The sequence below is a fragment of the Doryrhamphus excisus genome, chromosome 19 (assembly GCF_030265055.1).
Source record: "Doryrhamphus excisus isolate RoL2022-K1 chromosome 19, RoL_Dexc_1.0, whole genome shotgun sequence".
NCBI classification, from domain to species: Eukaryota; Metazoa; Chordata; class Actinopteri; order Syngnathiformes; family Syngnathidae; genus Doryrhamphus; species Doryrhamphus excisus.
The window spans coordinates 2,216,203-2,288,291 of record NC_080484.1 but is presented as its reverse complement, the minus strand read 5'-3'; the positions used below and the strand labels follow the sequence as shown (position 1 = coordinate 2,288,291).

Here is a 72,089-nt window from a genome sequence, read left to right as displayed (position 1 = left end):
TAAAAAATAAAAAATAAAAAATAAAAAATAAAAAATAAAAAATAAAAAATAAAAAATAAAAAATAAAAAATAAAAAATAAAAAATAAAAAATAAAAAATAAAAAATAAAAAATAAAAAATAAAAAATAAAAAATAAAAAATAATTTTGCTTGCATTATTTTAACATGTCACCTGTGATTTATTTGTATTTATTAATCCAATTATGTCTAATTTTATGTTGGATTAGGATTACGTTTATAAGGCTGTTCATGCTGGTCAATTTCTTATTGCAGATTGGGTCCTTCTGTTTTTATTGTATTTTTAAAAAATATTCAAAGATAAAAAAAAAAAATAAAAATAAAAAAAAAAAATAAAAAATAAAAAAAAAAATAAAAAAAATAAAATAAAAAAAAAATAAAAAATAAAAAATAAAAAATAAAAAATAAAAAATAAAAAATAAAAAATAAAAAATAAAAAATAAAAAATAAAAAATAAAAAATAAAAAATAAAAAATAAAAAATAAAATAAATAAATAAAAAATAAAATAAATAAATAAATTAATTAATTAAAAAAAAAATAAAATAATAACAATAATAATAAATAAATAAATAAAAAATAAATAAATAACAAATAAAAATTATAAAATTATAAAATTATAAAATTATAAAATTATAAAATTATAAAATTATAAAATTATAAAATTATAAAATTATAAAATTATAAAATTATAAAATTATAAAATTATAAAATTATAAAATTATAAAATTATAAAATTATAAAATTATTAAAAAAAATGAATATTTTGGGTGTTAATTTCTACAATTTTTTTGAACAGGTATGCCCCCCCCACCCCACGGAACACGAGATGAGTTTGGAAAAACTAATCCTAACTCAACAATGCAGTCACAAAATGGACTATTTGTAGCATTCTCATTTAAATGAATGTAAAAGCTGCACCTGGGTTGCTGTCCAGGGTACTGAAGCTATAAACCCAGTTTATAAGCAGCTTTTAATATATTTTTCTTGGATTCAACCTCGTAGCGAAAGTATCATATTTGTCAAGATGTCACTGCAGCGATGCTCCGGCGTATCCACGTGCACGAAAAAAAAAAAAAATTGCACAATTACGCCACAACGGCAATCACCCGGTCCTGAATAAACGTTATTGCCAGGTTGGTGCAAAGAAGAAAAAGCAACGTACAATCTTTCATTTTCCAGCCTTTATCTGCTTCTTCAAGGTATTGTACCACAAATACTTTGCATGCCAGGCGGAGCCCGATATCTTGTAATACTTGACCTTTCGGCATGTAATTGTCGGCGGCATGAAATGCAGCATTCAGAGCTCGCCGAGTGCGGGAGCTTTTCTACGCTCTTTACGTGCGGCGCCTTTGTTTCTCTTTCCAAGGAAGAAGCTTTCCAGGCGTGACTGCAATTTGTCTTAACTTTAATAGGAGGCCTTTTTTTCCCTTTGCCACTTAACTGGAGATTCTATGCCGGGTCTTTGTGGGACAGAAAAAAAAAAAACCATGTAAATGTGTCCATTTATCAAGGAAAAGATGCATAAAGCGGCTGTGCTCGTACGGCGCATCGGGGGAAAGTAAAGGATGATTGCGTTAACATGCAAACAAATGCAAACAATACCCAAGGACGACAACGTTGTCGTCTTTAACCTAGCAAAGGCATCTTTATTTATGGCCTTTGTGGGACATGCATGGCGGACCTTCTTCACACTTACTGCACACGCTCACACACGCTCGCACGCGCTCGCACACGAAAAATTCACAACTACAGTTGTGTTAGTCTTTAGGTTGTAGTCTTGTTTAAGTCTTTAGGTTGTAGTCTTGTTTAAGTCTTTAGGTTGTAGTCTTGTTTAAGTCTTTAGGTTGTAGTCTTGTGTAAGTCTTTACATTGTCGTCTTGTGTAAGTCTTTAGGTTGTAGTCTTGTGTAAGTCTTTAGGTAGTATCATCTTGTGTAGCTCATTACATTGTAGTCTTGTGTAAGTCTTTAGGTCGTATAGTCTTATGTAAGTCTTTAGGTAGTTTCGTCTTGTGTAAGTCTTTAGGTCGTATAGTCTTGTGTAGCTCATTACATTGTAGTCTTGTGTAAGTCTTTAGGTAGTATCATCTTGTGTAAGTCTTTAGGTCATATAGTCTTGTGTAAGTCTTTAGGTAGTATGGTCTTGTGTAGCTTTTTACATTGTAGTCTTGTATACGTCTTTAGGTCGTATAGCCTTGCGTAGCTCTTTACATTGTAGTCTTGTGTAAGTCTTAAGGTAACATCGTCTTGTGTAAGTCTTTACATTATAGTCTTGTGTAAGTCTTTAGGTCGTGTAGTCTTGTGTAAGTCTTTATATTGTAGTCCTGTGTAAGTCTTTAGGTCCTATCGTCTTGTGTAAGTCTTTTGGTAGTATCGTCTTGTGTAAGTCTTTAGGTCGTGTAGTCTTGTGTAAGTCTTTACATTGTAGTCTTGTGTAAGTCTTTAGGTCATATAGTCTTGTGTAAGTCTTTAGGTAGTATGGTCTTGTGTAGCTCTTTACATTGTAGTCTTGTGTAAGTCTTTAGGTAACATCGTCTTGTGTAAGTCTTTAGGTAGTATTGTCTTGTGTAAGTCTTTAGGTAGTATTGTCTTGTGTAAGTCTTTAGGTAGTATCGTCTTGTGTAAGTCTTTAGGTCGTGTAGTCTTGTGTAAGTCTTTATATTGTAGTCCTGTGTAAGTCTTTAGGTAGTATCGTCTTGTCTAAGTCTTTAGGTAGTATCGTCTTGTGTAAGTCTTTAGGTAGTATCGTCTTGTGTAAGTCTTTAGGTCGTGTAGTCTTGTGTAAGTCTTTAGGTCGTGTAGTCTTGTGTAAGTCTTTATATTGTAGTCCTGTGTAAGTCTTTAGGTAATATAGTCTTGTGTAGCTCTTTACATTGTAGTCTTGTGTCAGTTTTTAGGTAGTATCATCTTGTGTAAGTCTTTAGGTAGTATTGTCTTGTGTAGCTCATTACATTGTAGTCTTGTGTAAGTCTTTAGGTTGTAGTCTTGCGTAGGTCTTTTGTGTAAGTCTTTAGGTTGTAGTCTTGTCTAAGTCTTTTGTATACATCTCTATGTTATAGTTTTGAGGTTATTTTGTAGACACAAGTATTTCTCACCCCACAACTGTCCAAAGAAGTCTCCTTAAGCACATTTAGCTAGAAAGCAACATTAGTTTCATTGGCAAATAGAAGACAGATTGCCCCCCTCTCATCCAAACGAACAAGTGCCCCCTCCAAACCGTGCAGCTCCTCACATTTGCATCCCATCAACATCCAGCTCCACCGCCTCCACCACGGATTTGTGCATGTTGCTTTAAAATCAATCCATGTGATATCCCCTGCATGCCGCAAGTCAGCATTCCAGTTAAAAGTGCCGGGGAAAGGAAAGGAGAGGCATGTCACTGCCCCCCCCCCCCCCCCTTTCACCAAGTCTCTGTGTACAACGCCAGCAGGGGGTCCTTTCAGGCCCGGCGAACCATCACTAACCGAGTTAAGACAACTCTCTCCGGGTCCCGCAGGGATAACTTCTCCATTTAACGAGAGGCTGAATAGTCCAAGGGCGTCTCTTTCAGCCAATGGGAATAGACCTGCTGTTCCGCACAAAAGGAAATCACCTCATCGGAAATTGAACGTATAGTTGACAAACCGGAGCAACAGAAAACGGAACTTTTCCGAGGGAATAACTTGAAATAAAATATGACTCTTACTAACCACATCATTAGGTACACCCGGTCATATAGTACAACAACATATAGGTGAAGTAAGTTACTATAGTAACAGTAGTAACTGATTTATTTCATTAATTATGTTAATTTTTGTTTGTTATCTCTTACTTGTTAACTCTTACTGGATTTAAGTATGCCCAGAAGCCCGGAAAATAAACTTAAAACATGTTAAATCAACTTAAATTACAAAGTGACTTCATAACGAGGTTTTAAAACTATTACCGAAATTGATTTTTTTTTTGTAATTAATTTGGAGCTGTTACATTCAAATACATTCAATACAAAGGATGTAATTCTGTCCTGTCTTTTATATTTTTTCCCGCAAAATACAAAAAAAATTGGCCTATTTCGGAGAGTTTAAAATAGTGATTAATTGTGATTAATTCAAATGAAATCTGATTAAAATGCATATCATTTAACAGCTTTAATAAAGCACCAATATGTATTTAAACAGATCATCATAATGTTTTTTTTGTATTTTTTTCCGGTAAAATACAGGAAAATTTGGCCTATTTCAAAGACTTAAAAATAGTGATTAATTGTGATTAATTCAAATGAAAACTGTGATTAATCAGATTAAAATGTGTATCATTTAACATCGTCATCATAATAAGTGAAATGAATGAAATGAAATAGACTTAAAACAAATATGACAGAAATGTTACATTCAAATACATTCAATACATTCAAATATAAAGGATGTAATTCTGTCCTGTCTTTTATATTTTTTTCCCGCAAAATACAAAAAAAATTGGCCTATTTCGGAGAGTTTAAAATAGTGATTAATAGTGATTAATTCAAATGAAATCTGATTAAAATGCATATCATTTAACAGCTTTAATAAAGCACCAATATGTATTTAAACAGATCATCATAATCAGTGAAATTAATGAAATGAAATAGACTTAAAACAAATATGACAGAAAAGGATGTAATTCTGTCCTGTTTTTTTGTATTTTTTTCCGGTAAAATACAGGAAAATTTGGCCTTTTTTGGAGAGTTAAAAATAGTGATTAATTGTGATTAATTCATATGAAAACTGCGATTAATCGGATTAAAATGTGAATCATTTAACATCGTCATCATAATAAGTGAAATGAATGAAATGAAATAGACTTAAAACAAATATGACAGAAATGTTACATTCAAATACATTCAATACATTCAAATATAAAGGATGTAATTCTGTCCTGTCTTTTATATTTTTTTCCCGCAAAATACAAAAAAAATTGGCCTATTTCGGAGAGTTTAAAATAGTGATTAATAGTGATTAATTCAAATGAAATCTGATTAAAATGCATATCATTTAACAGCTTTAATAAAGCACCAATATGTATTTAAACAGATCATCATAATCAGTGAAATTAATGAAATGAAATAGACTTAAAACAAATATGACAGAAAAGGATGTAATTCTGTCCTGTTTTTTTGTATTTTTTTCCGGTAAAATACAGGAAAATTTGGCCTATTTCGGAGAGTTTAAAATAGTGATTAATTGTGATTAATTCAAATGAAAACGGCAATTAATCGGATTAAAATGTATCATTTAACATCGTCATCATAATAAGTGAAATGAATGAAATGAAATAGACTTAAAACAAATATGACAGAAATGTTACATTCAAATACATTCAAATATAAAGGATGTAATTCTGTCCTGTCTTTTATATTTTTTTCCCGCAAAATACAAAAAAAATTTGGCCTATTTCGGAGAGTTTAAAATAGTGATTAATTGTGATTAATTCATATGAAATCTGATTAAAATGCATATCATTTAACAGCTTTAATAAAGCACCAATATGTATTTAAACAGATCATCATAGTCAGTGAAATTAATGAAATGAAATAGACTTAAAACAAATATGACAGAAAAGGATGTAATTCTCTCCTGTTTTTTTGTATTTTTTTCCGGTAAAATACAGGAAAATTTGGCCTATTTCGGAGAGTTAAAAATAGTCATTAATTGTTATTAATTTATATGAAAACTGCAATTAATTGGATTAAAATGTATCATTTAACATCGTCATCATAATAAATGAAATTAATGAAATGAAATGGACCTAAAACAAATATGACAGAAATGTTACATTCAAATACAATCAGTACATTCAAATATAAAGGATGTAATTCTGTCCTGTTTTTTTTATATTTTTTTCTGGTAAAATACAGGAAAATTTGGTTTAAAATAGTGATTAATTGTGATTAATTCATATTAAAAAAACTGCGATTAATCTGATTAAAATGCGTGTCATTTAACATCGTCATCATAATCAGTGAAATGAATGAAATGAAATAGACTTAAAACAAATATGACAGAAATGTTACATTCAAATACATTCAAATATAAAGGATGTAATTCTGTTTTGTCTTTTATATTTTTTTTGCGTCAAAATAATAAATAAATAAAATTTAAAAAAAGTGCCCTATTTCGGGGGTAAAAAAAAGTGATTAATTGTGATTAATTCAAATGAAAACTGTGATTAATCTGATTAAAATGTGTATCATTTAACATCGTCATCATAATAAGTGAAATTAATGAAAGGAAATAGACTTAAAACAAATATGACAGAAATGAAATAAATATCGATATAGTCAAATAAAATGCAGAAAATAATACATGGCAAAAATATCCCAGTTTGATGCCGTGAAATTAAATGTGGTGCAATATACGCACCATATCCATATAGATAAAATAATGTATAGATGATAAGAAACAAGTGATTAAGTGAACTAAAAAAAACAATTAAATAAAAAATGTAAAAAAAATAAATATATCAATCAAATAAAAAATGTATGTAATAATATATATTATAATAATATATGTAATAATATAATTAATTTAATTATAAAATATTATAATAATTGCAACTGCAATAATACATTATTACTTTAACAAAAAAGAGAATTATTATATAATATTATTATAATATAAATAAATCTATCAATCAAATAAAAATGTATGTAATAATATATAATAATATATATAATATAATTATATAATAATATAATTAAATTAATTATAAAATAATATAATAATTGCAACCGCAATAATACATTTTTACTTTAACAAAAAAGAGAATTATTATATAATGTTATTATATTATAAATAAATATATCAATCAAATAAAAAATGTATGTAATAATATATAATAATATACATAATATAATTATATAATAATATAATTAATTTAATTATAAAATAATATAATAATTGCAACCGCAATAATACATTATTACTTTAACAAAAAAGAGAATTATTATATAATATTATTATATTATAAATAAATATATCAATCAAAGAAAAATATTTATGTAATAATATGTATTATAATAATATATATAATATAATTATATAATAATATAATTAATTTAATTATAAAATAATATAATAATTGCAACCGCAATAATTCATTATTACTTTAACAAAAAAGAGAATTATTATATAATATTATTATATTATTATATTATAAATAAATATATCAATCAAAGAAAAGTATTTATGTAATAATATATATTATAATAATATATATAATATAATGATATAATAATATAATTAATTTAATTATAAAATAATATAATAATTGCAACCGCAATAATACATTATTACTTTAACAAAAAAGAGAATTATTATATAATATTATTATATTATTATATTATAAATAAATATATCAATCAAAGAAAAGTATTTAAGTAATAATATATATTATAATAATATATATAATATAATTAATTTAATTATAAAATAATATAATAATTGCAACCGCAATAATACATTATTACTTTAACAAAAAAGAGAATGATTATCTTTATAGAAGCTGGAGGTTTTGGTTATATTTTTGGTTATATTACTTATAAAACACATTACGTGCAGCCATTTACACACACACACACACACACACACACATGTTAATGAATTCTACTTTGTGTGCTTTGGGAGGCCGACCCCCCCCCCCCAAAAAAAAAAACCTTGAATGTTCCAATACAATAAGCAATCAAGATCCCAAATGAGACAGCTTAATAAGGTCTGGCCCGCTCCGCCCGGACCACATCATGATCCCAGCTGAGAAAAGGCACAAATGTCCATTTAACCCCCAGCGGGGACCACCCCCAAAGTTCATTTAACAGTGCCTGGGGGCATGTGTAAATAGGTGCCTCATATTAGGACCTGTTGAGACTTAACGTATTTTCTTCTGCACCCCTGCAGAGGATTAGATGGGAGGAGTCGGTGCTGATATTTACCCCCCCCAAATGAAATATGTCATTAGGAGGAATTCATGTGACACAAAAGGGGCGACAGTCACGGAGCAGTAATTATATAGTTTGCCCCGGCAGGGCCCGCAGGCAGGTGGCTGGTCCATCATGCAAATGGCTTGGCTGCGCCGACGCAATTAGCCTCTGGCAGCCGCCTCAATTAACAATTAGCTAACATGCAATTCACCGAGCGACGCCCCCCCCCCCCCACCCCCCGCTTCTCTTTTTAGCCTCAATTGTCACCGTATATTCATGCCGACGTCTCAATCGCTCGGGTAGGACACACGTTTTGTCACGTGGTCAATTCATACACTCAATGAACGGAAGTCTAACCCGGGGCGGGGCTGGGCGGGGACCGATTTAAGGCACATTTTAGGCAAAATTTTGAAACTAGAAATGAGCATGTTTTGTTCACAAACTGAAAAAAAAAAACGGCAAAATTTTTTTTTTCTTATTGCACACCGAAAGGGACGTTGCAAAAGAAGGAGAGAGATTCTTATTAGAAGGAGGAAGTCACAAAAATTAGAGCCATCTGATGGGTTTGATACGTAGGTTATTTTTATATTCTGCTACTTCCTATTTTAAATTTCATCAATAGCTTGTAAAATATACTTTTAAAGAGTTTACATGGCATATTACATGAGATAAAACATATACTCCATCCAGACACAATGCCGTCTGATGGGTTAAATACGTAGGATATTTTTATATTCTGCTACTTCCCATTTTAAATTTCATCAATAGCTTGTAAAATATACTTTTGAAGAGTTTACATGGCATATTACATGAGATAAAACATATACTCCATCCAGACACAATGCCGTCTGATGGGTTAAATACGTAGGTTATTTTTATATTCTGCTACTTACTATCTTAAATTTCATCAATAGCTTGTAAAATATACTTTTAAAGAGTTAACATGGCATATTACACGAGATAAAACATATACTCCATCCAGACACAATGCTGTCTGATGGGTTAAATACGTAGGTTATTTTTATATTCTGCTACTTACTATCTTAAATTTCATCAATAGCTTGTAAAATATACTTTTGAAGAGTTTACATGGCATATTAAATGAGATAAAACATATACTCCATCCAGACACAATGCCGTCTGATGGGTTAAATACGTAGGTTATTTTTATATTCTGCTACTTCCTATTTAAAATTTCATCAATAGCTTGTAAAATATACTTTTGAAGAGTTTACATGACATATTACATGAGATAAAACATATACTCCATCCAGACACAATGCCGTCTAATGGGTTAAATACGTAGGTTATTTTTATATTCTGCTACTTACTATCTTAAATTTCATCAATAGCTTGTAAAATATACTTTTGAAGAGTTTACATGGCATATTACATGAGATAAAACATATACTCCATCCAGACACAATGTCGTCCGATGGGTTTGATATGTAGGTTATTTTTATATTCTGCTACTTCCTATTTTAAATTTCATCAATAGCTTGTAAAATATACTTTTGAAGAGTTTACATGGCATATTACATGAGATAAAACACATAAAACTCCAGACCACAATGCCGTCTGATGGATTAAATACGTAGGTTATTTTTATATTCTGCTACTTACTATCTTAAATTTCATCAATAGCTTGTAAAATATACTTTTGAAGAGTTTACATGGCATATTACATGAGATAAAACATATACTCCATCCAGACACAATGCCGTCTGATGGGTTTGATACGTAGGTTATTTTTATATTCTGCTACTTCCTATTTTAAATTTCATCAATAGCTTGTAAAATATACTTTTAAAGAGTTTACATGGCATATTACATGAGATAAAACATATACTCCATCCAGACACAATGCCGTCTGATGGGTTAAATACGTAGGTTATTTTTATATTCTGTTACTTACTATCTTAAATTTCACCAATAGCTTGTAAAATATACTTTTAAAGAGTTTACATGGCATATTACATTAGATAAAACATATACTCCATCCAGACACAATGCCGTCTGATGGGTTAAATACGTAGGTTATTTTTATATTCTGCTACTTACTATCTTAAATTTCATCAATAGCTTGTAAAATATACTTTTAAAGAGTTTACATGGCATATTACATGAGATAAAACATATACTCCATCCAGACACAATGCCGTCTGATGGGTTTGATACGTAGGTTATTTTTATATTCTGTTACTTACTATTTTAAATTTCATCAATAGCTTGTAAAATATACTTTTGAAGAGTTTACATGACATATTACATGAGATAAAACATATACTCCATCCAGACACAATGCTGTCTGATGGGTTAAATACGTAGGTTATTTTTATATTCTGCTACTTACTATCTTAAATTTCATCAATAGCTTGTAAAATATACCTCTAAAAAACTTTCATGACATAAATGAAATATTCCAAACCAACATGCCATTTGCCGGGTTAAATACATATACATTATTCTACTATTTTTGCCATCTTAAATTTCACAAAAAGCTTCAAAAATTTACTTTTAAAGAGCTGGCATAAAAGGTATATTCCATATTCTGCTACATCCTATTTTAAATTTCATCAATAGCTTGTAAAATATACTTTTGAAGAGTTTACATGACATATTACATGAGATAAAACATATGCCATTTGCTGGGTTAAATACATATATATTTTTCTACTATTTTTGCCATCTTAAATTTCACAAAAAGCTTCTAAAATGCACTTTTAAAGAGCTGACAGGTATATTCCAAACCAGCACGCCAAAAGTTTGTAAAATATGCCTTTAGAACTTTCATAACATGACTGAAATATTTTTAATAATTTTTATAGTCTCTTCTTACCATCTTATATCTCACCAAAAGCTTGTAAAATATACTTTTAAAGAGTTTACATGGCATATTACATGAGATAAAACATATACTCCATCCAGACCACAATGCCGTCTGATGGGTCATGTCATGAAAGTTCTAAAGGTATATTTTACAAACTTTTGGCATGCTGGTTTGGAATACACTTTTTATGCCAGCTCTTGAAAAGTACATTTGAGAAGCTTTTTGTGAAATTTAAGATGGCAAAAATAGTAGAATAATATATATGTATTTAACCCAGCAAATGGCATTTTGGTTTGGATGGAGTATATGTTTTATCTCATGTAATATGTCACGTAAACTCTTCAAAAGTATATTTTACAAGCTATTGATGAAATTTAAAATAGGAAGTAGCAGAATATAAAAATAACCTACGTATTTAACCCATCAGACAGCATTGTGTCTGGATGGAGTATATGTTTTATCTCATGTAATATGTCATGTAAACTCTTCAAAAGTATATTTTACAAACTGTTGATGAAATTTAAGATAGTAAAAATTATTAAAAATATTTCAGTCATGTCATGAAAGTTCTAAAGGTATATTTTACAAACTTTTGGCATGCTGGTTTGGAATACATATTTTATGCCAGCTCTTTAAAAGTACATTTTAGAAGCTTTTTGTGAAATTTAAGATGTCAAAAATAGTAGAATAATATATATTTAACCCAGCAAATGGATTTTTGGTTTGGATGGAGTATATGTTTTATCTCATGTAATATGCCATGTAAACTCTTTAAAAGTATATTTTACAAGCTGTTGATGAAATTTAAAATAGGATGTAGCAGAATATGGAATATACCTTTTATGCCAGCTCTTTAAAAGTAAATTTTTGAGGCTTTTTGTGAAATTTAAGATGACAAAAATAGTAGAATAATGTATATGTATTAGAGGTATATTTTACAAGCTATTGATGAAATTTAAAATAGTAAGTAGCAGAATATAAAAATAACCTACGTATCAAACCCATCGGACGGCATTGTGTCTGAATGGAGTATATGTTTTATCTCATGTAATATGCCATGTAAACTCTTCAAAAGTATATTTTACAAGCTATTGATGAAATTTAAGATAGTAAGTAACAGAATATAAAAATAACCTACGTATCAAACCCATCAGACAGCATTGTGGTCTAGATGGAGTATATGTTTTATCTCATGTAATATGCCATGTAAACTCTTCAAAAGTATATTTTACAAGCTATTGATGAAATTTAAGATAGTAAGTAACAGAATATAAAAATAACCTACGTATTTAACCCATCAGACGGCATTGTGTCTGGATGGAGTATATGTTTTATCGCATGTAATATGCCATGTAAACTCTTTAAAAGTATATTTTACAAGCTATTGATGAAATTTAAGATAGTAAGTAGCAGAATATAAAAATAACCTACGTATCAAACCCATCAGACGGCATTGTGTCTGGATGGAGTATATGTTTTATCTCATGTAATATGCCATGTAAACTCTTTAAAAGTATATTTTACAAGCTATTGATGAATTTAAGATAGTAAGTAGCAGAATATAAAAATAACCTACGTAACAAACCCACCAGACAGCATTGTGGTCTAGATGGAGTATATGTTTTATCTCATGTAATATGCCATGTAAACTCTTCAAAAGTATATTTTACAAGCTGTTGATGAAATTTAAAATAGGAAGTAGCAGAATATAAAAATAACCTACGTATCAAACCCATCAGACGGCATTGTGGTCTGGATAGAGTATATGTTTTATCTCATGTAATATGCCATGTAAACTCTTTAAAAGTATATTTTACAAGCTTTTGGTGAGATATAAGATGGTAAGAAGAGACTATAAAAATTATTAAAAATATTTCAGTCATGTTATGAAAGTTCTAAAGGTATACGTATTTTACAAACTTTTGGCACGCTGGTTTGGAATATACCTGTCAGCTCTTTAAAAGTGCATTTTAGAAGCTTTTTGTGAAATTTAAGATGGCAAAAATAGTAGAATAATATATATGTATTTAACCCAGCAAATGGCATATGTTTTATCTCATGTAATATGCCATGTAAACTCTTCAAAAGTATATTTTACAAGCTATTGATGAAATTTAAAATAGGATGTAGCAGAATATGGAATATACCTTTCATGCCAGCTCTTTAAAAGTAAATTTTTGAAGCTTTTTGTGAAATTTAAGATGGCAAAAATAGTAGAATAATGTATATGTATTTAACCCGGCAAGTGGCATGTTGGTTTGGAATATTTCATTTATGTCATGAAAGTTTTTTAGAGGTATATTTTACAAGCTATTGATGAAATTTAAGATAGTAAGTAGCAGAATATAAAAATAACCTACGTATTTAACCCATCAGACGGCATTGTGTCTGGATGGAGTATATGTTTTATCTCATGTAATATGCCATGTAAACTCTTTAAAAGTATATTTTACAAGCTATTGATGAAATTTAAAATAGGAAGTAGCAGAATATAAAAATAACCTTTTTCCCTTGGAATATTTGTGCGACATGACAAAATTTGTCACAAAAGCTCTTTAAAAGTATATTTTAGAAGCTTTTGTTGGAATATAAGATTAACCGATATCGCCAAATTTTTCCCAGCAAGGTGTTAATCACCGGAATTTCTGTCGATGGTAAAAATGTGGGCTTAGCAGCCGTCAGACCACATGCTGTGTCCGAGGCATCCCCAGAAGGTTTTGCTTTCCTAACCCCTCCACTGATCCCCTTTGCCTCTGCGCGGGCCAATCAGGGCCCACCCACATGCTCATTATTCCTGCTGGCCTTCGACATGACACGGGAACAAAGTAGACATTAAGCGACATCAAACCCTGGGATGGAAGTAATCAGGAAGCCGTTATCTCTTAATGAAGGCAAACACATGCGCGGCGATACACCAAGGCGCCAATCAATAGAGGCCCCCATCCCGGACAAAGAAGATGGAGGCGGTGTTAGGTCCCCCACCGCCCCCCCCCCCCCACCCCGCCCCCCAAGCCCACCGGCTTCCCACCGGCTTCCCACCACAAAAAAGGGAAATCAATTAGAATCGTTGTTTGCTTTGACAGCGTTCAGTCCATTTTCAATAACGACGTGTTCATTAAAATTAACTCGTTCCAGGCAACGACTCACAGTCACTGTGACCGACTCACAGCGACTTCCTGTTCAGTGCAAAGTAAGCATTCAAGACAACTAAAAAGTCACAAAAGGCACTCGTTTCATTTTTTTTTTTTAGCACTTTAGTACTAAAAGTACCTTGTACTTGAAGTAGCCAGCCGTAGATGCAAACTGAAGAAAGGTTCTCCTCCCATTCTGTGTGGAAGTGGTAACTTTGTGGCGTCTCATTTTGTCTGACTTCCCTTTCTTAAGTATAGAAAAAATAAATTTGAGTTTCATGGGTTTGCTGACGGGTGCACGGTGTTCAAGTGGTTAGCACACAGGCCTCAGAGCTTGGAGACCCGAGTCCAATTCCACCCTCGGCCAATCTCTGTGTGGAGTTTGCATGTTCTCCCCATGCATAACTCCAGTTTCCTCCCACATTCCAAAAACATGCTAGGTTAATTAGCGACTCCAAATTGTCCATAGGTATGAATGTGAGTGTGAATGGTTGTTTGTCTATGTGCCCTGTGATTGGCTGGCCACCAGTCCAGGGCGTAAAAATATAAAAAAATATATAAAAAATATAGTCTGTATTCTCAGAAATTATATAAAAATATTACATATAAAATATAAAAAATATAAAATATATAAAAAATATAAAAAATATAAAAAATATAAAAAATATAAAATATATAAAAAATATACAAAATATACAAAATACAAAATATAAAATATATAAAATATAAAAATATAAAAAATATAAAAAATATAAAAATATAAAAAATATAAAAAATATTAAAAAATATATATATAAAAAATATAAAAAATATAGTCTATATTCTCAGAAATTATATAAAAATATTACATATGAAATATAAAAAATATATAAAAAATATAAAAAATATACAAACATATAAAAATATAAAAAAATTAAAAATATAAAAAATATAAAAAAATACAAAAATATATAAAAAATGTAAAAATATAAAAAACATAAAAAAATATAAAAAATATAAAAATATAAAAAATATAAAAGATATAGTCTATATTCTCAGAAATTGTATAAAAATATTACATATTAAATATAGAAAATATAGAAAACAAAAATGTAAAATATATAAAAATATAAAAAAATTAAAATATAAAAAATATGAAAATATGAAAAACATAAAAAAATATAGAAAATATAAAAAATATAAAAAATATAAAAATATATAAAATATATAAAATATATAAAATATATAAAATATATAAAAAATATAGTCTCTTTTTTGTTAAAATTTCTTTTTTCATATTTTGACCTTTTTTCCAAAAAAGACATAAATTAGAAACAATAAAAAAAACATAAATTTGTAATTTGGGGGAAAGTGGGTTCGCGAAAACATTTCTAATGCTTTGAGAATGAACCCTAATTTTTATCATAATAAAGTCATAATACCAAGAAGAAAATATACAAGAGTATAGCCTAAAATAATACACAAAAAAACATCAGTTGCCCCGGTCTCACCGCATCAAAACAACGTATGAAACAGAAGCGCTGTGCGAGTATGTTTGGCTTTGGTTGGTTTCCATGAATGTGAATTGTAAAAAAAAAGGAGGATAAAAAATATAAAAAATATAAAAAATATAAAAAATATAAAAAATATAAAAAATATAAAAAATATAAAAATATATTAAAAATATAAAAAATATAAAATATAAAAAATATAAAAAATATCAAATATATAAAATATATAAAAAATATGAAAAATATACAAAATATACAAAATATAAAAAAAATAAAAAAATAAAAAATGTATAAAAATATAAACATATTACATATTACATATACATATATTACATATTAAATATAAAAAATATAAAAATATAAAAATACATAAAAATATAAAAAATATAGTCTATATTCTCAGAAATTATATAAAAATATTACATAAAAAATATAAAATATCTACAAAAATATACAAAATATAAAAATATATAAAAAATATTTAAAAAATATAAAAATCAAAAAAAAATTAAAAATATAAAAAAATATAAAATATATAAAAAATATAGTCTCTCTTTTGTTAAAATTTCTTTTTTCATATTTTGACCATTCCATGGTTTCCATGAATGTGAATTGTAAAAAAAAAAGGAGGTAGATTGTGATGTTTTAAGGATGTGTGACACCATCATCACGGTCTGCATGCATAAGAGATGATTTTTTTTTTTACTCAGCCAACCAACCAACCAACCAACCAACCACCAAAGCTCCCTTTGCTTGGTTGCTATAGCATTTTCAAGCACCACTTTGCTAAATCCCCACCCCCACATGGACCTGCTCGCCACACTTATAATAAATTATCCTCGAGTGAAGAGTGGAATATATATATATATATGTATATATGTGTATATATATAAAAGTTGGACCGGTTTCATTGTGAGATGACATCATCACGCCATGCACTGATGCCTGCGCTGTTACGCAATGCAAAGTCTTTAGGATGCGCCTCATGCCGAGCCTCGTCGTCGTCGTCGTCGTCGTCGTCGCCTGAAGTGCAAACACATGCGAGGAGAGCAGTGATTTGCTGATTAATTAAACACGGCCCCCCTCACAATGCAGCAAGTTTAGTGGCGCACAAGTGGAGTGATGTGAATCACACTCCTTTACGCCGCCATCATCGTCGTCGTCGTCGCCGTCTTTGCCAAATTGAAAGCAGATTGAAAATATATTTTGGGCTCTTGACTCGGGCCTATTCACGGCCCCCCAGTTCAATTGACGTTGCCACTGTAACACGCTGGCACACAAATGTAAATAAAAGCCTGCCGTTTGGGAGAAAATCCTGTCACTGATTGCTTGTACTCACTTTGAGTTTTTTTTTTTTTTTTTTTTATTAGTTTACTACAAATGGAATCAGAACTCACACATTTTACCATCATTTTATATAAAGTGCTAGCCCACTTGGAGGAATGAAACGTGATGGAAATTGAACATTTAAGAAGTGAAAGGACTTTTTTTTAAAGTGGAAAAAGAAGTGAAGCACTGTCACAATTAGGGATGTCCGATAATTATCGACATAATTATTCATTATTCAAATCCCAGCTGTCTCTGAGCACCAGACCTGTGGTTTTTTGTGTATTTTTTTATATTTGTGTATTGTGTATTTTTTTGTATTTTTTTTTAATTTTTTTTCTTCTTGTTATTATGACTTTATTATGATAATATTTAGGCTTTATTTTCAAAGCATTGGAAATTTTTTCCCTGACCCACTTTCCCCAAAATTACAACTTTATGTTTTTTTTTGTTTGTTTCTCATTGATGTCTTTTTTAAATAAGGTCAAAATATGAAGAAAGAAATTAGGATTTTAACAAAAAAAGAGAATATATATTTTTTATTTTATAAATATTTTGAATACTTTAATATAATTTCTGAGACTATACTTGTAGTACTAACATAATATAATAATATAATAATATAATAATATAATAGTATAATAATATAATAATATAATAATATAATAATATAATAATATAATAATATAATAATATAATAATATAATAATATAATAATATAATAATACTTATAGTATTATATATAATATAATATTAAAATAAAGGTCTGACTCAAAGCAAAACAAACTGTAACCAAAGCTCTTATGGAGCCATTTCTAAATCTTTGGGACTCCAGCCAACCACAGTGAGAGCCGTTATCCACAAATGACCAAAACATGGAACATGACCTTAAAAAGGCTTCATGCTGGAAAAGCCTGCAATGTGGCTGAATGACAACAATTCTTCCATAGGCCTGGAAGAGACTCATTGCAAGTTATCACAAACGCTTGATTGCAGTTGTTGCCGCTAAGGGCGGACCGACCAGGTATTAGCTTTCGGGGGCAATCAATTTTTTTTCATCAAAAGCCAAAAAGATAGCAAATCAGGCATACTTTTAGCTCCAGGTTGTGACAGCGCTAACAATGTGGCTCGGTTCGATTTCCTCCCGTAAACGCAACAGCATTTGCTAGCTAAATAAGCGTCATTAATCCTTGCCAGAAGGTCGGACTCAAAGCAAAACAGACAGTAACAAAAGCCCATTTCTAAAGCTCATTCAGACTCATTGCAAGTTATCACAGACGCTTGATTGCAGTTGTTGCCGCTATTTATTTATGATAAATAAAGTATTCCAGCCGTGCCTTGGTTAGCGTCATTAATCCTTGCCAGAAGGTCGGACTCAAAGCAAAACAGACTGTAACAAAATCCCATTTCTAAAGCTCATTTAGACTCATTGCAAGTTATCACAAACGCTTGATTGCAGTTGTTGCCGGACCTACCAGGTATTAGCTTTCGGGGGCAATCACTTTTTTTTTCATCAAAAGCCAAAAAGATAGCAAAGCAGGCATACTTTAAGCTCCAGGTTGTGACAGCGCTAACAATGTGGCTCGGTTCGATTTCCTCCCGTAAACGCAACAGTATTTGCTAGCTAAATAAGCGTCATTAATCCTTGCCAGAAGGTCGGACTCAAAGCAAAACAGACTGTAACAAAAACCCATTTCTAAAGCTCATTTAGACTCATTGCAAGTTATCACAAACGCTTGATTGCAGTTGTTGCCGCTATTTATTTATGATAAATAAAGTATTCCAGCCGTGCCTTGGTTAGCGTCATTAATCCTTTCCAGAAGGTCGGACTCAAAGCAAAACAGACTGTAACAAAAGCCCATTTCTAAAGCTCATTTAGACTCATTGCAAGTTATCACAGACGCTTGATTGCAGTTGTTGCTGCTATATATTTATGATAATAAATAAATAAAGTGCCTTGGTTAGCGTCATTAATCCTTGCCAGAAGGTCGGACTCAAAGCAAAACAGACTGTAACCAAAGCCCATTTCTAAAGCTCATTTAGACTCATTGCAAGTCATCACAAACGCTTGATTGCAGTTGTTGCCGCTATTTATTTATGATAATAAAGAAATAAAGTGCCTTGGTTAGCGTCATTAATCTTTTCCAGAAGGTCCGACTAAAAGCAAAACAGACTGTAACAAAAGCCCATTTCTAAAGCTCATTTAGACTCATTGCAAGTTATCACAAACGCTTGATTGCAGTTGTTGCCGCTATTTATTTATGATAAATAAATAAATAAAGTGCCTTGGTTAGCGTCATTAATCCTTGCCAGAAGGTCGGACTCAAAGCAAAACAGACTGTAACCAAAGCCCATTTCTAAAGCTCATTTAGACTCATTGCAAGTTATCACAAACGCTTGATTGCAGTTGTTGCCGGACCTACCAGGTATTAGCTTTCGGGGGCAATCAATTTTTTTCATCAAAAGCCAAAAAGATAGCAAATCAGGCATACTTTTAGCTCCAGGTTGTGACAACGCTAACAATGTGGCTCGGTTCGATTTCCTCCCGTAAACGCAAGAGTATTTGCTAGCTAAATAAGCGTCATTAATCCTTGCCAGAAGGTCGGACTCAAAGCAAAACAGACTGTAACAAAAGCCCATTTCTAAAGCTCATTTAGACTCATTGCAAGTCATCACAAACGCTTGATTGCAGTTGTTGCCGCTATTTATTTATGATAATAAGTATTCCAGCGGTGCCTTGGTTAGCGTCATTAATCCTTGCCAGAAGGTCCGACTAAAAGCAAAACAGACTGTAACCAAAGCCCATTTCTAAAGCTCATTTAGACTCATTGCAAGTTATCACAAACGCTTGATTGCAGTTGTTGCCGCTATTTATTTATGATAAATAAATAAATAAAGTGCCTTGGTTAGCGTCATTAATCCTTGCCAGAAGGTCGGACTCAAAGCAAAACAGACTGTAACAAAAACCCATTTCTAAAGCTCATTTAGACTCATTGCAAGTTATCACAAACGCTTGATTGCAGTTGTTGCTGCTATTTATTTATGATAATGAGTATTCCAGCAGTGCCTTGGTTAGCGTCATTAATCCTTGCCAGAAGGTCGGACTCAAAGCAAAACAGACTGTAACAAAAGCCCATTTCTAAAGCTCATTTAGACTCATTGCAAGTTATCACAAACGCTTGATTGCAGTTGTTGCTGCTATTTATTTATGATAATAAATAAATAAAGTGCCTTGGTTAGCGTCATTAATCCTTGCCAGAAGGTCGGACTCAAAGCAAAACAGACTGTAACAAAAACCCATTTCTAAAGCTCATTTAGACTCATTGCAAGTTATCACAAACGCTTGATTGCAGTTGTTGCTGCTATATATTTATGATAATAAATAAATAAAGTGCCTTGGTTAGCGTCATTAATCCTTGCCAGAAGGTCGGACTCAAAGCAAAACAGACTGTAACAAAAACCCATTTCTAAAGCTCATTTAGACTCATTGCAAGTTATCACAAATGCTTGATTGCAGTTGTTGCCGGACCTACCAGGTATTAGCTTTCGGGGGCAATCAATTTTTTTCATCAAAAGCCAAAAAGATAGCAAAGCAGGCATACTTTTAGCTCCAGGTTGTGACAGCGCTAACAATGTGGCTCGGTTCGATTTCCTCCCGTAAACGCAAGAGTATTTGCTAGCTAAATAAGCGTCATTAATCCTTGCCAGAAGGTCGGACTCAAAGCAAAACAGACTGTAACCAAAGCCCATTTCTAAAGCTCATTTAGACTCATTGCAAGTTATCACAAACGCTTGATTGCAGTTGTTGCTGCTATTTATTTATGATAATAAGTATTCCAGCGGTGCCTTGGTTAGCGTCATTAATCCTTGCCAGAAGGCCGGACTCAAAGCAAAACAGACTGTAACAAAAGCCCATTTCTAAAGCTCATTTAGACTCATTGCAAGTTATCACAAACGCTTGATTGCAGTTGTTGCTGCTATATATTTATGATAATAAATAAATAAAGTGCCTTGGTTAGCGTCATTAATCCTTGCCAGAAGGTCGGACTCAAAGCAAAACAGACTGTAACCAAAGCCCATTTCTAAAGCTCATTTAGACTCATTGCAAGTTATCACAAACGCTTGATTGCAGTTGTTGCCGCTATTTATTTATGATAAATAAATAAATAAAGTGCCTTGGTTAGCGTCATTAATCCTTGCCAGAAGGTCGGACTCAAAGCAAAACAGACTGTAACAAAAACCCATTTCTAAAGCTCATTTAGACTCATTGCAAGTTATCACAAACGCTTGACTGCAGTTGTTGCCGCTATTTATTTATGATAAATAAATAAATAAAGTGCCTTGGTTAGCGTCATTAATCCTTGCCAGGAGGTCGGACTCAAAGCAAAACAGACTGTAACAAAAACCCATTTCTAAAGCTCATTTAGACTCATTGCAAGTTATCACAAACGCTTGATTGCAGTTGTTGCTGCTATTTATTTATGATAATAAGTATTCCAGCGGTGCCTTGGTTAGCGTCATTAATCCTTGCCAGAAGGCCGGACTCAAAGCAAAACAGACTGTAACAAAAACCCATTTCTAAAGCTCATTTAGACTCATTGCAAGTTATCACAAACGCTTGATTGCAGTTGTTGCCGCTATTTATTTATGATAAATAAATAAATAAAGTGCCTTGGTTAGCGTCATTAATCCTTGCCAGAAGGTCGGACTCAAAGCAAAACAGACTGTAACAAAAACCCATTTCTAAAGCTCATTTAGACTCATTGCAAGTTATCACAAACGCTTGATTGCAGTTGTTGCCGCTATTTATTTATGATAAATAAAGTATTCCAGCCGTGCCTTGGTTAGCGTCATTAATCCTTTCCAGAAGGTCGGACTCAAAGCAAAACAGACTGTAACCAAAGCCCATTTCTAAAGCTCATTTAGACTCATTGCAAGTTATCACAAACGCTTGATTGCAGTTGTTGCCGCTATTTATTTATGATAAATAAATAAATAAAGTGCCTTGGTTAGCGTCATTAATCCTTGCCAGAAGGTCGGACTCAAAGCAAAACAGACTGTAACCAAAGCCCATTTCTAAAGCTCATTTAGACTCATTGCAAGTTATCACAAACGCTTGATTGCAGTTGTTGCTGCTATATATTTATGATAATAAATAAATAAAGTGCCTTGGTTAGCGTCATTAATCCTTGCCAGAAGGTCGGACTCAAAGCAAAACAGACTGCAACAAAAGCCCATTTCTAAAGCTCATTTAGACTCATTGCAAGTTATCACAAACGCTTAATTGCAGTTGTTGCCGCTATTTATTGATGATAAATAAAGTATTCCAGCCGTGCCTTGGTTAGCGTCATTAATCCTTTCCAGAAGGTCGGACTCAAAGCAAAACAGACTGTAACAAAAACCCATTTCTAAAGCTCATTTAGACTCATTGCAAGTTATCACAAACGCTTGATTGCAGTTGTTGCCGCTATTTATTTATGATAAATAAAGTATTCCAGCCGTGCCTTGGTTAGCGTCATTAATCCTTTCCAGAAGGTCCGACTAAAAGCAAAACAGACTGTAACAAAAGCCCATTTCTAAAGCTCATTTAGACTCATTGCAAGTTATCACAAACGCTTGATTGCAGTTGTTGCTGCTATTTATTTATGATAATAAGTATTCCAGCGGTGCCTTGGTTAGCGTCATTAATCCTTGCCAGAAGGCCGGACTCAAAGCAAAACAGACTGTAACCAAGGCCCATTTCTAAAGCTCATTTAGACTCATTGCAAGTTATCACAAACGCTTGACTGCAGTTGTTGCCGCTATTTATTTATGATAAATAAATAAATAAAGTGCCTTGGTTAGCGTCATTAATCCTTGCCAGAAAGTCGGACTCAAAGCAAAACAGACTGTAACAAAAGCCCATTTCTAAAGCTCATTTAGACTCATTGCAAGTTATCACAAACGCTTGATTGCAGTTGTTGCCGCTAAGGGCGGACCGACCAGGTATTAGCTTTCGGGGGCAATCACTTTTTTTTTCATCAAAAGCCAAAAAGATAGCAAAGCAGGCATACTTTTAGCTCCAGGTTGTGACAATGCTAACAATGTGGCTCGGTTCGATTTCCTCCCGTAAACGCAACAGTATTTGCTAGCTAAATAAGCGTCATTAATCCTTGCCAGAAGGTCGGACTCAAAGCAAAACAGACTGTAACAAAAGCCCATTTCTAAAGCTCATTTAGACTCATTGCAAGTTATCACAAACGCTTGATTGCAGTTGTTGCTGCTATATATTTATGATAATAAATAAATAAAGTGCCTTGGTTAGCGTCATTAATCCTTGCCAGAAGGTCGGACTCAAAGCAAAACAGACTGTAACCAAAGCCCATTTCTAAAGCTCATTTAGACTCATTGCAAGTTATCACAAATGCTTGATTGCAGTTGTTGCCGGACCTACCAGGTATTAGCTTTCGGGGGCAATCACTTTTTTTTCATCAAAAGCCAAAAAGATAGCAAATCAGGCATACTTTTAGCTCCAGGTTGTGACAGCGCTAACAATGTGGCTCGGTTCGATTTCCTCCCGTAAACGCAACAGTATTTGCTAGCTAAATAAGCGTCATTAATCCTTGCCAGAAGGTCGGACTCAAAGCAAAACAGACTGTAACAAAAACCCATTTCTAAAGCTCATTTAGACTCATTGCAAGTTATCACAAACGCTTGATTGCAGTTGTTGCTGCTATATATTTATGATAATAAGTATTCCAGCGGTGCCTTGGTTAGCGTCATTAATCCTTTCCAGAAGGTCCGACTCAAAGCAAAACAGACTGTAACAAAAGCCCATTTCTAAAGCTCATTTAGACTCATTGCAAGTTATCACAGACGCTTGATTGCAGTTGTTGCCGCTATTTATTTATGATAAATAAATAAATAAAGTGCCTTGGTTAGCGTCATTAATCCTTGCCAGAAGGTCCGACTCAAAGCAAAACAGACTGTAACAAAATGCCATTTCTAAAGCTCATTTAGACTCATTGCAAGTTATCACAAACGCTTGATTGCAGTTGTTGCCGGACCTACCAGGTATTAGCTTTCGGGGGCAATCAATTTTTTTCATCAAAAGCCAAAAAGATAGCAAAGCAGGCATACTTTTAGCTCCAGGTTGTGACAGCGCTAACAATGTGGCTCGGTTCGATTTCCTCCCGTAAACGCAAGAGTATTTGCTAGCTAAATAAGCGTCATTAATCCTTGCCAGAAGGTCGGACTCAAAGCAAAACAGACTGTAACCAAAGCCCATTTCTAAAGCTCATTTAGACTCATTGCAAGTTATCACAAACGCTTGATTGCAGTTGTTGCCGCTATTTATTTATGATAAATAAAGTATTCCAGTGGTGCCTTGGTTAGCATCATTAATCCTTTCCAGAAGGTCGGACTCAAAGCAAAACAGACTGTAACAAAAACCCATTTCTAAAGCTCATTTAGACTCATTGCAAGTTATCACAAACGCTTGATTGCAGTTGTTGCCGCTATTTATTTATGATAATAAAGAAATAAAGTGCCTTGGTTAGCGTCATTAATCTTTTCCAGAAGGTCCGACTAAAAGCAAAACAGACTGTAACAAAAGCCCATTTCTAAAGCTCATTTAGACTCATTGCAAGTTATCACAAATGCTTGATTGCAGTTGTTGCCGGACCTACCAGGTATTAGCTTTCGGGGGCAATCAATTTTTTTCATCAAAAGCCAAAAAGATAGCAAAGCAGGCATACTTTTAGCTCCAGGTTGTGACAATGCTAACAATGTGGCTCGGTTCGATTTCCTCCCGTAAACGCAACAGCATTTGCTAGCTAAATAAGCGTCATTAATCCTTGCCAGAAGGTCGGACTCAAAGCAAAACAGACTGTAACAAAAGCCCATTTCTAAAGCTCATTTAGACTCATTGCAAGTTATCACAAACGCTTGATTGCAGTTGTTGCCGCTATTTATTTATGATAAATAAAGTATTCAAGCCGTGCCTTGGTTAGCGTCATTAATCCTTTCCAGAAGGTCGGACTCAAAGCAAAACAGACTGTAACAAAAGCCCATTTCTAAAGCTCATTTAGACTCATTGCAAGTTATCACAAACGCTTGATTGCAGTTGTTGCTGCTATATATTTATGATAAATAAAGTATTCCAGTGGTGCCTTGGTTAGCATCATTAATCCTTTCCAGAAGGTCGGACTCAAAGCAAAACAGACTGTAACAAAAGCCCATTTCTAAAGCTCATTTAGACTCATTGCAAGTTATCACAAACGCTTGATTGCAGTTGTTGCTGCTATATATTTATGATAATATATTCCAGCAGTGCCTTGGTTAGCGTCATTAATCCTTTCCAGAAGGTCGGACTCAAAGCAAAACAGACTGTAACCAAAGCCCATTTCTAAAGCTCATTTAGACTCATTGCAAGTTATCACAAACGCTTGATTGCAGTTGTTGCCGCTAAGGGCGGACCTACCAGGTATTAGCTTTCGGGGGCAATCATTTTTTTTCATCAAAAGCCAAAAAGATAGCAAAGCAGGCATACTTTTAGCTCCAGGTTGTGACAGCGCTAACAATGTGGCTCGGTTCGATTTCCTCCCGTAAACGCAACAGCATTTGCTAGCTAAATAACATACGCTACCTAGGCATCAGAGTCTCCCTTTTGGAGCTCACCCCCTGCAGTAGTGGGCTCCCGGCGCAGGAGCAAGGGCGCCCGCTGCGTTTCTGGCAGGAAATCAATACAGAGGGGAAATGTGTCCTAATCATCTGTACATTTACCATCACAATCAACAATCAAAGCCAAGACCCTGAACCTTTATTCGCAAGGCCCCCCGAGCGCCACAATTTCCCCCCGCTGTGAAAGGCACGCCAAATTAGAACCCTCGGCTCCCGTCGGCGGCGCCTAATGGCTCTGATTTGTGAACTGCTAAACGAGGTTATGTAAATTACACTGAATGTAGGCAGCGGGTCCCCAGGTGACAGGTGCACTCACTTGCAAAAAATAAAAAAAAAAAAAAAAAAAAGTGTGGGGGTGGCGGGGGTGAAAGTAAGCAGGAAGTAATGCGGCAAATTCTATTCCTGGCTTTGTGAAGTGGAATAGGTGTACTCCACTAATTCAACTTTTGATCAAATATACTCACTGGACGCTTCATTAGGTACAGTACACCTGCTATTTGTTTTTAGCATATGTTCAATCTTTTTTAGCATTGGCTAAAAAAAATTATTTTAAAACAGTTATTTTTATTATTAATAGTTTTTAGAAATGTTATAATTAGTAATGTCATTTATTTTTGATGGTATTGATTTATTTACATTTTTTTTACATAAAAAAATTATATAAAATTAAAGACTACAGTTGTTTTATTTAATAATTTGATGTAAATTAATTACTACTTTAACACTAGGTAATGCGAATTATTTTTTCCACTTATTTGTTTCCACATTTTCCCTTTTGCATGTATAAAAATAATTTAACAGATGTAATAATAACAAAAAATAAATAATAATAATTATTATAATTTTATAATTTTTTTATTTCATTTTTAAATTTTTATTTTTTTATTATTAAATTTATTTTTGTATTTATTTATGATAATTTGATTATAATTTCCACTTATTTGTTTCCACATTATCTCTTTCGCATGTATAAAAAATAATTTAACAGACGTAATTATAACAACAAATAAATAATAAATTGTAAATAAAAAATAATTATTATAATTTTCCAAGATTTTTTTTAATTTTATTTGAATTTTTTTTATTATTACATTTATTTTATTGTATTTATTTATGATAATAAGTATTACAGCGGTGCCTTGGTTAGAGTCATTAATCCTTTCCAGAAGGTCCGACTCAAAGCAATGCAAATTATTTTTTCCACTTATTTGTTTCCACATGATCTCTTTCGCATATATAAAAATAATTTAACAGACGTAATAATAACAAATAAATAATAAATTATGAATACAAAATAATTGTTATAATTTTATAAGATTTTTTTTATTTTATTTTTAAAAAATTTTATTATTAAATTTATTTTATTGTATTTATTCATGATAATTTAATAATTTGATGATAATTTCCACTTATTTGTTTCCACATGATCTCTTTCACATGTATAAAATTAATCTAACAGACGTAATAATAACAACAAATAAATAATAAATTATAAATAAAAAATAATTATTATAATTTTATAAGATTTTTTTATTTCATTTTAAAATCATTTTATTATTAAATTTATTTTATTGTATTTATTTATGATAATTTAATAATTTGATGATAATTTTCACTTATTTGTATGTATTTATTAAAAAAATACATTAACATCACTTTGGAGAGGGTCAAAATATTAGAAACAGCTCTCGGTGTGATGCAGGGCAGTTCGGTATATATATCACTGCATAGTACTACCACATAAATAATGGTGAATATGTGTTTTATTATTTTAGTTTTATTTAGTTATATTATTTTAGTTTTATTTAGTTATATTATATTATATTATATTATATGGTGAATATGTGTTTTATTATTTTAGTTTTATTTAGTTATATTATTTTAGTTTTATTTAGTTATATTATATTATATTATATGATGAATATATGTTTTATTATTTTAGTTTTATTTAGTTATATTATTTTAGTTTTACTTAGTTATATTATATTATATATGGTGAATATGTGTTTTATTATTTTAGTTTTATTTAGTTATATTATTTTAGTTTTATTTAGTTATATTATATTATATTATGTTATATTATATTTGGTGAATATGTGTTTTATTATTTTAGTTTTATTTAGTTATATTATATTATATATGGTGAATATGTGTTTTATTATTTTAGTTTTATTTAGTTATATTATTTTAGTTTTATTTAGTTATATTATATTATATTATATTATATTATATTATATTATATTATATTATATTATATTATATTATATTATATTATATTTGGTGAATATGTGTTTTATTATTTTAGTTTTATTTAGTTATATTATTTTAGTTTTATTTAGTTATATTATATTGTATTATATATATATTATATTATATTATATATGGTGAATATGTGTTTTATTATTTTAGTTTTATTTAGTTATATTATTTTAGTTTTATTTAGTTATATTATATTGTATTATATATATATATGTATATTATATTATATATGGTGAATATGTGTTTTATTATTTTAGTTTTATTTAGTTATATTATTTTAGTTTTATTTAGTTATATTATATTATATTATAATATATTATATTATATATGGTGAATATGTGTTTTATTATTTTAGTTTTATTTAGTTATATTATATTATATTATATATGGTGAATATGTGTTTTATTATTTTAGTTTTATTTAGTTATATTATTTTAGTTTTATTTAGTTATATTATATTATAGTTTTATTTAGTTATATTATATTATATTATATTATTTTATATTATATTATATTATACTCACTACAGTTTGTAGCATTAAATTTGAATTAAAAAAATGAATTCTTTAGGAAATTGCTGTGTGAGAACAATCAGCAACCCGGCTCGGCATGTCAAACCATGTCAAGTGTTACAGTTCCGCTCCGTTTCAGAGGGGGCGAATATCGCCCTGGAGACGAATTAAACCAAGAGACTTGTCTTCAGACCCCCTTTTTCCTAAAATGATTAACCCTTCTCGAGAGCTTTAGTAGACTTGTGAGTGCTTGTGCTTTCTGCTTGCCAGTAGCTGTCATTTTCCCGTTGTTGCCCTCATCAGTCTCTCTCTCGCCATTATGTGACAAGAAGGGAAAATGTCTGAATAGAGCAGGGAGATTTTCCCACAGTCACTCAACGCACACACACACAATAAAATAGCCATTGTGGCCAGGTTCTCATCCCAATGCCCCATTGCACAGTCTCAGCAACAATGTTCTCATTATAGGATGACTATTCTTTCATTCCTCTTGCTTTATTAAGTACACTGTGAATTGTCACGCTTGAGTCACCAGGGTTTGGAAACCCTTAACAGTATTATAATTGAAATTTCACTAATGCATGTATACATGCTTTTTGTAAACTGTTTAAAAATATATACATAAATAAAGCAGTGTAATAAATTGTAAATTACACTTTTAAAGTGTTTCAAATATCAACAAAATTCACTAAAAGAGCAAAAAAAGTCTTTTGATTAACAAAATGACGTCAATATAGTCACATTTGCACGTGGACAAGCCATGGCTCCGCCCATTTTGTGACGCACAATGCACAGCCAGTGTGTCTATCCACTTCCTGTATTCCAGCCAATCAGCGCCTACCTCTTCCCCGATGACGTAGAAACCCCAATGGCGGCCGCAGTGATGAATCCGAGCGGGGATTGTTCCACCGGCAACGAGTCCATTAATAAAATATCCAGCTCCTCCGGCTGCCTGAGTTCGCTTCTGAAAGCGGTGGTAGACTTCGGGAGAGAGGTTAGTTCGGGTTGTTTTTTTGTGCCGTGAAAGTATTTCGCTGCCGAACCCGTGTGGTTGCTAATGCTAGCTAGCATGCTAACGTTGTTTGTGTAGCTGCTCAGCAACAGGCAACATTCAGAAAAAGAGCAGGAAGTCGGAAAAAAAGGCTCTTTAAATTCAATTCAGAATAAAATATTTACATGTTTTTAGTTGATATTCCCCCCCCCCCCCCAAGTAAAAATTACCAATTTTTTTGCCACGTCTAAATATGCTACTCGTGTATATTAGTTTGTTTACATTGTAGTATAATTAGCTTAGCTATTTAAGTGATACATTAAGCGTTCTAGAATTGCTGCACACACATTCACCAAGCACAATATTAATATATTAGTAATATACAATATTAAATAACTGAACTCAGTGTTTACTGATGCAGTTTACAACTAAAAGACACTTTTTTTATTTATGATAATGGATATGTAGTTGCAAAGCTAGTTTTACCATGCTAGTAATTACTGTTTGTATATAATGCAGCTCAAATTAGGCGACGCCGCGCTAAGAGTGGATGTCAACATGGATGCCGTATGTCTTCAGGATTTGGACGCCGCTCACATATACAGCTGTTTGCAGGAGCACATTACTAAGTTGCAGGTATGCTAGGAACTGGTTAGATATTTTTATTTATATGGAATGTATATGTTATGGTCTTATTTGTTATGTTTTTTTTTTTTTTTTTAAATCAGGCTGTGTCAGAAAGCCTGAGGAGCCTAACGGACGCATCATTAGCGACGGAGAATGAGATGACACCACAGTGTTCCGTGTCCATGTCGGCTCTTGAAGACCCGACGCTCACCGACGGCGCAGAAGAGGCAAACGGCGACGTCCTGGTTCAGATCCGAGCCGCCAAGTCCGAGGTCTGTTTCTCCTCTTTTATTTTGAATTTATTTTTTAATTTATTGTCTTTTACTCCATGTCGCCCGAAATGAATAAATGCTCGGTAACTGACGTGTGGCGGCAGATGAAGAGGCGAGTCGGGGACAGAATAAAGGAGGGGGTCCTTTGGCGGCGCGGTTCGGCTAGAAGAGACCGCATTGCTGGAGGGCTCTGAGAGAGGGCCGGGTCCTTGATGGATTATGAAGTGGATGCTCATTACTCTGAGATTGGATGTGGATGGAGGACAAGAGGGCCCCCATTCTGTTGCGCATTTATTTTTGGTAGCCAAGCAAACAGTATTCATATTTCATCGTGTGTGTGTGCAATGCTAGCCGGTGTGTTTTGGCTACCTGGGATTGCATTTGTGATTCCACATCATGCAAATTGCTACGCGTGCCTCAGTTTGCCTCTGTACATTATTATTATGTCTGCGGCGTGAAAAAAAAAATTGTTTTGTGCAGCTTATCGATCCATTATCCGCTATTACCTTTGTTGTTTCTGCTCTGTCCCCCCCCCCCCCCCCCCCCTCACAGATTGAACGGAGAATATCTGCATTTATGGAGCGCAAGCAAATGGAGATCAATGAAAACAACGTGCGGGAGTTTTGCAACGTGATCGACTGCAATCAGGGTGAGGGTGGAACACGGAGCGATGAGGTGTGTGGGGGCGGTGGGGAGCTTTGAATGTGTCAGGGTGTGGAGTGGGAGCCCGCGCACAGATTGCCAATGTTTGGGAGAGAGCTGATTTCCACACGAGGCGAGAGGTCAAGCCCGAGCTTGCGGCGAGAGCGCGGCTCAAGTAGCTAACGGCCTCCAAAAACGCGGCCGGCTCGGCCGAGAACAACGCAAGCTGGTGGTGGCAATAGACGGGATGCCATTTCTCTTTTAATCGTTTTTTTTGTTTTTTTTGTCGCTCTTTCTACGCCCACGCAGAGAACAGCTGTGCCAGAACAGATGCTGTGTTTACGCCATACCCGGGATTTAAAAGCCACGTCAAAGGTGGGATGTATAAATCAAAAGTACATTTATTACTCCATTGTACAGTATACTTCCACTTCTGACTGTTAAATATGAATATAGTATAATACATATACTACAGCAGGGGTGTCCAGACTTCTTTTCAACCAATGAAAACATTATTTTTCAAAGCAACCCATGTAAATATAAATAATAAATATGTGTGTTTTTTTTTTATATGTAAAGGAAAAAAATAGTGTATTTTTGGTATGAACGTTTTCTACGTACTTTATACAACTTTATACTTGCACATTTTTGTTATTCTGAAAATATTTACATATTTTATCCAAATATTGTAACTTTGTTTTTTTTTGTTTCTCATGCTATTATTTTTGTATTTTTTTATTTTTATTTATTTCTTCATGCAACTCTCAATATTTTGTCTTATGTTTTTTTATTTATTTATTTATTTATTTTTAAAATGAGGTCAAAATATGAAGAAAGAAATTAGTATTTTAACAAAAAGTAATATTTTTAAAATATTTTTATATTTTTTATATAATTTCTGAGAATATACTTATAGTATTATGAATATTAGAATATAATATTCATTCATTTTCTACCGCTTTTCCTCACAAGGGTCGCGGTGGTGCTGGAGCCTATCCCAGCTGTACACCCTGGACTGGTGGCCAGCCAATCACAGGGCACATATAGACAAACAACCATTCACACTCACATTCATACCTATGGACAATTTGGAGTCGCTAATTAACCTAGCATGTTTTTTTTTTGGAATGTGGAGAAAACCCACGCATGCACGGGTAGAACTCCACACAGAGAGGGTGGAATTGAACCCTGGTCTCCTAGCTGTGAGGTCTGCACGCTAACCACCAGACCACTGTACTTTAGTCTTTTTTCATTTTTACTGTATTTCTTTAAATGTTCTTGTATAATCGTACCAAAAGTGGCCCCTGGGCCTCATTTTGGGCACCCCTGTGTAGACTTATCACCTTTGATGACAAGAGTGGGCATTTCCCTTGCTGAATCTACGTTTCAACTTTGTGGATGTTTGCGTGCAGTCACACGGGTGGTGAACACATACGGGCCTCAAACCTGTGCGGGGGGCCAAGGAAAGGCCGGCGATCCGGCGCGAGGGTCCCTGGCGCGCGACTGCGGAAATTCGGCCATCGAGGAACGCCTCAACAACATCGAATTCCACCTCAAGCTCCCGACAGGTAAGGCCCTTCCACAATAAAAGCTTAGCGCCGAATCGAGAAGTCGTTCGTTTATCAGTGTTTTGGTTCTACAGCGGGTCCGGTTCCGTTGAACGTGTACCAGAGGTTGAAGAAACTGGAGGACCGCATCCTGCAGTTGGAGGGACTCTCGCCAGAGTACTTCCAGTCCTCGGTGAGCACTTTATCTGAAGTCCATCAATGGTTCTGGCTATAATAATAATATTGTAATATTATAATAATATAATAAATAATAATATAATAAATATAATAAAAATAATATATAGCGGGGGTGTCCAGACTTCTTCAAGTGAGGGTCACATAGTTGGAAAAAGACCCTAAAAAATTGCACCTCAGCTTTGTGATATTTATAGGTGAAACAACGTATTGTTACAAAATTAACTATTTAAAAAAAAAAAAAATTCAACTTCATAAATAAATTTCATAAAGTTTCTCATAATATTGCGACTTAATTAAAATAACATGTTTTATTTTCTGTTTTTTTTCTCCTCTTACTACGACTTATTATTTATATTTATATTATTATTTAATATTTATGATTTTAAAATTGCGACTTATTTTGTCTTTGAATTGTGACTTTTTTTTTCCATAATATTTTGACTTTATTCTCATAAAATGACAGCTGTTTTAAAAAAATTTTATTTAAAAAAAAATGACCTATTCTGTTTTTCTTCTTGCAAATTATCTTCTAATAATTACGACTTTCTTCCCATAATATTTGGACTTTATTCTCATTACATTATAACCTAATGTTTATTTTTTCTTGAATATTTAAGTGACTTTATGGCCCGAAATTGACGTAATTTTTCCTCATAAGTAACATTTGATTAACGTTAATATTTAACGCTGAATATTTTTTTCATTTTTGCTGTTTTTTTTTCATTTCATGTTAAATAATATTTTTAGACTTTTTCGTGGACCAATAAAAACCACTGTGGGTTGTAAATGGCCCCCAGGCTGCAGTTTCAACACCACTGCGGATAGTAATAGTAACCCCAAAAATTTATTAAAAACAGAAAAATTAATAAACTTTGCTTTGGTTCCGATTTTCTACAATAAAAGCTCTGATAAAATATGCCACTGTTCTCAAATATCTTAATTTTTATTTTTCTGCACAAAATAAGATGAAAAATAAATAAATCAATAATAAAGAAAATCAATCAGTAATAAATAAATATAATAATAATAATAATCATAAAAACTTAAGAAACCACATATAGTTGGTGGGTAGACAAATTATTTTTTTTCATATTAAAATGAACAAAGCATTATTAGAGCCCTGTAGACATGACAAAACACGACTATAGTCACATTTATACTCTTTTTATTTACAACATATTGCGCAACTGCAGGGTCTCGAGACACATGCTAACTCGCAAACGAGAGAGCTAGCGACCTAAACGGTAGCCTTCGAGTTATTTCCTTTCAACTTAAATAGCCAAAAACTTACCACTTCCACACGGATAGGGAGGATAACTATTAACAGTTATTTAACCTTTAACATGAACATGAATCAAACGTAATCATTTTTTCCGGGTACATGATACCATACAGCATCCATATCAAACTTGCGCGGGCCGCACTAACATTTAACTTAAAACTAGTGTCCTGCGGGCCACATTTGGCCCGTGGGCCGCGTGTTTGAGACCCCTGATTTAGAACATATTGCGCAAGTGCAGGGTCTCGCAAACTAGAGAGCTAGCGACCTAAACGGTAGCCTTCAAGTTATTTCCTTTAAACTTAAATAGCCAAAAAGTTTACCACTTCCACACGGATAGGGAGGATAACTATTAACAGTTATTTAACCTTTAACATGAACATTAATCAAAGGTAATAATTTTTTCTGGGTACATGATACCATACAGCATCCATATCAAACTTGCGCGAGCCGCACTAACATTAAACTTTCATATCAAGGCGGGGGCCTCAAACTAGTGTCCCGCGGGCCGCGTGTTTGAGACCCCTGATTTACAACATATTGCGCAACTGCAGGGTCTCGCAAACTAGAGAGCTAGCGACCTAAATGGTAGCCTTCAAGTTATTTCCTTTAAACTTGAAGAGCCAAAAACTTACCACTTCCACACGGATAGGGAGGATAACTATTAACAGTTATTTAACCTTTAACATGAACATTAATCAAACGTGATAATTTTTTCCGGGTACATGATACCATACAGCATCCATATCAAACGTTAAACTTTCATATCAAGGCGGGGGCCTCAAACTAGTGCCCTGCGGGCCACATTTGGCCCGTGGGCCGCGTGTTTGAGACCCCTGATTTACAACATATTGCGCAACTGCAGGGTCTCGCAAACTAGAGAGCTAGCGACCTAAACGGTAGCCTTCGAGTTATTTTCTTTCAACTTAAATAGCCAAAAACTTACCACTTCCACACGGATAGGGAGGATAACTATTAACAGTTATTTAACCTTTAACATGAACATGAATCAAACGTAATCATTTTTTCCGGGTACATGATACCATACAGCATCCATATCAAACATTAAACTTTCATATCAAGGTGGGGGCCTCAAAGTAGTGTCCTGCGGGCCACTTTTGGCCCATGGGCCGCGTGTTTGAGACCCCTGAATTAGACAGTATTTAGAAAAGCCCCTGCAACGAATGAGTTGCCTCAGGATGGGCCGGCGTTCCACTTCCGATGCAGATACGACCCGCCTGGAGGAAAAACGGGGTCCGTCCAGAGCGTTCAATGCCGGCGTCAGAGCGTGCTTGAGATGAGCGGCACGTCTCCACGCCGCCGTCAATCAGTCGGCACAGCACGCCGCGCTCTTCATGCGCTTTTGACTTGCCGCATGTTTGTGCGAGCGCAGATGTCGAGTGTCTTGTGAATAAACGGATGGGGGTTCTTTTTTTTTCTATTCCAAGTACCGACGCTTTTTTTTTTTTTTTTCTCCTCCTTTACTTCACCCTTTTCTGAAAAATAACCTGTTTTGGGATTTTCGCTCACTGTAGTTGGCCCACATTGCCTCAGAGAGCGTTAGCGTAGCTTTTTTCCCTCATAATGACAACGTATCAACACGGCACGGATTTGAACTTTGACCCCCACTCATTGAAATCAATAGCATTCTTACTATTGATTATATTCAGTATATCAACTAAACGTTATACTTTATTTACTCACTAGTCCACAACTGAGTCGTTACGACACGGGACGTTAGATCACATGACCTTTCTCCTCTCATTGCGTGCGGAAGTGGAAGTTTTTGCCTGTAGTAGCCTGTAGTTAGCTCGCTAGCATGCGATGCTAACTCGAGGCGGCTGTATGTTCGGTCCCTGCGGAGACCCCGCATCGGGTGTATTACACAATGTGGTGTACACAAAGAATAATAGGAGTGTAAAGGTGACTATAGGGGTGCTATTTCATGTTTAGAGGGCTCTAATAATGTTAAAAAGTAGTTTATTGCAAACAGGTTTTCTACGTCCTATGTGTCTTATTTTCTCATGTTATGTCTACTATATTGGGTAATAGGAGTGTAAAGATGACTATAGGGGTGCTATTTCATGTTTAGAGGGCTCTAATAATGTTAAAAAAGTAGTTTGATTGCAAACAGGTTTTCTATGTCCTATGTGTCTTATTTTCTCTTATCTACTATACTTAGTAATAGGAGTGTAAAGATGACTATAGGGGTGCTATTTCATGTTTAGAGGGCTCTAATCATGTTAAAAAGTAGTTTGATTGCAAACAGGTTTTCTACGTCCTATGTGTCTTATTTTCTCTTATATCTACTATACTTTGTAATAGGAGTGTAAAGGTGACTATAGGGGTGTTATTTCATGTTTAGAGGGCTCTAATGTTAAAAAGTAGTTTGATTGCAAACAGGTTTTCCACGTCCAATGTGTCTTATTTTCTCTTATATCTACTATACTTTGTAATAGGAGTGTAAAGAAGACTATAGGGGTGTTATTTCATGTTTAGAGGGCTCTAATGTTAAAAAGTAATTTGATTGCAAACAGGTTTTCTACTTCCTATGTGTCTTATTTTCTCTTATATCTACTATACTTTGTAATAGGAGTGTAAAGGTGACTATAGGGGTGTTATTTCATGTTTAGAGGGCTCTAATGTTAACAAGTAGTTTGATTGCAAACAGGTTTTCTACGTCCTATGTGTCTTATTTTCTCTTATATCTACGATACTTAGTAATAGGAGTGTAAAGATGACTATAGGGGTGTTATTTCATGTTTAGAGGGCTCTAATGTTAAAAAGTAGTTTGATTGCAAACAGGTTTTCTACGTCCTATGTGTCTTATTTTCTCTTATATATACTATACTTTGTAATAGGAGTGTAAAGTTGACTATAGGGGTGTTATTTCATGTTTAGAGGGCTCTAATAATGTTAAGTACTTTGATTGCAAACGGGTTTTCTATGTCTTATGTGTCTTATTTTCTCTTACGTCTACTATACTTAGTAATAGGAGTGTAAAGATGACTATAGGGGTGTTATTTCATGTTTAGAGGGCTCTAATAATGTTAAGTAGTTTGATTGCAAACAGGTTTTCCACGTCCTATGTGTCTTATTTTCTCTTATATCTACTATACTTTGTAACAGGAGTGTAAAGATGACTATAGGGGTGCTATTTCATGTTCAGAGGGCTCTAATAATGTTAAAAAGTAGTTTGATTGCAAACAGGTTTTCTACGTCCTATGTGTCTTATTTTCTCTTATCTACTATACTTTGTAATAGGAGTGTAAAGATGACTATAGGGGTGTTATTTCATGTTTAAAGAGCTCTAATAATGTTAAAAAGTAGTTTGATTGCAAACAGGTTTTCTATGTCCTATGTGTCTTATTTTCTCTTATATCTACTATACTTTGTAATAGGAGTGTAAAGGTGACTATAGGGGTGCTATTTCATGTTTAGAGGGCTCTAATGTTAAAAAGTAGTTTGATTGCAAACAGGTTTTCTACTTCCTATGTGTCTTATTTTCTCTTATATCTACTATACTTTGTAATAGGAGTGTAAAGATGACTATAGGAGTGTTATTTCATGTTTAGAGGACATTTGGCCCGTGGGCCGCGTGTTTGAGACCCCTGATTTACAACATATTGCGCAACTGCAGGGTCTCGCAAAGTAGAGAGCTCGCGACCTAAACGGTAGCCTTCGAGTTATTTCCTTTCAACTTAAATAGCCAAGAACTTACCACTTCCACACGGATAGGGAGGATAACTATTAACAGTTATTTAACCTTTAACATGAACATGAATCAAACGTAATAATTTTTTCTGGGTACATGATACCATACAGCATCCATATCAAACTAACATTAAACTTTCATATCAAGGCGGGGGCCTCAAACTAGTGTCCTGCGGGCCACATTTGGCCCGCGGGCCGCATGTTTGGGACCCCTGATTTACAACATATTGCGCAAACTGCAGGGTCTCGCAAACTAGAGAGCCAGCGACCTAAACGGTAGCCTTCAAGTTATTTCCTTTCAACTTGAATAGCCAAAAACTTACCACTTCCACACGGATAGGGAGGATAACTATTAACAGTTATTTAACCTTTAACATGAACATTAATCAAACGTAATAATTTTTTCTGGGTACATGATACCATACAGCATCCATATCAAACTTGCGCGCTAACATTAAACTTTCATATCAAGGTGGGGGCCTCAAACTAGTGTCCTGCGGGCCACATTTGGCCCGCGGGCCGCGTGTTTGAGACCCCTGATATAGATTGAGGCTACTTTCCATTGAAAATGCTCCAGTGAAAGCTAATCACCAAAGTCTGTTCTTCTTTACAGAACCTCGCACACAAACGACCCAAGACGTCACCTACTCAGGTTTGTTTTTTTTTTTACTTTTTTTTATTTTTTTATTTTTACTTCCTGGCTCACTTTGACCCTGACCGGCTTTTTGTCCGTCAGGCCTGCAGCTTGATGGAGCTGGATGAAAAGATCAGCGCCGTCAAGGCGGCCCTGCTGAAGAAGGCCAACGAGTTCGGACCGGCATACGGACCAGAGTACGCGCTCTGACCTAAGGTGGAATAATAATAATAATAATAATAATAATTTTATACTAGTAAGCCCTGCACAAAAATAGAAATGCAACCCTTTATTGCATCATTCATTTCATACTAGTGTAGTACTGTAGTACCCACTAATACTAACACTAGTACATTATTGTCTCAGTTCATAGGTTGCGTTTATATTTTTGTTGACAAATTGACAACAGGAAGAAACCCGGGGTATCGGTTATCAATGATTGCACTAATTGACGAGCAGACAAAAGCAAACATGCCGCTAACACGGAGGCGTTCGCCGCGGCGCGTAATTGAAGAGGAAGCCGAGCGAGGGCACCTGATTTCTGCGCCCCCGACTGCTGCGCGCTGACGATGAGCGCTAATGGTTGTCATTATGACAAATGACCTGATTACTTGATACTCTTGTTTGCGAAACATTAAAAAGGGGACACCGCTGTCGTCGTCGTCGTTTGACTGCGGGTAATTATGTTTTTGCGCAATATGTTGTAAATAAAAAGAGTATGTCAAATTGAGGTGAAATAGGTTATACCAGGGGTCTCAAACACGCGGAAACACGCACCCAGAAAAAATGGGTCTAGCTTGCTAGTTTGCGAGACCCTGCAGTTGCGCGATATGTTGTAAATCAGGGGTCTCAAACACGCGGCCCGCGGCCCCCAACTGTGGCCCGCCGGACACTAGTTTGAGGCCCCCGCCTCGATATGAAAGTTTAATGTTACTGCGGATGCTGTATGGTATCATGTACCCAGAAAAAATGATTACGTTTGATTCATGTTCATGTTAAAGGTTAAATAACTGTTAATAGTTATCCTCCCTATCCGTGTGGAAGTGGTAAGTTTTTGGCTATTTAAGTTTAAAGAAAATAACTCGAAGGCTACCGTTTAGGTCGCTGGCTCTCTAGTTTGCGAGACCCTGCAGTTGCGCAATGTGTTGTAAATCAGGGGTCTCAAACACGCGGCCCGCGGGCCAAATGTGGCCCGCAGGACACTACTTTGAGGCCCCCGCCTTGATATGAAAGTTTAATGTTTGATATGGATGCTGTATGGTATCATGTACCCGAAAAAAATTAATACGTTTTTATTAATGTTCATGTTAAAGGTTAAATAACTGTTAATAGTTATCCTCCCTATCCGTGTGGAAGTGGTAAGTTTTTGGCTATTCAAGTTGAAAGGAAATAACTTGAAGGCTACCGTTTAGGTCGCTGGCTCTCTAGTTTGCGAGACCCTGCAGTTGCGCAATGTGTTGTAAATCAGGGGTCTCAAACACGCGGCCCGCGGGCCAAATGTGGCCCCCTAGGACACTACTTTGAGGCCCCCGCCTTGATATGAAAGTTTAATGTTTGATATGGATGCTGTATGGTATCATGTACCCGGAAAAAATGTATACGTTTTTATTAATGTTCATGTTAAAGGTTAAATAACTGTTAATAGTTATCCTCCCTATCCGTGTGGAAGTGGTAAGTTTTTGGCTATTCAAGTTGAAAGGAAATAACTTGAAGGCTACCGTTTAGGTCGCTGGCTCTCTAGTTTGCGAGACCCTGCAGTTGCGCAATGTGTTGTAAATCAGGGGTCTCAAACACGCGGCCCGCGGGCCAAATGTGGCCCGCAGGACACTACTTTGAGGCCCCCGCCTTGATATGAAAGTTTAATGTTTGATATGGATGCTGTATGGTATCATGTACCCGGAAAAAAATTAATACGTTTTTATTAATGTTCATGTTAAAGGTTAAATAACTGTTAATAGTTATCCTCCCTATCCGTGTGGAAGTGGTAAGTTTTTGGCTATTCAAGTTGAAAGGAAATAACTTGAAGGCTACCGTTTAGGTCGCTGGCTCTCTAGTTTGCGAGACCCTGCAGTTGCGCAATGTGTTGTAAATCAGGGGTCTCAAACACGCGGCCCGCGGGCCAAATGTGGCCTGCAGGACACTACTTTGAGGCCCCCGCCTTGATATGAAAGTTTAATGTTTGATATGGATGCTGTATGGTATCATGTACCCGGAAAAAATTATTACGTTTGATTCATGTTCATGTTAAAGGTTAAATAACTGTTAATAGTTATCCTCCCTATTAGTGTGGAAGTGGTAAGTTTTTGGCTATTTAAGTTGAAAGGAAATAACTCGAACTTTTTTTGTTTTTTTTTAAAAACCTGATGCGGCCCAGTCTCACCCAGACCGGAGCTCCAGTGGCCCCCAAGTGAATTGAGTTTGAGACCCCTGTTCTAAGTCAATTGTCAGATGTCAAAGCGTTGTTGAGAAATGTCACATTGAATGGATTGCATTGTAGTGGGGTTTTTTTGTCCGTCCCTTCCACGGAAATGGGAAGTTTTTTTTTCCCCGTCTATATTTTTTAATCCGGTGAACCTGATTTGTTGGCGGGATTCCGTCTGTGGATGTTAGACTGGAATGTTCCAGCCAACAAGGGGGCCGAAATGTGCAGGAACCACTTGAGCTTTGCTACAACGTTGACAAATGGGGGTTGGTTTGCATGAGGGGGGGGTATGGGGGGGGTGGTGCGTTCAGGGAAGGGGTTGTCCATTGTTCCTTCGGAGCTTTTGTCTCAGACGCGGTCCCCTCATGAGGGTTAATGAGGACAAATTGGTCCAAGGCTAACAAATGGATTATGCCGCGGGACAAAAGATTGTATTTTGGGGGCCCGCGTTGGCCGGACTCCGCCCATCATGTTCCCATTGAGGGCGGCTCGCTCGCCGGCGTCTGCCTCAAGTGCCTCGCCAAATATCTCATTATCTTCATCCTGCCTGTTTGAATTCATGTCGCTTCCCTCCGGGGATTTCAGCTGGCTGTGGACTGTACCATTTTACAGGAGCCAGGACTTTCTATGTCGTTATTTCGACTTTCTATCTCGTTATTTCGACTTTCTATCTCATTATTTCGATTTTCTATCTCATTTCGACTTTATCTCGTTATTTTGACTTTTTATCTCGTTATTTCAACTTTCTATCTCGTTATTTCGATTTTCTATGTCATTATTTCGATTTTCTATCTCATTATTTTGACTGTCTATCTCGTTATTTCGACTTTCTATCTCGTTATTTCGACTTTCTAGCTCATTATTTTGACTTGGACTGTACCATTTTACAGGAGCCAGGACTTTCTATGTCGTTATTTCGACTTTCTATCTCGTTATTTTGACTTTCTATCTCATTATTTCTACTTTCTATCTCGTTATTTTGACTTTCTATCTCGTTATTTTGACTTTCTATCTCATTATTTTGACTTTCTATCTCATTATTTCGATTTTCTATCTCATTTTGACTTTCTATCGTTATTTCGACTTTCTATCTCGTTATTTCGACTTTCTATCTCGTTATTTCGACTTTCTATCTCAAAATTTTGACTTTTTATCTCAAAATTTTGACTTTCTATCATTATTTTGACTTTCTATCTTGTTATTTCGACTTTATCTCGTTATTTTGACTTTTTATCTCGTTATTTTGACTTTTTATCTCGTTATTTCAACTTTCTATCTCGTTATTTCGATTTTCTATGTCATTATTTCGATTTTCTATCTCATTATTTTGACTTTCCATCTCGTTATTTCGACGTTCTCTCTCAAAATTTTGACCTTCTATCATTATTTTGACTGTCTATCTCGTTATTTCGACTTTCTAGCTCATTATTTTGACTTGGACTGTACCATTTTACAGGAGCCAGGACTTTCTATGTCGTTATTTCGACTTTCTATCTCGTTATTTTGACTTTTTATCTCATAATTTCGACTTTATATCCAAATTTGACTTTTTATCTCGTCATTTTGACATTTTCTCATATATTTCGACTTTCTATCTCGTTATTTTGACTTTCTATCTCATTATTTCTACTTTCTATCTCATTTTTACTTTCTATCGTTATTTCGACTTTCTATCTCAAAATTTTGACTTTCTATCTCAAAATTTTGACTTTCTATCATTATTTTGACTTTCTATCTCGTTATTTTGACTTTTTATCTCGTTATTTTGACTTTTTATCTCGTTATTTCGACTTTTTATCTCGTTATTTTGACTTTTTATCTCGTTATTTCAACTTTCTATCTCGTTATTTCGACTTTCTATCTCATTATTTCAACTTTCTATCTTGTTATTTCGATTTTCTATGTCATTATTTCGATTTTCTATCTCATTATTTTGACTTTCCATCTCGTTATTTCGACGTTCTATCTCAAAATTTTGACGTTCTATCTCGTTATTTTCACTTTCTATGTTATTTTGACTTTCTATCTCATTATTTCGACTTTCTATCTCGTTATTTCGACTTTCTATCTCGTTATTTTGATTTTCTATCTCATTATTTTGACTTTCTATCTCATTATTTTGACTTTCTATCTCGTTATTTTGACTTTCTATGTCGTTATTTCGATTTTCTATCATTATTTTGACTTTCTATCTCATTATTTCAACCTTCTATCTCGTCATTTTGACTTTCTATCTCGTTATTTTGACTTTCTATCTCGTTATTTCGACTTTCTATCTCGAAATGTTTACTTTTCATCTCCAGTGTGTAGTATTCCACACTGGATGTCAGTAATGTTACAGCGATGAGACAATAGCCACCACAGGAAGTACTTTACAGAAACCAGAAGTAAAAACTACGTCACTCTCCCGTTGCTAACTCGGGTCTTATTTTCGGTAATACTAGTGGAAGATGATTACAGTGTTTGATGTTTGTGCATGTTCTTCCCCCGTGTTTTCCGGTTTCCTCCCACATTCCAAAAAACATGCTAGGCTAATTAGCGACTCCAAATTGTCCATAGGTATGAATGTGAGTGTGAATGGTTGTTTGTCTATATGAGCTGTGAGCAATTGTACATGCCGAATGAAGGCACGAGTTACACGGCTGTAAATGAAGCGTCGGGTTTAACAAGGATACAAAAACGCTACGTACAAGACATGATTATTGATGATCGACCAGCATGCTAATGTCAATATCGTGTCGATATTCGGCCGTGACTTTGTTATTTCCAGAAGCGCTGCGTCCTCGTCGGCGGTTAGCGGTTAGCGCTTAGCGCTCCAGGTCACACGGGCACCATGCAGCCTTTCACGCTAACAAAGGAACCACTTCCACATTGACTCGAACTAATTCCTGCCTGTCAATCAGCCCCCACGTCGCACCAAGTCCTTGGGAACCGGTGTGAAAAGACACAGAGGTGTTCCTTGTGCCCCCTTTTTTTTTTTTGGGTGCGCTTGTTTTTTTTTTTTTTTTTGGCTAGGTCGCAGAGAGAGGATTCATATCTATTCATATCTCAGCAACTCTTAATGGGCTGCAGGCCCTCCAAGAGAGAAAGCTCTTTCCTGTGACTAGTCAGCTCCAGTCTTTATTCAGCGGCGGCTCCGTGTCAAAAAAAAAGACTGTTGCTCGTTTGAGCCGCCAAACAATGAGGAACAAGGCTGAATCTCGAGCTGGGGGGGGGGGGGACAAAGGACAGAAAACAGGCTTTTCACTCTGCAGAACATTAGATTCTGACACATTTTGCCATGGCAGTTTTTCCGCTTCCCGACCCCCCCCACCCCCTTTTTCCTCCCCATCATCCTGAGTGCTGTGGCTCTGGTCTTCTAAAGAGACCACCTGTTGGCAACAAGCCTGTTCTTCATTACAGGCAGGCCCATTATCACAGGGTGAGGAGCGCCACAGGCTAACTTTTTTAGCTTAACCCTGAAGAGCTGTCGAAAAAAAACGCAGGCTCGGAACGGGAAAATGTTGCTTTTTTTTTTTTTTTTAATATTATAATATTATAATATAAATATAATAATATTATATATATATATATATAATTGTCACTTTCTGTTAAACATTGTGCTCAATTTTTTAAATGATGTGAAATCAATCATTTAAATTTTTTGCCGCCAAGTGTATATAATTTTCAATAAAAATATGAATTATAGATGTACAGTATGGTTCATGTGAAAATGTATAGTTTGGCATATTTAGATATAGAAACCTGCTAATTTTTTCGGCAAAAAAAAATTAAAAAAATCAAAAGAAATGGTAAATAGTATTAAAAATAATATTTTATATATAAAAAATATATATACAACATATAAAAAAATATATAAAATATTTTATATAAAAATAATATTTTTAAATTATTTTAGCACATGACATTATTTTCCTGGAAATAGTTAATAACGAAAAAAGTGTCAGAAAAAGACGATTCCACTCATTTGGTGAATTTTTTTTGCATGATCCTTGATGTCAGAATTTAAAAAAAATTCAAAAGAAATGGTAAATAATATTGAAAATAATATGTTATGTATAAAAAATATTTTTCCGCTTCCCGACCCCTAAACGGTAGCCTTCAAGTTATTTCCTTTCAACTTAAATATCCAAAAGTTTACCACTTCCACACGGATAGGGAGGATAACTATTAACAGTTATTTAACCTTTAACATGAACATTAATCAAATGTAATAATTTTTTCCGGGTACATGATACCATACAGCATCCATATCAAACATTAAACTTTCATATCAAGGCAAGGGCCTCAAACTAGTGTCCTGCGGGCCACATTTGGCCCGCGGGCCGCATGTTTGAGACCCCTGGTATAACCTATTTCACCTCAATTTGACATATGGTGGTGAAGATTATAAACAAGCAGCTCTTGCGTTTACTTATTATTATTATTATTATTATTATTATAATTATTAAAAAAGTTGAGGTCATCACTGGACTACATTCAAGCAACCATCGCCAAAAATGGAGTATTTAAATGAGCAAAATGCTATTTTAATTAAAATGCAAATTATAAATAAAATATATTGTGTTTAACCGGCTGTGTTTTGTCACGCTATATTTTCTGTTAAAAATTGTGCTAAATTTTTGAAATGATGTGAAATCAATTTTTTTGCCACCAAGTGTATATAATTTTCAAAAAAAAGTGAATTATAGATGTACAGTATGTTTTATGTAAAAATGTATAGTTTGGCATATTTGGATATAGAAACCTGTTAATTATTTCGCCTCAAAATAAAAAATGAAAAATGGTAAAAATATTAAAAATAATATTTTTTTATTGATTTATGTGAAATCATTTTTTTTGCCGCCAAGTGTATATAATTTTCAATAAAAATGTGAATTAAAATGTAAAAATGTACAGTATGTTTTATGTGAAAATGTATAGTTTGGCATATTTAGATATAGAAACCTGCTAATTATTTCGCCTAAAAAACAATTTAAAAATCAAAAGAAATGGTAAATAGTATTGAAAATAATATTTTATATATACAAAATATATATAAAACATATAAAAATATATAAAATATATTACATATTTTATATTTACTTTCTTTGCATGATCCTTGAAAAGAAATGGTAAATAATATTGAAAATAATATTTTATATATTAAAAAAATATATATATAAAAAAAAATATATGAAATATTTTATATAAAAATAATATTTTTGAATTATTTTAGCACGTGACATTATTTTCCTGGAAATAGTTAATAGCAAAAAACTTTCTTTGCATGATCCTTGATGTCAGAATAAAAAAAAAATAAAAGAAATGGTAAATTTAAAATATATATATATATAAAATAAAAAATATATAAAATATTTTATGTAAAAATAATATTTTTGAATTATTTTAGCATGTGACATTATTTTCCTGGAAATATTTAATAACAAAAAAAGTGTCAGAAAAAAACGATTGAACTCATTTGGTGAACTTTCTTAGCATGATCCTTGATGTCAGAATTTAAAAAAAATTAAAAAGAAATGGTAAATAATATTGAAAATAATAAAAAAAATATATAAATATATATTAAATATTTTATAGAAAAATTATATTTTTGAATTATTTTAGCACGTGACCTTATTTTCTTGGAAATAGTTAATAGCGAAAAAATTTCTTTGCATGATCCTTGATGTCAGAATAAAAAAAAATTAAAAGAAATGGTAAATTAAAAAAAAAATATATATATATAAAATAAAAAATATATATAAAATATTTTATATAAAAATATTTTTGAATTATTTTAGCATGTGACATTATTTTCCTGGAAATATTTAATAACAAAAAAGTGTCAGAAAAAGACGATTGAACTCATTTGGTGAACTTTCTTAACCTGATCCTTGATGTCAGAATTAAAAAAAAAATCAAAAGAAATGGTAAATAATATTGAAAATAATAAAAAATATATATATACAAATATATATTAAATATTTTATATAAAAATAATATTTTTGAATTATTTTAGCACGTGACATTATTTTCCTGGAAATAGTTAATAGCGAAAAACTTTCTTTGCATGATCCTTGAAAAGAAATGGTAAATAAAAAAAAAAATATATATATATATATAATAAAAAAATATATAAAATATTTTATATAAAAATAATATTTTTGAATTATTTTAGCACGTGACATTATTTTCCTGGAAATAGTTAATAGCAAAAAACTTTCTTTGCATGATCCTTGATGTCAGAATAAAAAAAAATTAAAAGAAATGGTAAATTTAAAATATATATATATATATAAAATAAAAAATATATAAAATATTTTATGTAAAAATAATATTTTTGAATTATTTTAGCATGTGACATTATTTTCCTGGAAATATTTAATAACAAAAAAAGTGTCAGAAAAAAACGATTGAACTCATTTGGTGAACTTTCTTAGCATGATCCTTGATGTCAGAATTTAAAAAAAATTAAAAAGAAATGGTAAATAATATTGAAAATAATAAAAAAAATATATAAATATATATTAAATATTTTATAGAAAAATTATATTTTTGAATTATTTTAGCACGTGACCTTATTTTCTTGGAAATAGTTAATAGCGAAAAAATTTCTTTGCATGATCCTTGATGTCAGAATAAAAAAAAATTAAAAGAAATGGTAAATTAAAAAATATATATATATATAAAATAAAAAAAATATATTAAATATTTTATATAAAAATATTTTTGAATTATTTTAGCACGTGACATTATTTTCCTGGAAATAGTTAATAGCGAAAAACTTTCTTTGCATGATCCTTGAAAAGAAATGGTAAATAAAAAAAAAAATATATATATATATATAATAAAAAAATATATAAAATATTTTATATAAAAATAATATTTTTGAATTATTTTAGCATGTGACATTATTTTCCTGGAAATATTTAATAACGATAAAAGTGTCAGAAAAAGACGATTGCAGTCATTTGTTGAACTTTGATGCCGAGTAGTTCATATTTCCCCGAATAACCTTGAGTGCTGCATTTGCACACACTTCCTGTTAAGTGGCTTTTTTGGGGGGGGGGTGACAATTTTCATTTACCAACGCCGTACGTCATGTGCCATCACTGTCGGAATGCACGCGGTTCGATTCCACTTTGGTAAACACCCGAAAAAGGAAGTAGGTGTGCACCTGTGACCCCCGCCCCCTTGCTCTTCAAGAAACCTTCACATGCGACACAGTGAAGGGGAGCACCCCCCCTCGGAGGCGTTAACAAGTCAGCTGTTCGGCGTGTCGCCGGGCTGTGTGGAGTTAAATGTCCCGGTGGGGGGGGGGGGGAGCAGCAGGAGTTGAATTCGGGCAATTACAATCAAGTCGGGGTATAGTTAGCATGCGCGCGGGCCCCCGGCAGCACCTGAGCTGGATGCTGATGAGACACTCAGCCCCCACCCGAGCCCCCACCCGAGCCCCCACCGGACACTTGGCGCTGCAGTACCTGTGCTTTATATATAGGTGGCGTGGAGTGCGTGGCGTGGCGTGGCGTTCAATTGCGGCTCGGTAATTGACTCTCGAGCCACTTGCTTTTATTTACACGCTAAATGTGCAGGCGGCGTCCTATATGCGGACGTAGGACATTTAGCATGGAGATCAAGATGGGGGGGGGGGGGGGGCGGTTCGGGAATATCTGCGACCTCAGAATATCACGTCGCACTCTTAGCCCCCTTCACGCCCCATGACATACGTTTAGATCTTTTCAGGAGGGGGGGGGGCGCGAGGGGAAGCTCCGCACTTTGCTGAAGCACTATCGGGGGCGTAAAGGGCGCGTCGCCATAGAGACGCCCCCCCCCCCCCCTGCTCATGGACCCGACCCACAAAAGAACGTAAAGGCTTGAGCGGGTTCTTGATGCGTTGGAGACCTCGGGAAGAAATAGATCGGATACAAAAAACATAAAACGTAAACAAAAAACAAAAAACGTAAACAAAAAAACAAAAACATAAACAAAAAACAAAAAACGTAAACAAAAAACAAAAAACGTAAACAAAAAACGTAAACAAAAAAACAAAAACATAAACAAAAAACAAAAAACGTAAACAAAAAACAAAAAACATAAACAAAAAACGTAAACAAAAAACAAAAAACGTAAACAAAAAAACAAAAAACGTAAACAAAAGACATAAACAAAAAACAAAAAACGTAAACAAAAAACAAAAACGTAAACAAAAAACGTAAACAAAAAACAAAAAACGTAAACAAAAAAACATAAACAAAAAACAAAAAACGTAAACAAAAAACGTAAACAAAAAACAAAAACATAAACAAAAAACAAAAACGTAAACAAAAAACGTAAACAAAAGACATAAACAAAAAACAAAAAACGTAAACAAAAAACAAAAAACAAACAAAAACGTAAACAAAAAACGTAAACAAAAAAACAAACAAAAAACATAAACAAAAAACAAAAAACGTAAACAAAAAACGTAAACAAAAAACAAAAACATAAACAAAAAACAAAAACGTAAACAAAAAACGTAAACAAAAGACATAAACAAAAAACAAAAAACGTAAACAAAAAACAAAAAACAAACAAAAACGTAAACAAAAAACGTAAACAAAAAAACAAAAAAGTAAACAAAAAAACAAAAAACGTAAACAAAAGACATAAACAAAAAACAAAAAACGTAAACAAAAAACAAAAACGTAAACAAAAAACGTAAACAAAAAACAAAAAACGTAAACAAAAAAACAAAAACATAAACAAAAAACAAAAAACGTAAACAAAAAACGTAAACAAAAAACAAAAACATAAACAAAAAACAAAAAACAAAAACGTAAACAAAAAACGTAAACAAAAGACATAAACAAAAAACAAAAAACATAAACAAAAAACAAACAAAAACATAAACAAAAAACGTAAACAAAAAAACAAACAAAAAACATAAACAAAAAACAAAAAACGTAAACAAAAAACGTAAACAAAAAACAAAAACGTAAACAAAAACATAAACAAAAAACAAAAACGTAAACAAAAAACCAAAAAACGTAAACAAAAAAACAAAAAACATAAACAAAAAACGTAAACAAAAAACATGGCCGACAAGCAATAAAATACAATACTTGCAATAAATACACATAGATAAATACTCCATGTAGTAATTTAAATCAAAGTATTTGGCCATACAAATTCTTTCCATTGTGTGTTGGCTTGGTACGATTCTATGTGAATACACAGGCAAATGAAGTATTTCATGGCTTAAAGTACTCCTCAATGTACTCACTTAAAGTACTCCACAATGTACTCACAAACAGGAGAGAAGAGCTGCTGCTGTGATTCTACTACAAAGATATCTCGTTATTGACACTTTTTATCTCGGTATTAGGACTTTCTACTTCATTATTTACACTTTCTATCTCGTAATTTCAACTTTTTAGCTCATAATTTCGACTTTTTAGCTCATTATTTTGACTTTTTAGCTCATTATTTTGACTTTACATCTCATAATTCGAGATTCTATCTCATAATTTTGACTTTCCATCTCATATTTCGACTTTGTAAACTCATAATTTTGACTTTATATCAAAATTTTGACTTTATATCTCGTAATTTCGACTTTTTATCTCGTTATTTTGACTTTCTATCTCATTATTTTGACTTTCTATCTCATAATTTCGACTTTCTATCTCGTAATTTCAACTTTTTATCTCGTAATTTCGACTTTATATCTCATAATTTCGACTTTATATCCAAATTTGACTTTTTATCTCGTCATTTTGACATTTTCTCATATATTTCGACTTTCTATCTCATAATTTTGACTTTATATAAAAATTTTGACTTTATATCTCGTAATTTGGACTTTTTATCTCACTATTTTGACTTTCTATCTCATAATTCGAGATTCTATCTCATAATTTCGACTTTCTATCTCATATTTCGACTTTCTAAACTCATAATTTTGACTTTATATCAAAATTTTGACTTTCCATCTCGTTATTTTGACTTTTTATCTCGTTATTTTGACTTTCTATTTCATATTTCAACTTTCCATCTCATAATTTCGACTTTCCATCTCATAATTTCGACTTTATATAAAAATTTTGGCTATATATGCCGTGATTTCGACTTTTTATCTCGTTATTTTGACTTTCTATCTCATAATTTTGACTTCATATCTCGTAATTTTGACTTTTTTATCTCATAATTTTGACTTTATATCAAAATTTCGACTTTTTAGCTCATTATTTGGACTTTTTATCTCGTTATTTTGACTTTCTATCTCAGAATTTTGACTTTCTATCTCATAATTTCGACTTTATATCCAAATGTTTACTTTTTATCTCGTCATTTTGACATTTTCTCATTATTACGACTTTTTAGCTCATTATTTTGACTTTCTATCTCATAATTTTGACTTTATATAAAATTTTGACTATACATCTCGTAATTTTGACTTTTTATCTCGTTATTTTGACTTTCTATCTCATAATTTCGACTTTCTTATCTCGTAATTTTGACTTTATATCAAGATTTTGACTTTTTATCTCGTAATTTTGACATTTTCTCATTATTTTGACTTTTCAGCTCATTATATTGACTTTCTATCTCATAATTTTCGACTTTCTTATGTCATAATTTTGACTTTATATCTCGTAATTTCGACTTTCCATCTCATTTCGACTTTTTAGCTCGTTATTTTGACTTTCTATCTCATTATTTCAACTTTCTATTTCATTATTTAAACTTTTTAGCTCGTTATTTTGACTTTATATCTCATAACTTCAACTTTCTATCTCGTAATTTCGACTTTCTATCTCAGAATTTCATTTCGACTTTCGGTCTTTTCATCTCATTATTTTGACTTTTTCCTCATAATTTCGACATTCTATCTCGTAATTTCGACTTTCTATCTCAGAATTTCAACTTTTTATGTCATTATTTCGACTTACCATTGGTATATATATATTTTTTTTCAGTGGCGGAAACAGGCTTCCATTCATCTGACCTCCAAAAGTAAATAAAAAACTGCAATAAACTCATACTCATTTTGACTGGCAGCTGTCATTTTCCAGATGCGTAACGAGTACATGTAATATGTGGACATATTTCCGGGGGGGGGGGGGGGGGGGGGGCAGACTATATATTTTACACGTACCAGTCCACCTGGTATTATTGTATCTGTAAAATTGTCATGCAATCTGCTATTATTATTTATTATTTTACATTTATATTTAAATATTTTAAAAATAATAAAATATTATAATAATTACAATAAAATTAAAATAATAATTATTATGTAAAATATGCAAATATAACAATATTATTATATATAATTAATATAATAATTAGCATTAATATAATAAATACAATCATAATAGTTATAATAATAATATAATAATTATTATTATAATTTTTATTATTATTATGTGCTTGTGTCTCTTTTTTCAGGAGCACTTTGTAAACAATACACCATGTCAACCAAACAACGAAATCGGCCATGATGCCAGGTCGTATGTTGAGTTTAAATGAAATACTTTGGAAAGATTGGGCGGGGCCGTATTCAAACACTTGGCGGGCCGGATGTGGCCCCCGGGCCGTAGTTTGCCCACCCCTGGAATAGCCACTGACTATATCTGTATACGAGTCTTGTGAGCACCGATCAACGCCGCGGTTTTCAGGAATGCAGGATTAATCTGCTGCATTTGCTCCCGGGTGTACTTAGCTTAGCATGTTAGCGGGGTCCGGGCAAAGTGTTTATGACGGTGGTACAAGAAAAGTGGGCGGCCTCCGTGTGCCGTAATGGTTGTCTTTTGATTTTCCGATTCTCCGTGGGCCTTTGGGAGCCGCAGGGATTGTCTCTTTGAAATTATTCCATTTTGCCCAAGAAAAAGAAAATGGATTGCACTGATCCTGTTTTGTTCCTGGAGGGGGGGATGTTGGGGGGGGGCGGCGGGGGGTGCAGTATTATCCGGGGGGGCTGACACCGGTGGCGAAGAGGCAATCACAGTGGCCCTCGCTCTGACAAAAACACTCCATCTGCGAGGAGAGGAGGAAATCACACCACAATGATGCCCGACTCTCCTGCCTCAGTCTGGCAGCTGGGCCCGGGGACCCGGGCGGCGCTTGCTCGCTACACAAACGCCACCCAAATCAGCAGCTGGAGCGGACAAAGGGGCCCGTGCACCTGCCGTCGTGCAACAACAAGCGTTTTTGCACAAAGTTTCTTAAAATCGATAAATGTGTTGCTAGCCCGGTCAACCTTTATACCGTCTTTTTCGTTAGTGAACAATGGAACAAGAGGCAAGCTACAAACGACAGTAAGGTCGGAAAAGTCGTAATAATTTCCGCCTTCCTGACCACGCCCCTTTCCAAATGTCACATACTGTATGTCCCGCCTTTTCATAGCTGTCCCGGGAAATGCCTGTAAGTTACCATTTTTTTTTTCTCCTAAATTTACGACTTTATTCTCGAAATTTCACATTATTTTAATAACAGAAACAACACATAATATTTCAATTTATGACTTTATTCCCATAAATTTATGACTTTTTTCTTGTAGATTTATGACTGTAAATTTAAAATATACTTATACTGTAAATAATATACTTATATACTTAAAATATACTTATACTTATACTGTAAAATATAAGTTTTATTTTCATAATTTTACATCAAATTTCGTTATTTGATGTGGTCTGTTACAAAATGCTCCTGTAAAAAGGGACACAAGCACATAATAATAATAATAATAATAATAATAATAATAATAATAATAATAATAATAATAATAATAATAATAATAATAATAATAATAATGTTGTCAATAATGATAATAATACTACTATTATATTAATATTGTTGTTAATAATATTAATATAATAATGGTAGTAATATTACAAAATACTCCTGGAAAAAGGAGCACAAGCACAATAATAGTAATACAAATAATGATAATAATACTACTATTATATTAATATTGTTGTTAATATTAATATAATAATGGTAGTAATATTATTATTATAACACAATAATAATAATATAATAACATTACTATAAATAATAATAATAATATTAATAATAATAATGTCAATAATGATAATACTACTATTATATTAATATTGTTAATAATATTAATATAATAATGGTAGTAATATTATTATTATAACAATAATAATAATAATATATTAACATTACTATAACTAATATAATAATTCTAATTCTAATAACAATAATAATAATAATGTTGTCAATAATGATAATACTACTATTATATTAATATTGTTGTTAATAATATTAATATAATAATGGTAGTAATATTATTATTATAACAATAATAATAATAATATATTAACATTACTATAACTAATATAATAATTCTAATTCTAATAACAACAATAATAATAATGTTGTCAATAATGATAATACTACTATTATATTAATATTGTTAATAATATTAATATAATAATGGTAGTAATATTATTATTATAACACAATAATAATAATAATATAATAACATTACTATAACTAATAATAATAATTCTAATTCTAATAACAATAATAATAATGTTGTCAATAATGATAATAATACTACTATTATATTAATATTGTTAATAATATTAATATAATAATGGTAGTAATATTACAAAATACTCCTGGAAAAAGGAGCACAAGCACAATAATAGTAATACAAATAATGATAATAATACTACTATTATATTAATATTGTTGTTAATAATATTAATATAATAATGGTAGTAATAATATTATTATAACAAAATATTAATAATAATATAATAACATTACTATAACTAATAATAATAATAATTCTAATAACAATAATAATAATAATAATAATATAATAACATTACTATAACGAATAATAATAATAATTCTAATAAAAATAACAATAATAATAATAATAATAATACATTGAGAAACACACTTTACAGTGCACATATAGCAGATTGCATGACACTTACATGTAAAATATGTGTAAAAATATACGTGTACAAATGGACTGTTACGTGTAAAATACTACATAATCCCCCCCCCCCGTCAATTTTGTTAAATTAATGCGGCCCGCGAGTGAAAAAGTTTGCCCACCCCTGATCTAAACCTTCCTGTTTTTGTGTTATTGTGTATTAGAAACTATATTTACTTTGCAAAAATGGCCGTGTTTACCCTTTGACGCCACAGCGCCACCTGTGGCCACCTTCAGCATGGCTAACACTCAGCTAGCAATTTCTGGAAAGAAAGCATGCGGCTAACTGAGATGTTTGCTAGCAAAAGAAGAGCCATTAGGAAGTTAAAAGTGCAGCTCGGCCCCTATTAGCATTCAATAGCATCACCTCTCTTCTCCACGATGCGTGCCGTACCTGGGGATACACACACACACACACACACACACACACACACACATGAAAAAGAGGGGCCTGACCCCCACGCCGCGACCCGCTCTCTCTACCCCCACCCCCGCTATTAGCAAACAGAAGAGAGCCCAGCTGACACCGCTCCTTGAGATGTGCCATGCAGGCAGGCCTGTGATTACAGAGCAATCCTGAGGAGACACACACCACACACTACACACACTACACACCCCAACACACACACACACACACACACACACACACACACACACACACACACACACACACACCTTAGAAAGTCAACCATCTCTGAAATGGATGTTAATCTCTGTCCAGACGAGCTGCAGCAGCCATGAATAATCAATACAGCATACAGCCGTCATAGCATAGGATCATACAGATTTACACTCAAATGGACCACTGTCATACCGCCATGTGGCACCATGTGGCACCATGTGGCACCATGTGGCACCATGTGGAGAGTGGAGCATACGGACATATACCATGATCTAGAAGGTGGATCATGGTGTATACGTGATCTAGAAGGTGGATCATGGTGTATGCCGGGATCTAGAAGGTGAATCATGGTGTATGCCGGGATCTAGAAGGTGGATCATGGTGTATGCCATGATCTAGAAGGTGAATCATGGTGTATGCCGGGATCTAGAAGGTGGATCATGGTGTATACCTTGATGTAAGAGGGGGATCATGGTGTATACCTTAATGTAAGAGGGGGATCATGGTGTATACCATGATCTAGAAGGTGGATCATGGTGTATACGGTGATGTAGAAGGTGAATCATGGTGGATGCCGGGATCCAGAAGGTGAATCATGGTGTATGCCGGGATCTAAAAGGTGAATGCCGGGATCTAGAAGGTGGATCATGGTGTATGCCGTGATCTAGAAGGTGGATCATGGTGTATACCGTGATGTAAGAGGTGGATTATGGTGTATGCCATGATCTAGAAGGTGGATCATGGTGTATGGTGTGATCTAGAAGGTGAATCATGGTGTATGGCATGATGTTGAAGGTGGATCATGGTGTATACCGGGATCTAGAAGGTGGATCATGGTGTATGCCGGGATCTAAAAGGTGAATGCCGGGATCTAGAAGGTGGATCATGGTGTATACCGTGATGTAAGAGGTGGATTATGGTGTATGCCATGATCTAGAAGGTGGATCATGGTGTATGGTGTGATCTAGAAGGCGAATCATGGTGTATGGCATGATGTTGAAGGTGGATCATGGTGTATACCGGGATCTAGAAGGTGGATCATGGTGTATGCCGGGATCTAAAAGGTGAATGCCGGGATCTAGAAGGTGGATCATGGTGTATACCATGATGTAGGAGGTGGATCATGGTGTATGCCGGGATCTAGAAGGTGAATCAAGGTGGATGCCGGGATCTAGAAGGGGGATCATGGTGTATACCTTGATGTAAGAGGGGGATCATGGTGTATACCTTGATGTAAGAGGGGGATCATGGTTTATACCATGATCTAGAAGGTGGATCATGGTGTATACGGTGATGTAGAAGGTGGATCATGGTGGATGCCGGGATCCAGAAGGTGAATCATGGTGTATGCCGTGATCTAGAAGGTGGATCATGGTGTATGCCGTGATCTAGAAGGTGGATCATGGTGTATGCCGTGATCTAGAAGGTGAATCATGGTGTATGCCGTGATCTAGAAGGTGAATCAAGGTGGATGTCGGGACCTAGAAGTTGAATCAAGGTGGATGTCGGGACCTAGAAGGTGAATCATGGAGTATACCGTGATCTAGAAGGTGGATCATGGTGTATGCCGGGATCTAGAAGGTGAATCATGGTGTATGCCGGGATCTAGAAGGTGGATCATGGTGTATGCCGTGATCTAGAAGGTGAATCATGGTGTATGCCGTGATCTAGAAGGTGAATCAAGGTGGATGTCGGGACCTAGAAGTTGAATCAAGGTGGATGTCGGGACCTAGAAGGTGAATCATGGAGTATACCGTGATCTAGAAGGTGGATCATGGTGTATGCCGGGATCTAGAAGGTGAATCATGGTGTATGCCGGGATCTAGAAGGTGAATCATGGTGTATACCGTGATGTAGAAGGTGAATCATGGTGTATACCCAGATCTAGAAGGTGAATCATGGTGTATGCCGGGATCTAGATGGTGGATCATGGTGTATACCGTGATCTAGAAGGTGGATCATGGTGTATACGTGATGTAGAAGCCATCTTATCTTAGAAGGTGGACCTAAGCAAGTGTTAGTTAAGAGTATGCAAGGTGAACATGGAGCATTTCTGGAAGTATTTACATGAGACGCTCAAGTACAACATCCAATAGAAATAAATGAGGACATGATGATGGACATATAGAGGTAGTACACACCACACATGCTAGGAAAACTCTACATATTATCTTGTGGGAAGGAGGGGGGAGTAGGAAAGGGGGGGGTAGAAATCAATCTCAGGTCTCTTTAGTTAATCCGCAACGGCTCTCTCCAGATCCCTGCCGCTAATAAGGTATCGAGCAGGTGAGGCCAAGGGTTGCGAGGCGGCGAAGGAGAGGCCCGCGGTCCGAGCGGCGGCGGCGGCTGGCACGGCTCCAGTGCAATTACGGAGCACGTGTACGGGATGGAAGCGGCAGAGATAGAGGAGAAGAGGAGGGAGGCTGCGGCGGTGGGGAGAAAGAGAAAGCGAAAGCGAAAGAGAGAGAAAAAAAATCGATCCCATCTGCGGTACGATGGTTAATTAAAGCAGCTCTCGAGCGGGCCGAGGATGAGAGGCTTGGCCGAGCTCCTGGAGGCACGGCTCTGATTACTGGCACAGAATGGATGGTTTCTTAGCAATGAAAGGAGGAGGCCAAGAGACGCCTGGTGGGGAGCGCTCACCACGTCAAGGAGCAGCAGGAAGAGAAGGCGGTGGCGGTGGTGGTGGTGGTGGACGTGCGTGCGCGCACAAACATCCATGCATGCGGGTGTGCGTGCGTGTCGCCACTTGAACACGCGCGTATACGTCGGCGTGGTTTGCCGATGAAAATCAGGATGTAGGCCGCTAATGAATTCTAATGTGTCTGCAACAAGAGGAAGTTAATGGAGATAACAGGAAGGGGTCACCTCGCAATGCTAGCTACAGCCATCATGTATGGAGGACCAAAAACTGACAAAATAATAAATAAATAAATATTTAAACATAAAAGCAAAAATAAATACAAAAATAAAAAACAAGATTCAAAAATTAAAAATAAATACAAAAATAAATGTAGAAATAAATACAAAAATAAACAAGATTCAAAAATTAAAAATAAATACAAAAATAAAAAACAAGATTCAAAAATTAAAAATAAATACAAAAGTAAAAAAACAAGATTCAAAAATTAAAAATAAATACAAAAATAAATGTAGAAATAAATACAAAAATAAACAAGATTCAAAAATTAAAAATAAATACAAAAATAAATGTAGAAATAAATACAAAAAAAAACAAGATTCAAAAATTAAAAATAAATACAAAAATAAATGTAGAAATAAATACAAAAATAAACAAGATTCAAATATTAAAAATAAATACAAAAATAAAAAACAAGATTCAAAAATTAAAAATAAATACAAAAGTAAAAAACAAGATTCAAAAATTAAAAATAAATACAAAAATAAATGTAGAAATAAATACAAAAATAAACAAGATTTAAAAATTAAAAATAAATACAAAAATAAATGTAGAAATAAATACAAAAATAAAAAACAAGATTCAAAAATTAAAAATAAATACAAAAATAAAAAACAAGATTCAAAAATTAAAAATAAATACAAAAATAAATGTAGAAATAAATACTTAAATAAAAAACAAGATTCAAAAATTAAAAATAAATACAAAAATAAATGTAGAAATAAATACAAATAAAAAACAAGATTCAAAAATTAAAAATAAATACAAAAATAAAAAACAAGATTCAAAAATTAAAAATAAATACAAAAATAAAAAACAAGATTCAAAAATTAAAAATAAATACAAAAATAAATGTAGAAATAAATACAAAAATAAAAAAATTAAAAATAGGGAAAAAAAATTCATATTAAAATGAACAAAGCATTATTAGAGCCCTGTAGACATGACAAAACACGACTATAGTCACATTTATACTTTTTTTTATGTACAACATATTGCGCAACTGCAGGGTCTCGAGACACATGCTAACTCGCCCTTCGAGTTATTTCCTTTCAACTTAAATAGCCAAAAACTTACCACTTCCACACGGATAGGGAGGACAACTATTAACAGTTATTTAACCTTTAACATGAACATGAATCAAACGTAATAATTTTTTTTTTCGGGTACATGATACCATACAGCATCCATATCAAACTTGCGTCCTGCGGGCCACATTTGGACCGCGGGCCGCGTGTTTGAGACCCCTGATATATATAATTCGATACATAATCAAATTGGCCCCATAACTATAACTTGGCTTATCATGCTAATTAATTAATTAACAGACACGAAAGGTTGTGACTGCTATTATATTTCATATTTTGCAAGCAGCACATTAAAAACAAATATATATATATATATATATACAACTTAATAAACATAAAGGCAGCTCTTGTGTGGGTGTACTTAATGATTTGCTCGTCTCAAACTGGGTGCCAGGATGCTCCCAACATTTTGGTGTGACCCCACCCCCCAATGGTGATAAATGGTATCGCATAAGCTGAAGTGGGGAGCTTTTTTTTCCCCAAAAAATTGGACTTATTTGGACACATATAATTTTTTATTATTATTATCACTCAAAAACAAACAAAAATGTACACGAAAAAAGTCCAAAATATTCAAGAAAAAAAGCTATAAATTTATGGGAATAAAACTTGTAAATTTAAAGTCATAAATCTACAAGAAAAAATTAATAAAAATTGTAAAAATCATAAATTTATGGGAATAAAGTCATAAGTTTGAAATATTACGTTTATTATATTACGTCCTGCCTCTTCACAGCTGTCCCAGGCAATGCCTGTTACATTTATTAAAATAATGTCAGATTTCCAGAATAAAGTCGTAAATTTAGGAGAAAAAAAAATTGGTAACTTACAGGCATTTCCCGGGACAGCTATGAAACAGTATTTGGCATTTAGAAAAGGGGCATGGTCAGGAAGGCGGAAATTATTACGCCTTTTCCGACCTTATTTTCGATTGTAGCTTGCCTCTTGTTCCATTTCATTACATTGTTCACTCCCTAATGAAAAAGACAGTATAAAGGTTGCTGGCTAATGTTTACCGTCTTTTTTTTTTTTTTTTTTAATTTTGGATCATAATGAGGTTTAAAGTAGAGGCGGGGGCGGGACAAAAATAACAATTAAGTGAAATAAGTTGTTTATCAGATGATCAAAAGTTGAAGACCGTCGCTGAAAAACATGACACAAAACTCTCCAAATGTTCGGAATCGACCCCCCCCCTCCACTGTGACGGGTATAAAACATCTCAGGTGGGATCTCCTTGTCATGTCGGTAACCGTCAAGGTTACATTTTTTTTTCTCATCAGAGAATAAAACGTCTTTCCGCCTTTCAATGTCCCGTGTTTGACGCTCCTTGGAAAAGTTCAAGGAGACGAGGTCTTTGAATTTCGTTTTGGTTTTTGAAAACCCTTGCAAAAATAAAAACATGTAAGCTAATTCAAACTTAAAAATCAAATTATTTTGTTGAAAAAAATAACTTTTACTGAATATATATGTATTTGTGTCTTTGTTATATATTTTTTTTACTTTGTTTTAAAAATATTTTTTGCTTAATTTGCAATTTTTTATGCCAATTCTGATGCAGTGACAATTTTTCATGTTTTTCTTCATTATTTAATTTTTTTTTTTTTTATTTAAAAAAAGTCAGAAAAAAGATCTAAAAAAAATAGTTTACCCTTCCCAAAATCGGCACACAAAATATATCCTTAAATTCACTTTAAAACTCACTCAAGCAGGATAAAAATAGCCAAGCATAACCGATGACTTGATAGTGCTGTTGCACTCCAGTCCTGCAGGTGGCAGCAATGCGCATTATGAAGTCAATAATAATATTTTCTTTGTAATGTACAGACGATGAAGGTGGAGAACAAAACATCTAATTAGATAAGTAAATTTTTTCCACTTTTTTTGCTTTGTTTTATTTTAAGACTTAAGCACTTTTTTGAAAATTTTCAAAATAAAATCTTGGTCTTGATTTTATTTTGAAAATTTTCTTTTGTGGGAAAAGTGCTTAAGTCTTAAAAAAAACAAAGCAAAAAGCAAAGCAAAATAAAATCTTGGTCTTGATTTTATTTTGAACATTTTTGTGGAAAAAGTGCTTAAGTCTTAAAAAAACAAATGTTTTTTTTTAGACTTAAGTGCTTAAGTCTTTTAAGACTTAAGTGCTTAAGTCTTTTAGGACTTAAGCACTTAAGTCTAAAAATAACCTTTGTTTTTTTTAAGACTTAAGCACTTTTTCCACAAAAATGTTCAAAATAAAATCAAGACCAAGATTTTATTTTGCAAACAAAGGTGTTTTTTTTTTAAAGTGGAAAAAATGTACTTAAGTCTTTTTAAGACTTAAGCACTTTTTCCACAAAAAGAAAATTTAAAATAAAATCAAGACCAAGATTTAATTTTGAAAATTTTCTTTTGTGGAAAAAGTGCTTAAGTCTTTAAAAAACAAAGCAAAAAAAAGTGGAAAAAATGTACTTAAGTCTTTTTAAGTCACTTTTTCCACAAAAGAAAATTTTCAAAATTGGTCTTGATTTTATTTTGTTTATTATTTTATTGTTTATTTATTTGTTTGTTTTTTAAAACTTAAGCACTTTTTCCACAAAAATGAAAATTTTCTTTTGTGGAAAAAGTGCTTAAGTCTTAAAAAATAACAAAGCAAAACTATAAAAATCCTCATATTTTTATTATTATTATATATTTGATTGCTCCTTGATTTGTTTTTATCTTTGTTATTGCAAACTAAAATAGCAAAGAATGCTAGACATGAGTGATGTTCCACTCCAGCCCTGTGGGTGGCAGTAACGGTCATGGCTACAAAGTGAGTCTGGTGCTCCCGTTGGCCCCTATACCGGTGGACTGTAACGCTACAAAGTCCACAAAGTCCACAAAGTTTAGTATAAATGATGTCGTTTTTTTGCGTAATCCCGCCAAGTAAGCGTCGCTAATGGGACAAAGTGCGTGGATGAAAGGCTCATCGGGCTCACTCAGCCGTGGAGTGCTTACATTAAAGCGGCGAGGTGAAGGTGTATGAATTATGTATATGATGCTGATTTCCATGGCGCCGATCAAGCGGGCTAAGCGGGCTGATTGAGGCACAGACGTCTGAGGTCAGGGCCCCCGCGCTAACCGCCGTCGGGAGCTTAATGAGAAAATGACACGCTCTCGCCGACGGAATCAGACGGAACCGGCGGCGGATGGCGAGGAGACGAGCGGCATCTTTTCTTGGCTTTCCGTTTGTTGGGCGGCGGCGGGGGGGGCGTTTGCTTTTCAAGTGTCACCGACACGACACAAAATTTATTTATGAGCGCAATTCAAAGTGCGAGACTCTTCAAGGTGAGCGACAGGAAGCAAGTACAGACGATGAAGGTGGAGAACAAAACATCTAATTAGATAAGTACATTTTTTCCACTTTTTTTGCTTTGTTTTTTTTAAGACTTAAGCACTTTTTCCACAAAAGAAAAATTTCAAAATAAAATCAAGACCAAGATTTTATTTTGAAAATTTTCTTTTGTGGAAAAAGTGCTTAAGTCTTAAAAAAAAACTTTTTTAAAGACTTAAGCACTTAAGTCTTAAAATTAAGACTTAAGCACTTAAGTCTTAAAAAAAAAACCTTAGTTTTTTTAAGACTTTTTTAAAGATTTTATTTTGCTTTGCTTTTTGCTTTGTTTTTTTTTAAAGACATAAGCACTTTTCCCACAAAAGAAAATATTCAAAATAAAATCTTGGTCTTCATTTTATTTGATTTTTACTTGATTTTTATTTTATAAATTTTTCCACAAAATATAATTTTCAAAATAAAATCAATATTTTATTTTGAAAATGTTCTTTTGTGGAAAAAGTGCTTAAGTCTTTAAAAAAAAAAACAAAGCAAAAAAAAGTGGAAAAAATGTACTTAAGTCTTTTTTAAGCACTTTTTCCACAAAAAAAAAGTGTCACCGACACGACACGAAATTTATTTATGAGCGCAATTCAAAGTGCGAGACACTTCAAGGTGAGCGACAGGAAGCAAGTACAGACGATGAAGGTGGAGAACAAAACATCTCATTAGATAAGTACATTTTTTCCACTTTTTTTGCTTTGTTTTTTTTAAGACTTAAGCACTTTTTCCACAAAAGAAAATTTTCAAAATAAAATGACCAAGATTTTATTTTGAAAATTTTCTTTTGTGGAAAAAGTGCTTAAGTCTTAAAAAAAAAAACTTTTTTTAAGACTTAAGCACTTAAGTCTTAAAATTAAGACTTAAGTCTTAAAAAAAAAAACTTAGTTTTTTTAAGACTTTTTTAAAGATTTTATTTTGCTTTGCTTTTTGCTTTGTTTTTTTTTAAAGACATAAGCACTTTTCCCACAAAAGAAAATATTCAAAATAAAATCTTGGTCTTCATTTTATTTGATTTTTACTTGATTTTTATTTTATTAATTTTTCCACAAAATATAATTTTCAAAATAAAATCAATATTTTATTTTGAAAATGTTCTTTTGTGGAAAAAATGCTTAAGTCTTAAAATAAAAAAACAAAGCAAAAAAAAGTGGAAAAAAATAAAATCAAGACCAAGATTTTATTTTGAAAATTTTCTTTTGTGGAAAAAATGCTTAAGTCTTAAAAAAAAACTTTTTTTTAGACTTAAGCACTTAAGTCTTAAAATTAAGACTTAAGCACTTAAGTCTTAAAAAAAAAACACTTAGTTTTTTAAAGACTTTTTTAAAGATTTTATTTTGCTTTGCTTTTTGCTTTGTTTTTTTTTTTAAAGACATAAGCACTTTTCCCACAAAAGAAAACATTCAAAATAAAATCTTGGTCTTCATTTTATTTGATTTTTACTTGATTTTTATTTTATTAATTTTTCCACAAAATATAATTTTCAAAATAAAATCAATATTTTATTTTGAAAATGTTCTTTTGTGGAAAAAATGCTTAAGTCTTAAAATAAAAAAACAAAGCAAAAAAAAGTGGAAAAAAATAAAATCAAGACCAAGATTTTATTTTGAAAATTTTCTTTTGTGGAAAAAGTGCTTAAGTCTTTAAAAAAAAAAAACAAAGCAAAAAAAAGTGGAAAAAATGTACTTAAGTCTTTTTTAAGCACTTTTTCCACAAAAAAAAAGTGTCACCGACACGACACGAAATTTATTTATGAGCGCAATTCAAAGTGCGAGACTCTTCAAGGTGAGCGACAGGAAGCAAGTACAGAGACCCGATGCTCAAATCCAGCGGGATACATGGTGGTCGTCTCCAGCGACTGTAAAAAGTGATGACGTCACGCGTATCCGCAGGTGAATGATTGACACGCAAACGCAGCATTCCTGCACCGCGGGCGCCGCACCCGGCAAACACACAAACGGTGCGACTCTTTTTGGCCTGTGTAAACGCCATTAACTGTTTGATCGCCTTTGTGTCGCTATCAGGTGTTGTCAAAGATTTGCGCTGTGGAGGAGTGGACCAGCCAGTCCACCGACAACCTCGGCAGATCATCAGGATGGAACAGACTCGTCTTCCTACTCTCACATTTCTTTTTTTAAATTTTAATCTTCCTATATTTACAAAATCCCTTAATATTAATTTTTTAAAAATTTTTTTATATTATTTTTTTTTTCCACAACCTAATTTTATATTAGGTTGAAAAAAAAAATTTTTTTCATCATATTCCCATCTTATTCTCTTTTTTTCTTTTAATATTTTGACTTTCTTCTTATAAGATTACAGCTCTTTTGGCCATTTCCACCTATTTAAACTTATTTATCATACAGTAAATGCTCTTCCCATAATTATCACTTAATTTTCATAATTTTTTCATGTTATTTTGGTAACATTTTAATTTTTTCCCACACTAATTTTCACCCCAGAAATTAATTGTATTACTTTATTAATTGTTTTGTTTGTTTCTTATGACCGATTATTAAGACCACATTTGGGGGCAAAAATCTGAGATGTTGAGAAAGTGATAAATTCATGATAAAAAAGTCATAAATTGATGAAAAAAAGGATAAATATTAATTTTAAAAAAAAGGATGGATAATTTTTAGTGTTCAGTACATCATACGTAGTAGAAAAAAGTCTAACTTTCTGCTACTAAAGTGGTGTCATTTTAATGTTATGACATTATTCTTGTTCGATTTTGACATTAATATTTGGCTTTATTTTTGAAATATTTTATTTCAAATAATTTATTTAAAATTTTAATTTTAAAATAAAAAAATAAAAATGTCTTTGTGGGTGTGATTGTAATACTGTTCCACTCCAGTCCTGTAGGTGGCAGTAATGTGCCTTAAGTGACTTAAGTTCTTTTGGTATTGCCTTTTGAAAAATATTACATATGATTTTGATCTTTTTAAATACATAGTTTCTTCTTTTTATTTGTATATCTATCATTATTAAATTATATTTATATTTTATGTTGATTTTTAAGATTATTTTTAAGATTTTTATATGATACACAGTCTATTTTTTATTACTGTATCGCCTTATTTTAAATTTACTTGCGTTCTCAAATATTGTAGTATAGTATATAGTACAGTATATATATTATATATATTTTGTATTCATCATTATTATTTTGTCTTATTTTTTATTACTATGAAATTATGATTTCTATTATATGAATTTTATATTAAGTTGCAGTATAAGATTTTTATGATATACAGTCTTTTTTTATTACTGTATCACCTTATTTTTAATTTACTTGCCGTCTCAAATATTGTAGTATAGTATGTATAATATACTATATATATTTTGTGTTCATTATCATTATTATTTTGTTCTTTTTTTTACTATGAAAATATTATTTCTATTATATGAATCTTATATTAAGATGCAGTATAAGATGTTTATATGATATAAAGTATATATTTTTAATGATATTAATATATTATTTAAAATTTTATTTTAAATATACTTGCCTTCTTAAAAGTGGTATATTTTTTTCTAGTTAGTTATTTTTTATATTATTTGTCCTATTATTATTATTTAGCATATTTTATATTATTGTAATTTGGATTATACCATTATTTCGTAAACTCAATATTATTTAGTGTTTATAAAAAATATTTATAATTTTTAAAAGCTGTTTATTATTATTTTTGTAGTTGTATGATATTGATAAAAACAAACTAAATCATACAAAAATTTTTTTTAAAAAAGCATAGAATGATAATGTATAAATATAATATTTTTTGCTGCCCAAATAGTGGAATCCTCCGATGCCTTAAAGGAATATTCCGGGTGAATAGATGGTCTGATCCGAGCACTAATGATCCGAGTATTGATAAAGAGGCGTGTCCATGCAGCACACATATGACATGGTGTACATTAGCTGCGTTTCAAAAGGCTTTTAGCGTCCTTACTTATGGCTGAAGAACCTCTTCTTATCTCCTTCTCCTCTTATGATGCACACGAACGCATCATCAGCATCTTCCTGCTCTTACGCTGCAAGGTGGTTGAAGACGAGACGGGCGCTCCCCGCGGCGCTAAGTAAATACTCGCCTAATGGCCTCTAGGAATTCAGCGTAGTGACCTACACGTCTATGTTCTCTTCTTTTCTATCTACCAATATTCAACCCCGCCTCTCCCCTCCCCCTGCCTTGCTCCACCACCTCCTTTGATTATGAATTAAAGGGATTGCAAATGGCGTGGCTGTCCCCTCTTGATTGCCGTATTTGATTAAGAAATGTCACCGTTTTTTTTTTTTAATTTTTGTATTTCTTAGCCTCCGCTGTTTCGTGATAGCGTGCTACCGAGGCGCACAATGGCGCGGGCGAGGACGTCAAAGTTGCACTAATCAAACACATTCTTCGTTCAAGGCTGGCAGACGCGGCAACAAGAGGACAAATGACAATTAAACCAGCATTGACAGGGAAAGGTAGAGCTAGATTAGATAGAGCCAGGGGAGCAAAAAAAAAAAAAATCACTGATATTGGTGCGCTGATTGTGATGCAAAGTCGCCTTGTTATGCAACGTACTCTTCTCGGAGCGGCGGGCCGACTTGATGGGGATCGACTTTGCTTTATACGCACGATATTTTCGCCTTCGCCCGATCCGGACGTGAAAAGTCATCATGGAGGAACCTCAAAAGTTGGCGATTACACCAACTCTGTGCCATTCGGGAAATCAAATGCACATTCCAAAGGTATATTTAAAGAGGAAGTCTTTGTAGCGAAATGGAGAGCTAGCTAGTTTTTTTTCCTAGTCATTGTTATTTTTTATATTATTTGTCCTATTGTTATATAGCATATTTTATATTATTGTAATTTGGATTTTATCATTATAACTCCAAAGGTGTATTTAAAGGGGAAGTCTTTGTAGCGAAATGGAGAGCTAGCTAGTTTTTTTTCTAGTCATTGTTATTTTTTTATATTATTTGTCCCATTGTTATTGTTATATAGCATATTTTATATTATTGTAATTTGGATTATATCATTATAATTCCAAAGGTGTATTTAAAGGGGAAGTCTTTGTAGCGAAATGGAGAGCTAGCTAGTTTTTTTTGTAGTCATTGTTATTTTTTGTATTATTTGTCCCATTGTTATATAGCATATTTTATATTATCGTAATTTGGATTTTATCATTATAATTCCAAAGGTGTATTTAAAGGGGAAGTCTTTGTAGCAAAATGGAGAGCTAGCTAGTTTTTTTGTAGCCATTGTTATTTTTTATATTATTTGTCCTATTGTTATTGTTATATAGCATATTTTATATTATTGTAATTTGGATTTTATCATTATAATTCCAAAGGTGTATTTAAAGGGGAAGTCTTTGTAGCGAAATGGAGAGCTAGCTAGTTTTTTTTGTAGTCATTGTTATTTTTTATATTATTTGTCCTATTGTTATTGTTGTATAGCATATTTTATATTATTGTAATTTGGATTTTATCATTATAATTCCAAAGGTGTATTTAAAGGGGAAGTCTTTGTAGCAAAATGGAGAGCTAGCTAGTTTTTTTTCTAGTCATTCTTATTTTTTATATTATTTGTCCTATTGTTATATAGCATATTTTATATTATTGTAATTTGGATTTTATCATTATAATTCCAAAGGTGTATTTAAAGGGGAAGTCTTTGTAGCGAAATGGAGAGCTAGCTAGTTTTTTTTGTAGTCATTGTTATTTTTTATATTATTTGTCCTATTGTTATATAGCATATTTTATATTATTGTAATTTGGATTTTATCATTATAATTCCAAAGGTGTATTTAAAGGGGAAGTCTTTGTAGCGAAATGGAGAGCTAGCTCGTTTTTTTTGTAGTCATTGTTATTTTTTATATTATTTGTCCTATTGTTATATAGCATATTTTATATTATTGTAATTTGGATTTTATCATTATAATTCCAAAGGTGTATTTAAAGGGGAAGTCTTTGTAGCGAAATGGAGAGCTAGCTAGTTTTTTTTCTAGTCATTGTTATTTTTTATATTACTTGTCCTATTGTTATATAGCATATTTTATATTATTGTAATTTGGATTTTATCATTATAATTCCAAAGGTGTATTTAAAGGGGAAGTCTTTGTAGCGAAATGGAGAGCTAGCTAGTTTTTTTTGTAGTCATTGTTATTTTTTATATTATTTGTCCTATTGTTAGTTATATAGCATATTTTATATTATTGTAATTTGGATTTTATCATTATAACTCCAAAGGTGTATTTAAAGGGGAAGTCTTTGTAGCCAAATGGAGAGCTAGCTAGTTTTTTTTTCTAGTCATTGTTATTTTTTATATTATTTGTCCTATTGTTATTGTTATATAGCATATTTTATATTATTGTAATTTGGATTTTATCATTATAATTCCAAAGGTGTATTTAAAGGGGAAGTGCAATTTTGGGGGGAATTTCGCATAAAAGTAGTTTCCCGGCACATTGATACACATACTTATGCTACTTCCGTCAACAACACTTACGATGTCCGCGTCTTCCAGCACACCTCAGGTAAAAAATGCTAACCAGCTAGAGCTAGCTATCCGCTCTTCCGTCCGTATGATGCTGAGACTAGCGATTAGCGACGCTGAGACTCGCGATTAGCGATGCTTCGTGTTAGTCCGCGAGATAAAAATCGTTTTTTCTGTTAGCTGCTACAATAATAATATGGTTGTAGCTTGGTTCGTATACAAGTCCGGTATGTAAATGCCAACTGTGGGACAAATGCGAAATTTTTATTATTTATTTTTTTTACTAATTATTTGTCCTATTGTTATTATTATATAGCATATTTTATATTATTGTAATTGGATTATATCATTATAATTCTAAAGGCGTATTTAAAGGGGAAGTGGTAATAATATGGTTGTAGCTTGGTTAATATACAAGTCAGGTATGTAAATGCTAGCTCTGGGACAAATGCTAATTTTTTTTTTTTTACTAAAACTCAGCTCACCAAATCCTCATCGCTTCCTCACATGGCAGACGTGGTCCTCTAAAGGTGTGATACTCGCACCCCCAAATGTGATCAAATGTCCACCATGTGACGTGGATGAAACCAAAGACGTTTTGCAAGGGGGTGGGTGGTAATGTGATTTTTTTTTTAACAGAACCATCGAAAGTGGTTTGGTACCCCTGGACTTGATGTTAGGACCTCTGGGTTACAAAGCAAGAATTCTACTAGCTTCTAGAAGACGAAGTAGAATCTTTACAGAAAATATAAAATTACACTCAGGAGTAAATAAATGAAAATGGCCGAATGCTTTCAGCATTTCAATCAGTGAGTGGCGTTATCCACTGACACGGACACACATACAGTATGTTTGTCCATTCACATACAATACAAACATAATCCACATGTATGTCCATTCACATACAGTATAAATATAATCCACACACAGTATGTTTGTCCATTCACATACAGTACAAAGCACACATACAGTATGTTTGTCCATTCACATACAGTACAAATATAATCCACATATACAGTATGTTTGTCCATTCACATACAGTATAAACAAAGCACACATACAGTATATTGTCCATTCACATACAGTACAAATATAATCCACATACACAGTATGTTTGTCCATTCACATACAGTATAAACAAAGCACACATACAGTATATTGTCCATTCACATACAGTACAAATATAATCCACATACACAGTATGTTTGTCCATTCACATACAGTATAAACAAAGCACACATACAGTATGTTTGTCCATTCACATACAATATAAACAAAGCACACATAAAATATGTTTGTCCATTCACATACAGTACAAATATAATCCACATATACAGTATGTTTGTCCATTCACATACAGTACAAACATAATCCACATATAAAGTATGTTTGTCCATTCACATACAGTACAAACATAATCCACACATACAGTATGTTTGTCCATTCACATACAGTACAAACATAATCCACACATACAGTATGTTTGTCCATTCACATACAGTACAAACATAATCCACACATACAGTATGTTTGTCCATTCACATACAGTATAAACAAAGCACACATACAGTATGTTGTCCATTCACATACAGTATAAACAAAGCACACATACAATATGTTTGTCCATTCACATACAGTACAAACATAATCCACATATACAGTATGTTTGTCCATTCACAAACAGTATAAACATAATCCGCATATACAGTATGTATGTCCATTCACAAGTCCAAGCAATCCACATTTACAGTATGTTTGTCCATTCACATAGTACAGTATGTTTGTCCATTCACATACAGTACAAAACAAAGCACACATACAGTATGTTTGTCCATTCACATACAGTACAAACATAATCCACACATACAGTATGTTTGTCCATTCACATACAGTACAAATATAATCCACACATACAGTATGTTTGTCCATTCACATACAGTACAAACAAAGCACACATACAGTATGTTTGCCCATTCACATACAGTACAAACAAAGCACACATACAGTATGTTTGTCCATTCACATACAGTACAAACAAAGCACACATACAGTATGTTTGTCCATTCACATACAGTACAAACAAAGCACACATACAGTATGTTTGCCCATTCACATACAGTACAAACATAATCCACACATACAGTATGTTTGCCCATTCACAACAGTACAAACATAATCCACGTTTGTCCATTCACATATGACGGTACATGGACACACACACACACACGTGTGTCCGTGTGTGTGAGACAATGGGTGGTGTCCATCAGCACACAGAGCACGAGCGCGTTAGACAAGAAGAAACGCTTAATGCTTGTCACAGGGTCAGCTCACATCAGTACAAAGGGGAATTGATTCTTTTGAAAAGCAGAATCCAAACAAGGACAGTTTTCCCATTTGGCGAGGAGTTAGGAAGAAAGCGCCCATGGGGGAGGAGGAAGAGGAGGAAGAGGAGGAGGAGGAGGAGACAATGGCCGTGGCTGATGAAATGTGTTGATCTTCTGCAGCGGGCGGGCGAATGAGCTGCAAAATGGAATGCTTGAGGCTGCAGGGGCCAAGGCTGCATGCATGTTTCCACCCACCCCCTCCACCACCCCCCGAAACAGACCTCCTTTGGATGAAGCCAGAGCCAAACGGGGAGCAGGACCTTGGGTGGGATGGAAATCCGGGTGCCCCCCTCACAATGATGCTTTACTCCACACGAGTGGACGTCTTGAGAAGAAGAGGCGGCGGGGTGGTGGTGGTGGTGGTGGTGGTGGTCCACCAACAGGAAGAAGACCCCAGAAGGCCAGAGTGGAGACGGTGACACCCCCACCTCCGCCCCCTCAAAGAAGGAGCTCTTCGGTTCAAGACTCTTCATGTGGCCATCTTCCTCTCTTCTTCTTCTCCTTCAAACATCCTCCACCCCCCCCCCCCCAGAGTGGGATGCCAGTTGCCTGCTCCCAACTGCTTTCTATGAAGTGTGTCAAAGTGTGTCAAAGGATCTCATGTCTTCTTTTAGCTGTCGGCCATCCAGGGACGTAGCGGAGCTAAAGAGGGCCTTTTTGTCCCTTCTACACTCGTTTTCTTTATTTTCTTTGTAAATCCATTCACGTCATTCTAATCTCCACACAACAAATCCACTTGTCACTTCTCAGAAAGTAATTTAAGAATGGAAAGTTGTGTTTGTGTTCACATACACTACATACTATGTACATAA

General features: G+C 33.3%; 1 protein-coding gene across 3 annotated transcripts; it reads left to right on the top strand.

The window, feature by feature from the left end:
• Positions 1 to 28,993: 28,993 nt before the first annotated feature.
• On the top strand, positions 28,994 to 65,042 carry mbip (MAP3K12 binding inhibitory protein 1). Of its 3 annotated transcripts, none has more exons than XM_058056466.1 (10): positions 28,994 to 29,149; positions 29,666 to 29,782; positions 29,875 to 30,045; positions 30,598 to 30,694; positions 30,997 to 31,062; positions 32,100 to 32,255; positions 32,330 to 32,427; positions 38,039 to 38,077; positions 38,162 to 38,275; positions 64,427 to 65,042. In XM_058056466.1, exons 1-9 carry the CDS (start codon positions 29,024 to 29,026, stop codon positions 38,267 to 38,269), a joined length of 978 nt encoding a protein of 325 aa, XP_057912449.1. In that variant the 5' UTR covers positions 28,994 to 29,023; the 3' UTR covers positions 38,270 to 38,275; positions 64,427 to 65,042. The 3 variants fall into 3 exon arrangements, with proteins under 3 accessions (XP_057912449.1, XP_057912450.1, XP_057912448.1); XM_058056467.1 differs by lacking the exon at positions 64,427 to 65,042 and adding an exon at positions 51,422 to 51,445; XM_058056465.1 differs by lacking the exon at positions 64,427 to 65,042 and having other exon boundaries at positions 38,162 to 44,614.
• Positions 65,043 to 72,089: the final 7,047 nt, after the last annotated feature.

Excerpts from the sequence above, each read along its gene's own strand:
- mbip (XM_058056466.1), top strand. The coding sequence starts at position 29,024 with ATGGCGGCCGCAGTGATGAATCCGAGCGGGGATTGTTCCACCGGCAAC. Across the intron at positions 30,046-30,597 it reads TCCGAGCCGCCAAGTCCGAG|ATTGAACGGAGAATATCTGC; the intron begins GTCTGTTTCTCC and ends CCCCCCTCACAG. Across the intron at positions 31,063-32,099 it reads ATTTAAAAGCCACGTCAAAG|TCACACGGGTGGTGAACACA; the intron begins GTGGGATGTATA and ends GTTTGCGTGCAG.